Here is a 72,089-nt window from a genome sequence, read left to right as displayed (position 1 = left end):
GCACCAGTGGGGGATAGGGTGTCCCTCAGCCCGGCTTGCATCCTCTAACAATCCAGGCCCCCTTGGGTAGGGTCCCGAGGCCTGGCCAGCAATTATGGCCTATCGGGGCTTTCCTTCCCTCGGTTGTCAGCAGCTGGAACTGACCCCACCACTGCCTCCGCTTGCCATTTGTGCGGTGCTGTCTCCCCCCTACCCTGCCCCGCCACTGGTCACCTCCTTCTGCAGGAGACAAATGGGTGCAATCGCTTGGCTGGCCTGGGCCTCCCTATGTGAGCTATCGCAGGCCAGCCCCGCACACCTACCACAGCATTGCTGGCTGGTGGCCTGGGCCTCCCTCTTTGAGGCGATCGATTGCAGAGCTCCCCCATCAATTGCCCCAGAGAGGGTGGCCTGGCAATTGTGGGGCAATGGCGGGACCCCAGACCAATAGCATCACACCCGCCTCAGCTGGCCTGGCGCCAGTGTGTGTCATAGCGTGGTTGTCCAGAGGTCGTTTGGATGGTCATTCTGCTGTTCAGTCATTCGGTCGATTACATATTATACTTTTATTATTATAGATATACATATATATATATATATATATATATATATATATATATATATATATAGTGTGTGTGTGTGTGTGTGTGTGTGTGTGTGAGATAGGACTCAACTTCATTAATTTGCATGTGCATATTCAATTGTCCCAGCACCATTTATTAAAGAGACATTTCTTTCACCAATTGAATGGTTTTGGCACAGTTGTTGAACATCAATTGACCACAAATCTGTGTTTTAACTTCTGAATTACAAATTTATTGTATCAGTCTATATGTCTATTTTTATGCCATAACACAATGTTTAAGTACTGTATCTTTAGAATACTTTAATTTTAATTTTGACAAGTGTGAGTTTTCCAACTTTGTTCTTTATTTCAAGATTCTTTTGTCCATTTTGAGCCCCTTATAATTCCATACGAATTTGAGGATTAACTTTTCCATTTCTTAAAAAAAAAAATGCTGTTAGGATTTGATAAGAATTGCATTAAATCTGTGGACTGCTTTCCAATATAGGAAATGGGTTGTCTTCAATTCTATTAGCAGAGTATTGTAGTATATAGTGCACACATTTTTAATCATCTTGGTTAAATGTATTCTTAGTTTTTTATTATTTTTGCTATTATAAATTGGATTATTTCCTTAATATCCTTTTTGAATTGTTCGTTTCTTGTGTGTAGAAACCAAACTGATTATTTAGTTGATGTTGTACCTTATCACTTTGCCAAATTCATTTATTAGCTCTAGTAGTTGTTTCTGTGTATTGTGTTTTTAATATTATTTTACCTATTTGGAGCTCCTTGCAATTCCATATGAATGTGAAGATCAACTAGTGTTGTGTTCCCCAAATATGTACATCCAAGTAGCTGGGGGTTATGTATAAATACAGATTTTACTTTAGTGGGCATGTTGTGAGGTCAGAGATTATGCATTTCAAACAAGTTCCTAGATGGTGCTGTTCCTCATTCATATTTGGAGTAGGAACTCCTGCACAGCAGAGCCTGCAGCAATGATTAAACTGCCAACACATTACTTGGGAGCTCTAAGCCTTGGGGAGTCTGAGTGAGAAATAGTGAAAAATGAAGGAAGCCAGAAAAGAAAACCAGTGAGATCAGATTCTTTACTACAGTCACTGCAGGGAGCTAAAAGAGTCAACAAATCTCTCTGAACTGTATTCACAAGGCAACGGCTTTTTCATGAAAAGCTGCAAGGAAGAAATTAATTTTAAGAGAGAGAAAGGAGGAGGAATTATTTTCAAAAGCTGGTCAATTCTCATCCTATTGACAGCGGTCTCATTCACGCATTTGAGTGTTATCTGACCCCTTCGTGGCCTCAGAAATTCTGATCCTTTACCTTATGATGGGATATTTCAGCCAAGCCCAAAGTTGGAGGGGACCACCTATAGCAGGTAAAGTGTTAAGAAAAAAGAAAAAAGAATGATGTCTAAGAAGGCACACAAGTAGATGCCGGTAAACACTCAACAAATAAATAATTTTTTCTAAACATGTTTTCCTCTATAATGAGTCACCAGGTGATAGGATAGATCGATGATAGATCAAATAGATAGATAGAAGGATAGGTAGGTAGAGCTTGTTTGCTATTTATTATTCCCTTTTATCATTACAATGTGTGCTGCTTTGGGCCAAAGACTGTTTTTATCATCTAATCCCAGAGTAATGCAGAGCACACAGTAGTTGCTAAATAACTTTTTGGCAAATAAATAAACACGTTCATACATTTTTTAAAAAAGTATTATGTAAAGACATGTAGCCTAAATGAAACAGTTAAAATGACTATTTTTTAATCTTCATTATATAGTTTTCCCCAATGGAGCACATTTCTATGCCAATTTTTCAAATGAGGGAGTTCAAGGGAAATGGTCCCGATGAAAGCTTTGGGATTAGCATTTCATTAGCTACTGCAGTTTAACTAACCAAAGCCAGAAATTGTTGTGTTTTAGGCAATTTACAGCGAATGATTTAGCTTTTCAGAAAATAACGTCTCCCAGGCTAACAGGAAGTATACCATGTTGAAAGAAATGAACACATATATTTTACTGAATTTTGAATATATTTCCCTGTGACTTAAAAAGCATATCAATCATTTTCAGTACTGTCACTGTCAGCATAGGTAGCTGGTTAGTTAAGGAAGGGAGCAAATGGAGTTGGACATTAAGCCTGATTCACTAGGGAGCCAGGGCAGTCACAGGCTCCCCAGGGGACAGCGCCATCCTCGCCAAGGGGACATAAACCCTGAGACGGTCAGGAAGAATTGGCCACAGGCCATTAGCTGGCTTTACCGGAGAAACGAATAAACGCAGCTGGAGAAATCCGTTTGCTAGGCAAATGCACATAGTATCCAAAATGCCACTGGGGACGGTGAGCCCATGTGCAATAGAAACCAGATGAGCAGGCAAAACTTTGAGGCATTGCAGTATGAGCCAAGATGGCAACCATGAAGGAGAAACATCTAGCCCCGAAAACCTAGGAATAGAGGCCAGACCAATCTGGCCTTTTAGGAGAAGGGCCCAGCACAAAGCGGCCAAGGATTGGGAAAGAGACTGCGGGAAAGCCTGCTCTCTCCCAAGCCTGAGATAGTATGATCAAAGCTTAACAAAAGTCTGTCTGGGTAGCACGTCATCTTTCATTCCCTCATTTGTTTTCATGCTCTCTCTTTGTAGCAGCCATACCGGCCCTCAGCCATGCAGGACCAAGCGCAGTGCAGGTCACGGCCCAAGTGCAGCCTTGGTGGCAGACATGCAGATAGACAAATGAGACACAATGAGGTTCTGTCTTGGAACCCTGGTCCTCCTGGGCTTGGAGAAGGCACCTGGTGGCTTGTGGCCCAGAGAATGGACTGATTTCATAGCAGGACAGAGCTGAGCCATCTGGCTGTGGAGGAGACATGAGGAACCTGGTTATAGCTTGTTATTGCTTCAAGAACTCTCGCCACTATTCATGGATCCCCAAAATGCTTTTCTTGTGACTCTGTGGAAGAACCCTATTTCCAGCGTCAATATCACTGTAGAAGTTACTGTCATTAATGTCCTTGGGTATTAATTTTCACAAATGGAAATATTTTCATTAAGATTTAATTTAATATTATTCTATATCTAAGTCCAAAAACCTTGTCTTACACTGTAGATAGAAAATAATTTTAAGGTATTTATTTGGCACTATTTATAGCATCTTATTTTGACTTTATAAAATAGTATTTCGTAGTATACTCAATACTGTAGTTTTACGACAATACCTCTAAGAATCTCCTTTTCATTTTGTTTAGTAGCATATTTAAGTAATTATTTATTCACATATTTTCTTATTTCCCAGTAGAGTGACAGAAAAATCAATTCAACTTTGTTCTTTTTTGATCTTTATGCTTATAAATTATTTTTATCAAGTTCAATATGTTATTCATTGTTCCAATATTCTAGAATATAGAATTAAGTCACAGACCATATATCTACATTTTACACTCCTGTTAGTAACAGACATAATTATTCATTCACTCATTCTTTTATTTATCACTATTGACTGATTATCACATAAATATTACTGTATAAATCAATTCTGGGCATAATGAAAACATTTTTCCCTTATACCTAAACAAGAGATTATTTGACATTTAGTAAGTACCTATTATTGAAAGATGAGTGTTTATTACTGCCAAATTACAAAGCTGTTTCAAAAAGTGAAATATTTGTAATGAAAATTCTTTTAGCTTGTTAAGGAACTTCTATAACACATAATCCATTGTGCTTTTTCTTGTTAAAAAGTATTTTAAAATAAATTTACATTTAGTTCCATTTAATATGGTATAAGTAACCTAGATGGTATAAGTAACCTCTAATCAATATTTGCTTTCTCAGTTCTTCATGAATCTACAAGAAAATTTTAGTTATTAGATATTTTAGTTCTAGATTATTCCATTTGAATGTTTTAATGGTTTCTATCTCTCTTAGATTTCTTATGTCTATTTTTTCCCTTTACCTCCTTGAGTGTAGTTATCATAGGTGCTTTAAAATATTTTTCTGCCAATATCAATATCTAGGTCATCTTGAGTTTTCTCCCCAATGATTGGCTTTTCTTGAAAATAGGTTATGTACTCTTGATTCTTAATGTGTGGAGTACTTTTGCCTAACATTTAAGACATTTTGAATGTTACATGGTAGATTCTATTGTATTCATTCGAAATGTCAATCATTTTGTCTAAAGACAATGAATGTGATTAGACTCATACTGCTTCCTCTCCTTTTTGAGTGATATACTACCTCAGTTTAGGTTTTGAAATTTTAGCTGTTACCTGTCCTGCACAGGCATGGCTTAGAGACAGGCAGATTTGGTCAGAGTTCATACACAGATGGGGCTGCATGACTTTGGTGCTCAGATTTTCAGGATTTTAGCCACTTTCCCGTGTTTCTATAATGGTGACTTTCTATCAGAAATTTAGCCAGCTCATTTTGGCTAGCTGCCTAGTTTTTGTTCAACTGTAGTTTTATGCCAACACCTCTAAGAATGCCTTCAGGGAATTGTTTTTGTGTAATTTGTTCAAAAATTATAGCAGCCATCTTTGGGAGGTTTGATCTAGTAGGGATTTAACCCATTACCCTAGAAGCAGAATCTATAGCTAGAACATTTTAGGAAAAACTCAATACATTTTAGAAAGTCCCAAAGAAAACAGGGAAGCTTCAAGTTGAGTAGAGATAGAATGCAAATATTATTAGTAATTTAAAGAAAAATGAAGAGAACACTTAACAGTATGTCACACTAGAGAGGGACATATACTAAAGAAGTAACATAGCTGAGGATGTTGCTGATCGTATTTTAAGTAAACATTTGACATTTAAAAATGTCAAATACATTTTACAATCTAAGGTTTTGAATGCTAGATACTCTGTGTTCTTTTAAGTAGACTTGACTTTTGTTTGGGGACAGGTTAAACACTCAGAAGCAAGTTTAGTTACTCCTTTCAAAGCTAACTTTTGATCCTTGAATAGTAAAGGGAACATAGTTTGCCACCTTAAAGCTGCTTTTGGGGATATTAATTTTAAGTTGTTCATTAAGAAACAAAATAGACAGAAAGAGCCCAATCCATGGTTGCCCCCAACTGCCCTCCCCTGCTGGCCTGATCACCCCTAACTGCCTCTGCCTGCCTGATCACTCCTAACTGCCCTCCCCTGCCGGCCTTATCTCGCCCCAACTTCCCTTCCCTGCCGGCCTGGTGGCCCCCAATTTCCCTCCTCTGCTGGCCTGATCTCACCCCCAATGGACCTCCCTTGCTGGCCTGATCTCGCCCCCAGTGGCCTCTGCCTCAGTCCCCACCATCATGGCTTTGTCTGGAAGCAAGTCGAGCATCCAGAAGATGGCAGGTTGATCCAGTCTAATTAGCATATTACCCTTTTAGTAGTATAGATAGATTATATAGGATAGGATTGCTTAAATTGGGGGGGGGGGGGGGCTTTTTCATCAGGAGGAGATGCTCTTGGCAGACAAAAATACATAATCCCTATATCTGGACTGATAGCCAGCCATATGCACTATACTGTCAAACTGGTCATTAAAAAATTGAACTGCTTTCTTACACCTTATACCAAACAGCTGTTGCCCTTAAAACCTCTCCTCAGCCCCCACCTTAGGTTCTGCCTTCGCAGTTCACCAGATTAGGTTCTGATTGGTCGGTTTCTATGCCAGTCAGCATCTGCAGGCCTATAAATGGGCATGATCAGAGAGGTGGTGGCCAGAGAGAAAGAGGCAAGTGCTGATCAACAGCTGCCATGGAGGCTATGGATCAGCCCCTGCTTCTCTCTCCCAGCTTCTCTCTGGGCCTGATCCACAGCCCTCTCAGCAGTCAGTGCTGGGTTGTGGCACCCACAGAGGTGGCAGTCAGTGCTGGGTCACTACAGCAACCCAGCCCTGACTGCAGGACTGACTTTAGGTCGGTGGAGCCTTTGGTTGGTTTGGATGTTACAGACTCTGGCTCTTTAGATAGATAGATAGATAGATAGATAGATAGATAGATAGATAGATTAGTAGACTCTCATCCATGATCCTGCCTTGCATTGGGCCAAATATTTCATAAAATTCTACTACAAGTATCTTTTGTGCACTCTAGGATTCAAAGCAGTCACTTGCGTAATTTTTTCTTGGCGAGGGCGGGGAGAAGGCTACTTTTTACCATGCTAATCAAGATTTTGATGATTACTTAGAGACTTTAAGTCTGTGGATTAACAAAGTTTCTCTTCTGAGGGAGAGCATGAAGAAAAAGATAGTTTTATCATCTCTTTATATATAGAAACATTGAACTTTTAGGAATTTGCAGAGGGAAAAACAATAAAAATATGTCAAAATATTTTTGTAATATTTATGTAAAATTTAAAACAATTACTGAATGTCTCCGGGGTCTTCCTATTCTATTAAGTGAGGTTGATAATGTCACTCATAATGGGAATTTATGAAGATCCAAGAAATATTTCAAGTGTCTTTAATTGGTGCTCTAGTGCTATAACTAGTATTTTTGTTGATGCTAATTCATTATCTCAATTATATCCAATTTCCTATAAGGTTTGAAGACAAAGCATGAAGAAAAGTGTTTAGCACAACTTCACAGATGAAAATGATTAAGTGTATTTTCATAAATATATGATTTATACATGTTATAAGATAGTGTTTAATAATTTATTCAGCCCTCACATGCTAAAACTAACATGTATATTGTAATTTAAAGAATAATTAACATAGTATGTATAAATATCATTAAATTTCCTGTTTCTAAATCAGAAACACACTCAGCCCTCCAAATTTGAAAGTGAAGGAGTTTTAGTGTTAATGTGCAATAAAACTAAAGCTCTCAAATATTTCCTGTATATATTTGAAAATTAAAAGATGCTTTCAATTTTTTAATACTTTGGTACTCTTGTGAGTGTTCATGAGCATTAGGGAAAAAGTATTGTTGAATTTATGGCTAAAGTATCATTATTTTTCTTAAGATAAGTTATGAAGTTTATATTGTATGTGGAAATAACAAAGGCCATAACTGATTGAATGTTCCTTGATAAATTTAATATAATTTTCTCTACCAGGGAAAATTGAAAAAAAACAAAATTTAATATAAATGACCTTTTTTTTAAGATGTCAGAATGGTTCTCTCCTGGACCCAAAGGGAGGCATTAAAGTCAATGATTGAACCAATAATCAATATGGAAATCAAATAGGCTGAGTTTCACGCACTGGCTCCAGGTTCCCTAGTGGCCATGTAGAGTGCCCTGGCACACCTCATGGACATTTGAAATTAGAACTTGATGTTGATTACTGTAAGATTTGGAGGCAGCTACCCGAGTACCAATTCCAGCCTTCCCATTTATTGGTGGAGTAATTCTCAGAAAGTTGTATGGCTTTTCTGCGCTTCCATTTCCATTATGTAAGAGGAGGATACTAGTGCTTCATCAAGTTGCCATGAAAACAAAACTATTTAAACTTGAAAAAAACTAAAAGCAGCAATTAGCACATAGCAAATTTTCAATAAACATTGGTAATAGTTTCCCTGTATTATTATTATTATTTAGTAGTACTACCCTCTTCTGATCCCCTGCACCAAGAAAATAACTATCATTCCAAAGTTAAATTGTTATAATAGTATTGAGAATATCTTTACTGCTAAAAAGAATTTAAGTATAAATACTATAGGAAGGCAGTTATTTCTACTGATGACTTTATAGTTCTGAAATTGCTTTTCAGAGGCACAAGAGGGTAAGCCTTGACCTATGAGTCAAAGCATAAAGTCAGCCTATCTATTCAGTCTTTTGTCTGAGTGACATGAAAGGATCAACCAGGTAGAGGAATGATTAAAGCTGAGTTGCTTTCTGCACATTTACCTAGAGGCAAAATCAATGAGCATCCCCAGTTAATAATAAAAACTGGTAAGTGAATAAATAATTACGTACCTTTTTGAAGGAAGTTATGTCTCTGCCTAGAGGTAGTTGTTGGTCAATTATTAATAGGCTGATTCTTGCACATGAATATTTTGAAGCATATGTTTAATACTCAAAAAAATAATGCAGCCTGTTTCATTTGCATTTGAATGAACACTAAACTGCCTTTTTGCCTCAATGCTGTTAGTGTGAAAAGTGTCTTAAATAAGGACAAGGAGGCCAGAGCTTATTAATCTTATAATAACCCCAACTGTTACCATGTCAATTATGTAAAGAAATAACCTCGACTTTCAAAAACCTCTTTTCTTTTCCCTGGCATGTGACTGATTTTTAACATGAGCCCAAATGAATCACAAAAGCAAATGTGAGTCATATCGCAGGAAAATATCAGGTACATTATGGAACATTGGAAAGGTCAAAGTGTATGGCAATAGTTTTACACTGTTCTTTTTCTCTTATCCACATTTGTCCACTATAATTGACCCATTAATATATTATATGTGTTATCCTAATAAACAGTAACCCATGCTGAAGATAGAAAAAGATTTTCACATATTATATGTTAGAAACAGTATTTTTTTTAAATTTCTTTATTGATAAAGTTATTACATATGTGTCCTTATCCCCACATTACCCCCCATCCCCTCACTCATGCCCTCACCTCCCCTTGTGTCTGTGTCCATTGGTTAGGCCTATATGCCTGCATATAAGTCCTTTGGTTGATCTCTCCCCGTTACCCCCACCCTCCCCAATTCTCTCTGAGGTTTGATGGTCTGATCAATGCTTCTCTGTCTCTGGATCTGTTTTTATTCATCAGTTTATGTTGTTCATTATATTCAATAAATGGGTGATATCATTTGATATTTATCTTTTTCTGACTGGCTTATTTCACTTAGCATAATGCTCTCCAGTTCCATCCATGCTGTTGTAAATGGTAAGAACTCCTTTTTTACTGCAACATAGTATTCCATTGTGTACATGTACCATAGTTTTTTAATCTACTCATCTACTGATGGGCACTTAGGCTGTTTCCAAATCTTAGCTATGGTGAATTGTGCTGCTATGAACATAGGGGTACATACATCCTTTCTAATTGGTGTTTCTAGTTTCTTGGGATATATTCCTAGAAGTGGGATCACTGGGTCAAATGGAAACAGTAATTTAAAATCTGTTAGGTTTTTGCTCATCCTGCAGAATATAAGAGAATACTCTGTGATCTTGATTTTATTAACAATTCAGACCTGAAATATATTATCAGGGAAGCACTTTTGAAATTCTTAACCAATATCAGTTTGGATATCATTTCAGTGCCATATCTTTATTTTTCCTGATGCAAATCATTAAAAGATTCTCTAATATTATTTTAGGCCAAATTATTCTAACATGCTTCAATTGTGTAGACTTCATAGACTTCATTTGGTAAAATGTAATGGAGACCAAATACATAGCAGAAATAATTAGGCATGTTCCACTTCAGGAAACATAATCCTTGGTGGCTTATGGCAAGCCATGTAGTTGGAAATTAATTGGGGTTGAAATAAAGTCTTCAGTATTTGTAAATTTCTTACAGCCTTCTTAGTCATGGTTGTGATTCATATTTAAATCATATATGATTCACAATTAAATATTCTAATATAACTATTGAATGTAGTCTTTTTCCCTTGAGAAGCTATATATTGAATTCTTTCTTCAAAAAGATTCCAAAAGAAAAGTAATAGATATTATAAAAGTAGAACCACAAAAAAATTAAGCATGGTATTTCGAATGTTTAATCTGATCTTCATTCATCCAAGAGGGGCATCTTCTTGGATTTGGGTGTTCACATATGTAGTATCTCAGTAAGATGAGAAACAAAGATTTAAGTCTGAGAGGGTAGGCCTGTAGATGTTAGTTTTATCCATGAAAGAATATGTCACATGAACTAAGAAAAGAAAAGAAAAGAACAAGGAATAAATATATCAGATGGTCTCCACAATGTACAGGCAGAGCAAAGATGCACTATTAAGTGTGGTGATTTAGAGACAAAAAGAGGTAATAAGAAATGGGTATACAAGGAAGCTGAGAGAAGAAGGAAATTGAAACATTAATTGGGGTACAGAAGGTATGTGGCAAGAGAGAAATCAATAGTGTTAAATATCTCAAAGTTAGAGGTGGAATGGCCACAGAGAACAAATTAGGTCAGACAGTGAAACACTTTGGGTGATATAGATGTGTCAATGCCGGTTCATCAGTTTCAATGAACGTACCACTCTGGTAGGATATTGATAATGGGGAAGGCTATGCATGCATGGGAGCAGAGGATGCCTGGGAAATCTCCGAACCTTCTGCTCAATGTTGCTCTGAACCTAACTCACTCTAAAAATAGTTTATTAAAAAATCAACAAAAAGCATTGATTATGGGCTTAACATGAGGATGGCTACCAGCAATCTGTTTCAGTAAGACCATGTGGAGGAGAGTCCATTTAGAGTTGGCTTAGGATAAAAGCGGAAAAGTAAACTGCAACATGGTATGTAAATATATTTTTAGAAATATTGTTGTAACATATATAACATATATATATATACATATATATATATATATATATATATATATATATATAATTTGGCAGAGTTAGCAAGTGTATAACTGGTTATGTTTAAAGTTTTTTTGGAAATTATATCTATCTCTTTTTAATGTGACACTAAATAGAAGCCCTTTTTAAATGTAAAAGTGGGCATGTAAGTTGGTTTAAAAATATTAATAATAGCAACTATTTCAGAGCATTTAATGTTGGCAAATAATTCTCAAAATTGATACTGTGGTACATTTACACAATGGAATACTATGCAGCAGTAAAAAATGAGAGATCTCTTTAGAACAGCATGGATGGACCTGGAGACTATTATGCAAAGTGCAATAAGCCAATCAGAGAAAGACAATTATTATATGATCTGTTATTTGTGGAATCTAAAAAACAAAATGAATTGACCAACAAAATAAGACCCAAAGCATGGAGGCATGGAACAGACTGACATACCTCAATGTGGGACTAGGGGGACAAGGAGAGATAAACCAAAGAACTTATATACTTATATGCATAGAACATGGACATGGGCAATGGGGTGGTGAAGACCTGGGGAGTGGGTAGGGGCTGGAGGAGGGGGGTAAAGGGGGAATGGGAAACAACTGTAATACTGTCAACAGTAAATATATACATATAATTAAAATTAAAATATTCATGCCCTGGGAGGGGGCGGATTGATAGGTCCTCTCATCAGTGTTATTTTTATTATTCATTGTTTTCCTAAGGAGGAAACAGAAATATTAAATTGGAGTTACCAGTTTATATGACAGAGATGAGAGTAGAAATAGTGTAGAATCTGAGACAAGCACATAAATAAGAAAAGATGGCAGATGGAGTGTCCACTTATTAGATCCCAGGGGTTCAGAAAAGTCAGAATGAGAGTGGATATTCAAAAGTACATCTGACCCATTGCAGAGGGACCTGGGAATAAAAAGCAAATCTCAAAGTTTACACCATGAAGTAAATTAGAGAGACAGAGCCAAGCAAGGAGAAAGGATTCCAAAATGAGCCATACGAAGATGGAAATACTCATACTGCAGCCGGAACAGAAATATAGGGATAAGGAAGGATACAGTAAAAGGGGTGATGCAAGAATTGAGAGCAGTGTGTCAGTTGAAGTGTACAAATGGGCCAGGGAGGAGCCTGCAACCAGGAAAAGTGCTCTTGACCAGAATCGAACCCAGGAGCCTTTGATCTATATTCTGATGCTCTATCCACTTAGCCAAACCAGCTTGGGTGGGGGTGTTACATTTTTTGGAATATTCCTAATGAGCACTTATCTGACTGAGCCAGCATTTTTTTAAGGTGAGGAGTCAGGATAGATTAAACTGAATATATGATGCAGAAATATATGAGTGACATAACAACACTACAAAATGTTAACAAGCTTAAAAAGAGTGAAGCAGTACACAAAGGATGAAAACAGTTTTTACAGAAAAACTACAAGTTAAGATGGGCCTTAAAAGATTGGATGGAGATTTAAATATTAGTGATTAGAAGGAAGTGTGTTGTAGATAGATAAAGCATCCTTAATACATCATTCATTCATTCATGCAATATATAGGGTGTCTCCAAAAATGTATACATACATTTTGAATAATTATAAAGGTAGTGTTTATTAAAATACATTTCATTTTCCAAATTGAGCTGTCAGCTGTTAAGTGTGTATAGATTTTTTGAGGACACTTTGTATATTTATTCACCTATTACATGTCCAGCACATTTAAGGTATTATAAACTAGAGAATGAAAGAATAGTGAAATCCTAATAATTTATTGTCATTATAGGAAAGCCAATGCATTATAGCAGTAATTCAAATTATTTCAGATTTAAAAATCAAATCTTAGAAAAGATTTTGTGATAAAATATACAGCATAATTTACAATGAGTAATATGGAATATTATATATATGTATATATATATATGAAGAGAGAGCATGCATATTAGAAATATATATTCTATACTGTAGTCTATATATTCAATATGAGTATGTGTCTTAATATACTTTTAATGTATCTACTTCTACAAAATACTTTTATCTTACCTGGCCTATGTTTTTATATTTATAAATATAATTAAATATGTAGCATAATTTTAAAATTCATGATATAACAAAGCATCTATTTACATAATAAGTATTTTATATAAATGCATGGCTTTTTATGGAACTCTAGACATTGAGTCTACTACTACATCCTCCCCATGACATTTGAAATTCATTAATTTCAGCTGAGGTTTAGGTACAAATTTATTCAATTATTTTCATTGTATTCAGTGTTTAAATGACTAATTAAAATAGATTAATAATCCACAAATAAGATTCATATCACATTAAATATTGATTTACTTTTATTTTGTATTTATTTATTTTATTTTTAAAATTCATTTTTATTGTTGAGATTATTGCAGATGTCTGCATTTTTCCCTCCCTTTGCCCACCTCCAGCCTTCCTTTGTCCCCCTTCCCTCTGGCCGTCACCACACTGTTGTCTGCGTCTACAGGTTATGCATATATGTACTTTGGGTAATCTTTCTTTTATCCAGTACCTCCTCCACCCTCCCCTTTGAGAGTTGTCAGTCTGTTTCATGCATCCATGCCTCAGTTTCTATTTTGTTCATCATTTTGTTTTGTTTATTAGATTCCACATATAAGTGAGATCATATGGTATTTTTCTTTTCCAAATGGCTTATTTTACTTCACATAATAATCTCCAGGTTCACCCATGTTGTAGCAAAAGGTAAGATTTCCTTCTGTTTTTATGGCCACGTAGTATTCCATTATGTAAATGTACCACAGCTTTTTTATCTACTCATCTACTGATGGGCACTTTTTTTATCAACCCATCTACAGATCTTAGCTATTGTAAATAATGCTATTGTGAACATATTTTCTTAAATTGGTGTTTTGGGATTCTTAGGATACATTCCCAGAATTGGGATTACTGAACTAAAAGGCAGTACCATGTTCATTTTATTTAACAAGGTGTTTTAACCATTTATCCTATTTAATCAAGTATTTCATTACTAGTGTTTTATTATCTTATATCTAGACATATACATTACACATTCTAATTTTTCTTTATTGATAAAAAGATTAGAACTTACACTGAAAAACATATCAGTATTTAAATTTTAACTAACTAGAATCATTGAACTCCTTTGTGCTTCCAAGCAAAATATCGGGATCTGTATTTATCTAATTGAAATTGATTTTATATTTATCTAGATTTATCTTTTTTCATAAAAGTAGTTTATTTCAAGAAAAAAATATTCTAGCTAACTGCATTTAAACCCCTTCGATGTTCTCATTTAGGGCAACTTAACCTCCAAATGTTGAACTTTGGTCACTATTTGTGGATTTAAAGTTTTCAAAACCATCAGATTTCTATTTTTATCTAGTCTCTTAATTCTAACAACTGGACATCAGCCTTGATCAAACAATCAGGCTTCTACTTTGTACTCAGTTTCTAGCACCATGGTCTTTGTGTTATTCCCATTGCCTGAACACTGACATGGAATTCTAATTATGACCTAGTGCCTTCAGCAGGGGATTTTTTCTTTTATTATAGAACTGCCACATCCTCAAATTCTACACCTGCCCCATATTTGAAACACCATATACTGTTGATCTTTGTTATTTTACTGTCTGTGCCCTATTTTATCTTCTCTTGCACAATACATTAAAAAGTAATAAATAGTAGTGCATCCTATGTTGCTAAGAATATTAACAAATTACTTGAAATAGATTCCTATCTTGTAAGTGCTCATGCAATGTTAGCAGTTATTATCATAAATACTATGCATTTATATGTTATCCCACATAGAATATTCATGATACCATTAGCATCAATTTAGAGTTGTAGCCCCAGAGGTAGGCATGAGGTATTCAGGATCTAATTAAATGCACCTAAACTATTTTCATAAAGAAAAAATAGCTCTTTTAAATTTAGAATTAATGTTCATGGCTCTAGGAAAAAATTAAAAAATGATGGAGAACTCAATCAGGCTTCAGAAAGATTTGCCAAAGTGTAGGTATGTGTAGGAATATGGATATAGATGTCCTTCTATGAAAAATAACTTAATAAGTGTATCTCAAACTAGGAGTGGAGAACTACCATCATGAAACTTTATCCACACAAAGAGAATGGACTTGCTAAGCTTACAAAGAGCCTAAAGGTATATATATATTTGTGGTTTAACTATGAAAAAGTCACTGTGAACATAAGCAACTCAATTTATTGAGCCTTTGTTATTAGTCTCTAAGGTATACAAAACCAAAGCATGATTTTAACATTTCTTCTTTCATGAATAACAGACATGACATAGAAAGCTCAATTAATCTGGAATATGATTCTCAGTTTGTCTGAGTTCATAAATAACTTCCTTTAGAGGATAAATATATCTTAAATAGTTGAAGATTTACATATACATACAGAAATCAAGACATTATTCAAATCCATACTTTACTACACATTAAGAACAATGTGCACATATTTGTTAATGAAAATGATTTTAAAGTATAAAAAATGTCATATTGAATAAGATAGATTTTCATCCTATATAATAAAAGCCTAATATGCTAAGTGTTCTGTCATCTGTCAGCCTTTCAACCAATCAAAATGTAATATGCTAATGATATACTAAGGCTTCTCAACCACTCACTATGTTGTGCACTGGCCAGCAGGGGGCAGACGCTCAATTCAGAAGCTGCCCCCAGGTGATCAGTGTGCTCCCACAAGGGGAATGCTGCTCAGCCAGAAGCCCTGAGCTAGGCTCACAGCTGGCAAGTGCAGCAGCAGTGGCGGGAGCTTCTCCTGCCTCCATGGCAGTGCTAAGGATGTCCGACTGCTGACTTAAGCCCATTCCCCACAGGCCCATAGGGAGCAGGCCTAAGCTGTTAGTCAGACAGCCCCTGAAGGCTCCTGGGCTGCAAGAGAGCACATGCCAGGCTGAGGGACACCCCCCCCCCCCGGGGAAAAATTTTGTGCACTGGTCCTCTAGTTAGAATATAATTTCATTTGACAGACTGTAAACAGCTTAGTTTTAGAGAACTAAACATATATTTTGATAACTTCAACATCTATAACAATAAAAGCATAATATTCTAATTAGACTGGACAGCCAAATGACCTTCCAGACGTCCTTCCAGATGACCTTCTGGACGAAGCCCGGGCTGCTAGGGCCGAGGCAGCTGCTGTGGCTGTGTGAGCCAAGCCCCTTGCAAGAATTTCATGCATCAGGCCTCTAGTTAGATTTATAATAATCATGTATTGGGGAAGATTTTTACTTATTATTTTAAGCATATATCTTTAAGCACTTTAGCAGTTAAAAAAAGTGAGCATTTAAATAAAATAAAATATAATACAATTTAAAAATTAATAGATTTATAAATAACAATCTATAATTGCTAGACTAGAGGCCTGTTGCATGAGGAGATTCGTGCAATAGGCCTTCCCTTCTCCTAGCTGCTGGCACAGGTTTTCCTCCAGCACCCGAGACCCAGGCCTTCGCTCCGGCCGGAGCCGCCTTCAGTCTTCCATCTTCAAGGCTCCAGCCGGAGCCGCCTTCAGTCTTCTGTCTTCCTTCTTCGCTGCTCTGGCCGGAGCCGCCTTCAGTCTTCCCTCTGCTGCTTGGAGCCTATGTATGCAAATTAACTGCCATCCTTGTTGGCTGTTAATTTGCATATCATGCTGATTAGCCAATGGGAGGCATAGCGAAGGTACGGTCAGTTACCATGTTTGTCTATTATTAGATAGGATAATAGATTGACTTTTGAAATCAGAATCTGACTTGTACCAATAAAAAGAAAAGAAAAAGAAAAAAACACATCAACTTAATTTCACTGTTGGCCATATTCACTGTTTTGAAACTCCCTAGTGCAGAATTATTAGCCTATTGATATGCAGTTAATTCATTACTGATCTGCCTACCTCAGCTCTTTTTTTTTTTTTTTTTGCCAGAAAGTTGACTATCTCTGTCTGGACTAACCAAATTCCTATTGTTTCAAGTTTAAGTTGAGTGTTTATCATGTATGATATTGATGGAGAAGAGAATGGACTCATTTGGAGTAGAGAATTCAATGTATGAAATGATTCAGAATTAGAAAAATTTATGCAAATAGTTCCCACTGCCTCTTTCCCTTTAGAACAACTGAAGTTACTAGACAACTTGACATTCTGTGGGGAGGTTAATCTTGTTTGTATCTGAAGTATGTTTTCATAATTTTAGCATCATTTTCATTTTTATCATATTTGACAACACTTAACAATCAAAGACACCTTGTTTTGACCTTGAATTCTTAAGGCACTTCTATAAAGTGGCACTTGTCTTTGTTTTTGTGGAGAGGAAGTATTTGTCTTGATTGCTGATTTGCCTTTTATATCATTTGATGTTTTAGAATCTTGACATATCTGTAAGTTGAAGTAAAGAAATGTGCTGATGTGGAGAAATATACAATAACAGGGTTTTTCATCTTTTGTTTTCTGTCTGAGTCAAAGTAAAAAAGAGACTGAAGTTTTATATTGTAAGCGAATACCTCCCAGATGTGCTTATTACAGAATAAAGAAAAGTAGTTAATTTGTTATTGTTTAAATATTTCCTAACAAGTCATCAGGATAAATTGACAGATGAAACTTTTAGAAATACATGGAAAATAAAGATTAAAGAAAGGACAACCTTCATTTTCCCAATGAACAAAATAAAAGTTTTGTTTGCTTTTCAATAAACTTCAATTTGTAGAAGTTTTTGACTTACAGAAAAATTGAGAAGCTGATATAGAGAGTTCCCACATACACCTCACTCAGTTTCCCCAGCTAATAACATATAACAAAATATGGTACATTTGTCATAATTAAAAAACAAATATTGATACATTATTATTAACTAAAGTAGTTTCCTCAGACTAATTTACTTTTTTTAAAGATATATATTTTAACTGTTTTCAGAAAGGAAGGAGAGGGAGAGATAGAAACATCAATGATGAGAGAGAATCATTGATTGGCTGCCTCCTGCTCACTCACTCCTGGAGATTGAGTGGCGCTCCCAACTGGAGCTTGTGTCCTGACCTGGAATTGAATTGTGACCGCTTGGTTCATATGTTGATGCCCCACCAGTGAGCCACACCTGCCAGGTAGATTAATGTACTTTTTAACTAATATTTTTTTGTGTTTTTTTTCTCTTGCAGAATCTCATCCACTATAACATATAACTTTTAGTAGTGGTGTCTCCTTAGGCCTGTTTTATATCAGACTTTCTTTGTTTTTGACCAGAAATTCTCAAAATTGTCAGAAAGTGAGTCATGACTTTGAAGCCCTTTATCTATTGGAGTTGAAACCTGGAGTCAAAAGATATTTTCAACTTTTCACTGGCTAATGCCTTCCATGCCTCTCTTGTCTATATGTTTGATAAAATAAATCATAGTTTGCCACGTTGCCTTAGCAGTAAGTAATTTTTAAATTAAATATTTAATTAATAAGATTTAAAATTTCCCAAGGACCTTCAAAACATTTAAACAGCAGGTAAATATGATTTTAATCTTTTCTTAAAAAATCTGTTTTTAACAAAAGGTTCAGAAAACTGTGATACCATATGCTTGAAGAAAAATTCCCTGCATCTGTTATTTTACTGATTGATTAGAAATGTCTTGTGAGAATTGTACATTTGAAACCTCTTTGCTAGCATCTCCTACAACCTTAATCCTAAAGAAATGGTAATTAGCCACTAATGAGAAGTCATTTTGGGGGAAAAAAAATACTAACTTTCTGAAGTAGAACATAAACCACACTCAAATGAAATATATTTCTTTTTTAATTGAACAAGAGTCACTAAATGTGAGACTAAAAGTTATTATAAAATAAAAATATATTTTCTGGCCTAAATGACCTGTAATCCAATAAATACAAGCCAAAATGGTAGCGCGCACAAATATTTAGCTAGCAGGAATGCTCTTGTGTGGAGCATGATTAATAACATTTCTAGAACAATGGGATCTACTACATATCAAAATAATGTTAAATGCATTAATTTAATTTTCTCCAAATATTTATTAAGTACCTACTATATGCTAAATACAGTTAGTGAATAAATGAAAGAATGCTACAAATCTTTCCTGAGGGAAGTGATGTTCACAGTGTTATAGAATGGACACATCTGGAGGAAATGTTACAAAGCATTGAGTCCAACATCTGCTTTCAGAGACCGGGAAGCTGAAGACCAGAAAAGTCACTACAGAATGAACGTCAGGATCTCCAAACCCTGGTCCCTTGCCACAAAAGAAGAAAAAAAAAAGACATGCATCAAATATAAACAAGCAGAAATAGTAGTTACAGCAGAACAACAGGGAATAATCTATATATATATAAAAGGCTAAAATGCAAAGTGTCCCTCAGGTGTTCGAACAGGAGACTGGGAGTTTGATCACTCTCTATGATGTGCACTGACCACCAGGGGGCGACGTGGAATGAAGGAAGGCCCTGGCTGGCAGCCAGAAGGCCCTGATCGGCCCTGATCGCCTGCCAGGCCTAGGGACCCTACCTGTGCAGGCATTTCATGCACTGGGCCTCTAGTGTTATTTACATGTTATCAGAAAGTGCTGACAAAATGCGATGTTTGTACAAAAATTATTTCATGTAAAATAATTCAAAAGCCATTCCTATATTATTTATAAATTACTGCTTTAATAGTCAAAATAATATCCTCAGGGTTAATAGAAATCAAGATGCTCATCAAAATATATTCAAATTATTAGCAGTTGAAAAAAATAAATCAGCTTGATTTATCACACTAACACTCACTAGAAAATCCTGTGGGTTTTGTTGTTGTGGCTTTTGTTTGTTGGTTTGTTTGTCTCTGTAGCTTTTTCTCTATTCATAACTTGTCAAAATATTTCATATGTAATCACAAAATCTTGGCCAAATAGCTCATACCTGTCTTCAATGTTTCTGTTCCAGATAGGTACCGGTAACACTTATCAAATATTGAGCAAACAATATGTTAGGAAAATCACAACACCTTTCGTAATCATCTGTTACAAATACTATGGTCCCAAAACAGCAGTTAGTAGAATGCGTGTACTTTCACAACTAGTGCTTGGCAGTAACACTAAAATCAACATTTGGTGATAGAGTCATTTCTGGCAGAATGCGCTATTTTTCTCTAAGGCAATATATGTGCTCTGTTTTAAGAAATTCTCACAAAGCATATATCATGACAGAAAATATGGAAATCATTGGTAGGTAGTTATGAACCTTCCTACGGGTATTAATAGCCTTGTTAGTGCATCTACATCTAGTGATTTGCTTGTAATGAATAGAACATGCCCAATGTGGCATGCTGATACTTCCATGATTCTGATACAGAGGCCTGTGCCTGCTTGCTAGTACCCCCTCTCTCTGGTGGCACCTGTCTTTCCCTCTTATGTACTCTGATGGAGCAAACTGCATTGTAGTAAAATTGCTTCATGGAGAGGCCCATGTGGCAAGGAACTAAGGTCTCACTCAGTTCCAAGCATGGAAGGAGCTAAATCTTGTCAACAGTCAGATGAGTAAATTAGAAGTGAACTCAATCTTGTGATGAGTGCAACTAAACTGTACAGATTGATGACTCCCAGAAACTGTGAAGTCATAAATGCATGCTTGGGATTTGGGGGGCCATTTGTTTCACAACAATATATAACTAATGAATAACTTGTTCTACTGACACCGTGCATTGTGATGTGCCATGATAAAACTTTTCGCCCCAATTTTTCTGACCACAGAGTAAGTTGTTCTGCCCCATCTTACCGTTTCAAGGATCCAGAAAGAAACAAATGTATAAAAAACAGAACTGATAAGTACTTGCTTCCTAAGGTTTGTTTTTTTTGTGTTTTTTTTTCCATTTGAAAAGGATAAGCTAACTGGAAAGACATTTTAAGTTCAATAAATGTCACTGAAATTAAGTACCTTGGAAACCACCCATTCTTCCTTCCAAGAACTTGCCCTCCAATCCTGATTGTGAGACATAAATGTTCCTTGAATTTTCACTAGGGAGTGAAATGATTCTTGGAATGTCACAAAGGTTCTCTTCACTGTGACAATGGCCATCTGCAAGTCATTTCAAGGTTCTGAATTCTCATCCTAGCGGAAAATTAATTATAAGAATATCTCAGCTTTTAATGGATTTTAAATGTCCTCAAAACCCTCTCTGTATTTAGAATGTATAATTCTTTTATATTAACAGCAGAACATATATGAGGATTAACTTTATGAAGGATACAATACATCAATAACTCTTCTGTATTTGAAATCTGATGCTTACATTTTTTAAAAAATATATTTTATTGATTTTTTACAGAGAGGAAGGGAGAGGAATAGAGAGTTAGAAACATCGATGAGAGAGAAGCATCAATCACCTGCCTCCTGCACACCCCCTACTGGGGATGTGCCCGCAACCAAGGTACGTGCCCTTTACCGGAATCAAACCTGGGACCCTTGAGTCCACAGGCTGACGCTCTATCCACTGAGCCAAACCGGTTAAGGCTGATGCTTACATTTTTTAATGTATGCTCTGAATAAGGTTAATTTTCTCGTAAGAAGCATTTTCAGTTTAGCTGAAAACACCTAGTAGAAATAAATGTGTGTTATTTCTTTAGAATTAATGCTTTTTTTTCTTGCTTGCTTGTTTAGCATCACCCTATTTGTTCAAAATTTATTTGATGAGACTATACATGTGAGAATAGTTTGTGAACTGTTAAATGCTGTACAAATATAACATGTGTGTGCAAGGAAGAAGTAGGTTTACAGTTGTTCAGATGAAAAATAATGCAATAAATAATAATACAATAATGAACTGTGTTTTGTATAGTCACAACTGTAAACTTACTTTTACCCCACCATGTATGTGCTATGTGTGTGCATATATGCCATTTATCTTCTTGGTACCTCAGTTCCCTTCCATGTAAGTAATTTTCATAAGTAACTTAGTTAACACACATAAAAATCTTAGAAAAATTAGATCTGTCCTTGGCAGGTGATTGGTACTCTCTTACTAGCTGTTAATTTGCACAATCATTAGGTAGGTCTCTCTTGTGGTTTGCTTGGCTCTTGGCTCAGATTCAATTTTCTCAGATATGACTCCTAGGATTTTTCATTTTCTGTAATCTGGACAATATTTGTATACTTCTACTTCCTAGAAGGTTGAAAATGTCAGGCACTGCATCAAGGCAGAGAGCCCAGAGAAAACAAGTTGTTGTATTCTTGCCCCTGGAAAAAAAATCAGGATTCTTAGATAGGTGACAACTGCCCCTTTGGGTAACATCAATGGGCAACACATAATACGTTTGCTTGTTTATCACTGGGCCTTCTTTGGTGAAGGATGAGTTCCTTAAGGGCATCAGTCTTTTTATAGTTATTGGAGCAAACACAGGGTCTGTTCAGCTCCAGACAAAAAATAAAATCACAAGATTAAAAAAATAAACCAGGCAGGGGTGAGGGAGAGGAGAGACTTGGAGGAGGAGATAAGAATTGCAGAAATTTGCGTTAGTCTGCAAAGCATTGGAACTGGAGTGCAAAACAAAAAGTGGATTGCTGACCATGATAACGCTCCAAAGGGATTAAGGTGGAGTGTGTAAAAAGACCGTCGAAATTCAAAGATGTCATGGTTGTAACATTAATGTAACAGAGGAAACACTTGGTGTCATTTTAAAAGGATTAACTATTTCCTAATCTCTGGGGTCACTGGTGGTCTAGCTAACACTCAGATATGTTGGAAACAAATTTGAGCTTCCTCCCAGTTGTCTACAAACCAGCAGAGATATTTGATATCATAAAAGAAATGTGAAAATGTGTCACTTCTGTGATATCAGCGAAAGAAAAGAATTTGAAGGGCCACAGTTACACAAGCTATCTGGGATATCTATCTATCATCTGTCTATCTATCTAACTATCTATCTATCTATCTATCTATCTATCTATCTATCTATCATCATCATCATCTATCTATCTGCCTACTTATCTAAGTCCCAAAATGTTTAGTGGATAAATTGAAAATAACCCCACAATATCTGACTTGATAAACTGGAAGGAAATTTTGACATACACTGAGAAGTAAAAGACTCTAGGATGTCCAAATTTAAGGTGAGATACTAGGAATTCAGTTCAGGACATTGAATTAAAACATTATCTTAATGTTAAGCATGTAGCCAGAAGCAAACTCCTCCTGCCCTTCACCCCCTCCCTTTCTTCCTCTCTCTTTCTCTTCTTTCACCCTCTCTTCCTTATCCCACACCCTCCCTGCATTCTTCCTTCTGTCTATCCTATAATTATTCATGAGTGAATTATAACTGAAGGTTTAGGATTAATTTACAATTCCCAAAGTAACATATCAAAACACTTTTGAAAGACTATGTCTTATCCAAAGGTTTTAAGACTATTTTGTTAACATAGAGCACATATATTGCCTATGTATTATTTATTAAACCTTCATAAATGTTTAGTCAGTTTATAAACTTTACTGTACAGATTATTAAATCACATGTCATATATAGTTTCATTTTATATTTTGAAGTACATTTAAAACCATCTATTTTCGTGTTTCATAACAGTATGTCCAAATGTTTATTGAAATATTCTATAAATATAAGATTTATACAAAGTAATTTTAATGAAAAGGAAATGATCCCATTATTGCTCTTCAGAGCATGAACTAAAATGTAAAAATTTATTCACATACATATAGAGTCTTCAATTTCATATTAAAATGCTTTAAACATGATATGTTGCATAATCTTCTTACCATCTTTTCATCCCATATATTCTAATATGTATGAATATAATAAAGATGTATATATGTGATATTTACTAAAAGCAAATGTTATTTATATAAAATGCTGTTGATATTCTCTTATTTATATGTTATTAATTCTTTTATCAGGGAAAATATTTTCCATCAGCAGCAAATGATAATAGCCTATCCTAGCCTCACTCTATTGTATACTCTATTGTATTCTTGTTGGAAATTTAAAAATAACAGTAGTCATCAGAGACAGTTTATATGCTTAAATTATTCATTCTGTGGCATATACACCCATAGATTTAATTATAGCAAATATGTTGGTGATTTCACTTACACAAACTGTCATATATTAAATGACTTGCAGTACCTACTCATTTAAAAAGCTTGATTTAATTTTTAGAAAAGTAAGTGGCATTGTATATTGGACAATGTATATTTAGCAGCAAAGCACTCGAGTAGCACAAAATAGGAAAACAAATTACAATTTCGAATAACTACCATTTATTCCCCCCTCAAACTGCAAGGACATCAGTGATATGGGAACAAGTATCATGACCCATGTCTCCATCACAGGCTCACTGCCTCCCTTGTTGACGGAGCACCTACTACAGTGATGGCACCTTTTGAGCTTGGCGTGTCAGCATTTTGAAAAACCCTAACTTAACTCTGGTGCTGTGTCACATATAGAAATTTTTTGATATTTGCAACCATAGTAAAACAAAGATTTATATTTTTGATATTTATTTTCTATATTTAAATGCCATTTAACAAAGAAAAATCAACCAAAAAAATGAGTTTGTGTGTCACCTCTGACACATGTGTCATAGGTTCGCCATCACTGACCTACTATGTACCAGGGGTTAGGATTCTATGTACTTGAGATATGTCAAGGTGCAGAAAACACAAAAATGACCAACCTAGTGAAACTTTCCATTGAGAGAAAGAGTTACTAAATAACAAACAAAATAAACAAATAATGTACATTATTTGGTGATGATAATGTAAAAAAAAAAAAAAAAAGTAATAAACACGGCAGGGGAGCAGACTTAGGAGTACAGAAGTAAGCGAGGCTGCCGTGTTCAATGGGGTGATAGGGTTTCAGGGTAGGCCATAATGAGAAGGTGAGGCTTCAACTGCAAAAAGTTGAGGGCTTGAGGAAGTATCTAGTGAAACAGAATCTTAGGTGGAAGAACAGATCAATTATCTCATGCTTGTAGACAAACAGGCAGGGCAGAGTGGCTATAGGCAAGTCTCTTAGCATAGAGAGGTCTTGGGGAGTCTTCTCACAAAGACCAGTGTGTGCACTTTGGCTTATATTCTGAGCAAAATAGGGCGCAAATGGAGGGTTTTGATGAGAGAAACGACACCAGGTGGCCTATTTTCAGATATACATCTAAACAGTGATAATCCTTTTTTCCTGATGAAAGGTTGAAGAACGGGCTCAGACCTAGAGGCTTACCTGGAATGCCACTGAACAGCAGGCCTCTCCTCAGGCGGTTTGACTCTGGTACCTGTGCCACGAAACAGATAGAAATCATGTTCTTTCTGGAAAACTGGACTCCTGCATTATTTAAAAATGTAAAGTAAAAAGGAGTGTGTGGGAATGAAGAGGTGCTTTTCTTTTCAAAATGTTTAATAAATTAATGAAGTGAATAAGCAGTACAGAGCAATCTGTAGTGTTTCCTGGGGAGCTTCTCTAAGTAGACTAGAACATCAGGATTGAGGAAGAAATATTTCTTTCCAACAGTTCCATTCTTTGTGTTGTTGTTGTTTTGTTTTTTTCATTTTTAAAAACTGTTATATCCTCTGAATAGCTTTACAGCAACACTGATGATCAAATGGCCTTCTGATTCCTTTATTTCTTCCAGCATTGGTGCCCTACATTTAACCCATGCCTATTGTACTTATCTTTAATTTATCTTTATTGTTGGAAGTATTATAAATTTCCCTTTTTTTCCCATTGACTCCTTCCACCTTGCACCCACCACCCCCCTCACCAGGCATTCACTGCACTATTGTCTGTGCCCATGGGTTATGCATGTATGCATATAAATTCTTTGGTTAATCTCTTCCCACCCTCCCTACCCCCTGTGCGTTCTTCCCTACAACAAGGAGCCTGCTTCTGTTGGAGGGCCTGTGATTATGCAATTGAGATAGTCATTCTAATTCAGTTGAGTACTCTTAGGCTATGCCCCATATTGGATTCCAGTTTAATCAGCAATACTTGTTTAATCGACATTAATCTGCCTTCTCCTTTCTCAGTTGCTTGTAAAATTTGTTTCATTTTGTTTAACTCCAACAAAAGGAAAACACAATGATCAAGAGCAGTGGGGGAGTCCGAAGGTGTCACGTGGAAGAGACCAGAGAGAAGTGAGTAAACTCTTCTAGGAAAACCCCTCCAGACAAGGGCACTATTGCTGCCTCATTAATTAGAAGCATTTGGATTCTGCACAAACAGCATTTGCGAGTTCTCAAGACAGTAGCCTCCGGATTTTCCCATCAGCAGTGGCATATGGATTAATTGGCAGCTAGTACTCACACAGTTAAGACACATCTCTTAAGAACTGGGAAACATCGAGTACATGAGCGAAAAGGGGAGACAGGAGTCACTGCAAGAGCCCTTAGGATACCTTGAAAAGTGTAATGGAGCTGGATTGGAACAAACTATGGAATAATATCGTGTATGCCTAATAAAGTTCTTGGCTGTAACCACGCAAGAGATCACCAAAGAGTGATTAAAAGGTCTCATTTGAAGTGGGCACAGAAGTTCCTCATTTGAGGCATATGTTGGAATGAGTCTATTTTAGGTGGAAGAAAAACCAAGCTGATTTATAGAGGGTATAATTGTGTTGATCTGGGATAGAAAAAAAAATCTCCAAAAATATGTCTTGCGATTTGTGTTCAAAAAAGAACAAATGGAATATATGTAAAAAAAACCCCAACAAAACACTTTGGAACTACATAGACGTAAAACGTACATGCTACACTTTAATTGTATTTCTTGATTCCATAACCCTTTAGAAGTGTTTCAGAATGTACCTGTTTTAGTTTGAGTATTTTGCTACTGGAGTAGTTCTTTGGAATATTAATGCAGCCCGACACATGCTGAACAATGCTATAACAGTCTACATTAAAAGTAATGAAGAATGGAACTTGGGGTAGCAGTAGAAATGAAGAGAAGATAACAAACTAAGAAGACGTTTTGAGTCTTCAGCTATCATGATTGACAAAATCAGTGCAAATACTGAAGGAAAGTGGACTCACGAGGAGTTGTAACAGCTCAAGCCTCAGCAACGAAGAAATGTGAATTTTCTTAAATGCAATTACAAATGTAAAGAGAACTGCATTTGGGAGCTGAAAGATAAATTTTGCTGTAAGAGAACTAGAATTAAAATGTCACCAGGAAAGTGAAATAGAGATGCCCCCTAAGCACTTGATTTAGGGCCAGGGACAGTGATGGAAGTTCAAGACTTAGATGCAGCAATCAGCAATCATTTGCACATAATTAAAGAGCAAAACTGTAAAAGTGGACGAAAGAAATGCAAATCTTGAAAAATCCATGAGTGGCAGGAGGGTCTGGGGGGAGTCGGGGAGGACAGAGGTTTGGACTTGGTCTTGATAATCGTGTTTTCCCAGACAAGTGACCCTTTAAATAAAACAAGAAGGAAGAGAAGGGATTAATTTGGGGGGAGAAGAAAGAAAACATAATCTAAGCAGAGGCCACAGCTTCTGGGAAAGCCCCAAAACAGAGGGGTTGGGGAAGCCACTGCCTGTGAGTGTCCCTGGGGGAGATGTGATGGGAAGGCGAGTAAGAGATTACATTCTGAGGGGTTCTGTCTTTGTAGACCAGTAAAAGTTGTTTTTTTTGTTTGTTTTGTTTTCAACAAGAGCAGTGAGAAGCCACAGGAGGTTTCAGTATACAAGAACAGGTGTTAAGGACCTGCCGTAAGATGCTGTCCTCATTTGCAGCAGGTATGATCTGCACCATCAAGGCCAGTTGTATCTTTAAGATGTCACCTGATGGATACTGATCCTGACTCCACACACACTGTGTGACCTTGGAGAAATTATTTAGTTCAGTGTTTCTCCACTTTGGTTTCATCTTAAAATCATCTGGGACCTTTCAAAAACGCCAATGCTTGCTCCCACCTTCCCCGTTTTCTAAACTCAAGCCCTAGTAGTATTATTAAAACAACTTCTGGCCCTGACCGGTTTGGCTCAGTGGATGGAGCGTCTGCCTGCTGACTGATGGGTCTCAGGTTCAAGTCCCGTCAAGGGCATGTACCTTGGTTTGCGGGCACATCCCCAGTAGGGAGTGTGCAGGAGGCAGCTGATCGATGTTTCTCTCTCATGGATGTTTCTAGCTCTCTATCCCTCTCTCTTCCTCTCTCTGAAAAGCCGATATATATACAACTTCTGGATTTTCTAATGTGTCTCCAAGACTGAGATTCATTAACTGTCATGCAATGTTTCTTGTTCCTTATCTCTGAAAATGGGCTGATAATTATAGTACTAGGACCTTGGAGATTCTGTGAGAGGGAGATATGCGATGGTATCTGAAATGACTTAGCACAGACCCGAGCATGTAGTAAGAATGAACATGAAATGTACATCAGTATGCTAATCAGCTATGCACATATCTCTTCCAAGTAGCAGCTCCATGAGAACAGCTTTCTTCCTTCAGTTCCCAGACTGGTACTTCATCATGCAATGTCCCCTTTCCATTAACCAGTTACAAAAGGCCACTGGATTGATATGTGGTGAGATTTCCCTACTTTATGCTTATAGACACAGTAAAAAAATATTTGCGTCACTTTTTTCCCAAAGGTGTATCCTCAAAAATTATTTATATTGCTTTTTGCACTCTTTCTTGAATACAAAATCCTTCCCCCCCTCTCCCATCAACCTTCCTCATCACCATCAGCATTAAAAAAAACAAAACAAACAAAAGGAAAAACAAAGGAAAAACCTAACAACAAAGCCCTCACTTGGAAAAAGAATGAACCTTTAAATCAGCGGTTCTCAACCTGAGGGTCGCGACCCTTTTGGGCGGTTGAACGACCCTTTCACAGGGGTCGCCTAAAACCATCGGAAAACACATATATAATTACATATTGTTTTTGTTATTAATCATTATGCTTTAATTATGTTCAATTTGTAACAATGAAATTGGGGGTCACCACAACATGAGGAACTGTATTAAATGCAAATGTAGATGAAATTTTAAAATGTTGACCATAGTTACATTGATGTAATGCATCTCTTTAAAACACGAAATAGCCCTGTCCGGTTTGGCTCAATGGATAGCGTGTCGGCCCGGCAACTAAAGGGTACGGGGTTTGATTCCTGTCAAGGGCACTTACTCAGTTGCAGGCTCTATCCCTGGCCTTGGTCAGGGGTCTTCAGGGGGCAACCAATTGATGTATCTCTTACATCAATATTTCTAAACTGTTCTTCCCCGTCCCTTCCACTCTCCCTAAAAATCAATGGAAAAATATCCCCGGGTGAGGATTCACAAAACAAGCAAACAAACAAAAATAACACACACCATAAAATAAATTGTGCTATGCAGAATAATCGGAGAATCAAAATTTTAAGTAACACCACTGCATTCTCTACAGAAGTCCCTCACAGGACACAGTGTTCAGTGCCTGGGTGAAGCAACTTTTCAGCCCCATTTTTGAGTCCTTAGGTGATGTATAGCTTGAAATCTGGTGGTCTGAGTAAAGTGTGGATCATATCAGGCTATGGTTTTCTGCCTGACTTTGGTTCCTGTATTGATTCACTGTTAAGAGGTTTTAACTCAGTCTCTAGATTTCTCATTACAATATCACACATCATGGTTCATCATCCCCTTGACACTTGAGAATCATTTATTTTCTAGTATTTTGTATTTCTTCAAATGTCCTCTAATTAGGTCACATATGTCAACCCAATAACTTCCTTGAGGTCAGAGACTGTGTTTTCAGGTTGATGCTGTGTTAATAGAGACCATTACAACAGAATCACCATTTCAGGAAGCTACAAGGCCTATGTTTAATTTATTATTTTGTTCTTAGCCATTTTGTTTTTTAACAATGTTGACACATGTCTTCTCCAGTGAAGAGAAAATAACAGCATGACACAATTTAAAATGATCAGAATGCTGACCAGAGCTTCACTTTGGTTCATCACCATCTTTGGTCATTTCAATGAATATGCTGACTTGCATTTTTTTTACTACAATGCTTAGCCATAAACATAACTGGCTAATAATTTCATCAAATAAAAGCTAAACCAAAAGTAAATGCAAGATGCATAAAAAATGTATCCAAGTAAAAAATATATAATGCAAAAAATGTATTACTTAACTCACAAAGTTAGGAATGCTATATCCATAAATGTTTAGATTTTCCAGTGTATCTTTGATATGTCCTAGGTTTCAATGAATCAAGATATGAACATTAGAATGTCATAAAAATTATATAAAAACTAGAGGCCTGGTGCACGAATTCGTGCACCAGTGGGGTCCCTCGGCCTGGCCTGTGGGGATCAGGTCAAAACCGGCTCTCCAACATCCCCTGAGGGGTCCTGGATTGCGAGAGGGCACAGGCCAGACTGAGGAACCCCACCAATGCACAAATCCATGCACCAGGCCTCTAGTATTCATATAAGATCTTTGGTTAATCCCCCCCACCCCAACTTCCCTCTGAGATTCATCAGTCTGTTCCATGTTTCCATGCCTGGGGTTTCCGCTCCTGCATTGAGCATCTGCCCCCTGGTGGTCAGTGTGAGTCATAGCTACCAGTCAGACAATCTAACAGTGGGCCAGTTGCAGGTCACTTAGGCTTTTCTATATAGACTAGAAGCCCGTTGCACGAAGATTTGCACAATAGGCCTTCCTTCCCCTGACTGTGGGCACTAGTTTCCCTCCAGCACCCGGAACCCAGCCTTTGGTCCAGCCACAGCAGAGACGCCAAGCCTCTAGGCTTCAGTCTTCAGTCTTCACTCTGCAGGAGCCTTCAGTCTTCACTCCATGCCTGCGCATGCAAATTAACCTCCATCTTTGTTGGGTTAATTTGCATAGTCACTGTGATTGGCTGGTGGGTGTAACGGAGTGACACCAATTTCCATGTTTCTCTTTTATTAGTGTAGATATGCAATGTATTTATTTAACTGTAACCAGCATTTTCTACTGGGCCTGGGAAAAAGATAGTGCTGATGTTTTTTTCAGTAATGCCACCTGACAGGAGCAGCAAAATGAACTGACTCCAGCTTCCACAATCCTGCTTTATTGGCCCAAAGTAGAAAAGTTCTGTGTGATGAGCAGTCACTGTTTTTATTAACAGAGCTGAGCTGAGTTCCACCGTAAGCTCCAGGGCCTCACTTTAGGACAGGTATGGGCAAACTTTTTGACTTGAGGGCCACAATGGGTTCTTAAACTGGACCGGAGGGCCGGAACAAAAGCATGGATGGAGTGTTTGTGTGAACTAATATAAATTCAAAGAAAACATCATTACATAAAAGGGTAAGGTCTTTTTTTTTTTTTTAGTTTTATTCATTTCAAACGGGCCGGATCCGGCCCGCGGGCCGTAGTTTGCCCACGGCTGCTCTAGGAGCTCTCTAAAGGAGAGCTTGGGCAGGGGCATGCCATCTACAGTGCACTTGCCTTTGAGTTTCTACACATGGGTTTACCTGAGTCCAGTTTGACTGAAATGGCATTGTAAGTGTAAGTGGGGAAAAGACAGCTTCTACTAAAGGTTCCCACTCAACTGCTTCTAAACACCTGGGTCGCAAAATGCAAAGGGGTCGTGAAGGTAAAGCCTGCCCGTGAGGGGAAATAGATTAACATTTAATAAACACCTTCAAAGTGCCAGGCACTCAACAGTTGCTATTGCATCTAAGTCTGAGAATGACTAGGAAGTTAAATGAAAGTAACTCTATTTTAAAATAAGGAAAATAAACTCTCTAAAATGTAAGTAGCTTGCCCATCGTCACCCAGCTGGCCACCCAGCCAGGGACCACTTCAGAACTGAAAACTATTCTTCTGACCACAGAGACCTGAACTCGGCAGACATTTCTGTGCCAACTTGCAGATTGCGCTCTTAAAAAAGGTAAATGGTTTCCTGCTGGATTCTGCATTTTCAAGAGGTTTTCCAAGTGGCTTGAATTTGTAAAAATTCACCCAAGAAGTACCATGTGTTTTTTTCTTTTGTGACTCTGCTTAAGGTGTTAAGACGTAAGAAGTTTGCACCTCAGCATGTCAACTTCCTTCCTGGTCTCTTCTATCCCATATTTTGAGGCCATGACCAATTTGGCTGTTCTTTGCTCTCTTTAGAATAATTCTGTATCCAAATGTAGTCACAAAGTTCCAGAATGTTCAAGTTGAAAGAGACCTTAGAGATCACTGGATCTGAAACTCTAAATTTACATGTGCGGAAATTGGAAGCTGAGCTCACCGAGGAGGAATAACTCCCTCACAGTAGGTCTCAATCTAGTCAGAGAGCTAATTAGTACAAGAACCAGAATGAAAACCCAGGGCTCAGAGCACTTAACCTTGGTGGTTTTGGTTTTTTTTTTTCTACTGTACCATGAGTGATGCTATAACTAAAGAGTTATTTTACCCATTGCTTCATATTCCTGTACAATGTTGAAGATGTCTGCTCTATTTAATTAAGTTATAACACTCCTTAAAACAATGAGCCAAATTTAACTTGTTTCTAACTTGGGAATTTAAACTGGAGTACTGAATTGTGCCCTGTGAGCTTGTGTACTTCTCAGCTGAAGTAACCTAATTATTTAAGAAGTCTTATTGTTTTACCAGGCTGAAAATTGACTTGAGTTGATTTCAATGTTATCCACCTAAACGGTGTTTTCTTCAGTCAATTGATATTTAATTATTGCCACTTGACTTATCAATCCCGTTGTCCTAAGAAACCGAAATATAGAATAGAAAAGGTATTTTCTGTTACAAAAAAGGGAAACGAAACCTAAATTTACTCCATCTCTGCAGAACCTAATTCAGGACTATGAGAAATGACTTCATTTTTATGTCCAAACACATTCACCTACTAATACATTTGTTCTGTTAGTGAAGAATAAATTTTTATGTATTTTCTCTACAGATACCAAATTGCATTTGGAAAAAACAAACATTCTCACTGTGCACAATGGAATGTTACTAAGTTTTCACTTGCACAGATTTCTTAAGCATCTGATATATATTTTTTATTCCCTCTACGAGCAATAACATTGTAAATTGAGCTGTTAAACTGATTCATGCTTAGACCAGCAAAAAGGGGCAGTAAGAGGCTCTGAATCTTTCATAAACGCTGCAGAAAAGATTTCCGTCAGTGCTTGTTCCTAACCCCTGCTATCTGGTGTCATAATGCATCATTACATACTGATGTTTGCTCTTGTGCAAGTCAGCAAAAAAAAAGAGGATTACATAGTGCATGTTGGCCCTTTCCTTGAATTAACTGTGTCACTTTTGATTTCTTATGCTATTGGACCATGTTTCAGGACTTCTTAACATTCACAGCTGTGTCACAAATAGACATAGGCATCTCCAGAGATTTGCTATTTTGCCATTTGCATTTTTATTAAGAAAATCAAAAAAATTTAATTAAAACATTTTTTAATTTATTGGGATGACATTGGTTAGTAACCTATGTTTCAAGTGTATAGTTCTATACCACATCGTCTATTGTAACATTAGGTATACATTACCACCCAAAGTTCAGTTTCCTTCCATCACCATATATGTGGCCCCTTTATCCTCTTCCATTTCTCCCCATGGCCCTTCACCTGTGACAACCATCACACTGTTGTCTGTGTCTCTGAGTTGGTTTGTTGGTTTGTTCCTTTGTTGATTTCTGTTTTATATCCCACATAAGAGTGAAATTATATAGTTCATATCCGTTTATGTCTGACTTATTTTGCTTAGCATGATACTCTCATGTTGTTGCAAATGACAGTATTTCATCTTTTCCATTGGCTGTGTAGTATTCTATAGAATATATATACCACATTTTCTTTATCCAGTTATCCATCAAAGGACACTGAGGTTACTTCCATGTTTTGGCCACCATGAATAGTGCTAAAATGAACATAGGAATACATATATCTTTATGAATAAATGTTTTCAAGTTTTTTTGAAAAATGCAATATATTTTTCTACTCAAATAGATTCACTTATTAAATATTTAATGACTAACAACTCCACTCTAAGCTCTGGAACAATCCCTGGATATTTGAAAAATAAGATATAGTGTTTGTCCTCACAGAGTTTATGGTCTGTGGGAAGACAAAAATGAGTAAGATTAGAGTGTACTGTTTAAGAGAATAGGTAGAAGATGGAATAAAAAAGACCTGGATTCAAGTTCAAGTTCTGCTACATACATGCTGGATGACCTGGAACATGTATGTATATGTTATTTGTGTGCAGGCATGTGTATATGTGACAGAAGAGATAATGTGTTTAAAGTGCTTAGCAAAGTTGAACTTAGACAAGACAGATGATAAAGCGGAGCATTTAAGAGGTTGATGAGAAAATCATCTACATTACAAAATTCAGGAACTAAACTAGGAGAGTGGCCATTTTGTGACATTGGTCACGGAGACAAGCAGAATTTATGTGGTTTTAGATTCTGTGATATAAGTAGAATGAAATTAAGTTTTCAAATATATCAGCTGGAATTTTAAGAGAAAATCAAGAAGGAATGCTTGTGTTACATACACTATAAATAGGATCTGCTTTGTTGGGGGGGCATTAAATTTTGATTTCAGAAGGAAAAAAATGTGAGAAGATTCAAAGCACAGAAAATGAAAGTTTGGGAACATTAATCTTTATAAAACAGGAAATAAGAAAAATCTTTCATGAAAAAGAGAGTTAGTATTTAAATGGCTACTAAGGCAGGTCTTGGAATAAGCTGTCCTGAAAATCACCATTTAAAGCTGTGTTTATAGCAATTCAGAATTGTTAACATAAAGACTAAAAATTATTTAATTTTTCAATCATGTTATAGCTTTAAAATATTTTTAAGTTGCATTTTTGAGATTAAAAAGCAAATGGAAGTGTATTTTATTCATTGGTCTATTGTCTAGGTATTCACAACTCACATAAATTTAGAATGCCACATAGTCTCTACTGCAGTCCCAGAAAGTAACTAAAAATGATCACCTCTTGGGGTCAGATTTAAGATCCCTATAACTTAATGTCTGATAATGGCAGATAATCATGAAAAGAAGGTCTCATTCTCCCTGTGTGTGTCTTATTCTCACTCTGCTCTCTCATTCTTTAACTCAATTTAGTTTCTTTATGTGAAGTTGAAATAGATTGTTGTCTGATTGAGGATATTATGGATAATCAATCACACAGAGAAAAGAGAAGTGCTTAATGTGATTCCCGAGCAATCTCCGCATTTGCTGAAATTATTTGCACAAGACAATGACATGGCCTTTCTGTATTGCTCATGAAAGGCAGTTGCTATTGAAAAATTAAAGTTTTAAAAAAAAAAGCAGAAAGTGTCAAACTGTTTACATTCCTAAGAGCTAAAATCATTTCAACTTATACATCAGGATAAAGTGAGGCAAGGAAATCTTTACAAATGTGTTCTTTTCCTCAGTAGTATTCATAGCACTAATGCATTTACAAGATGTTAAATCACATACTTTAAAAATAAATCAGATTGAAATGGGAAACAATTTTCTAACATATTTGAATCTGCTTCCAGGACTAATGCAGACACTCCTCAGAACCTTTGTATATCAATTCAGCTATTAATGGGAGCTGACATGTCATCATTCAGGTCGGTTCACTGCTCCGGCGCTGATTGTGCCAGCTACACGGGGGAAATAAGAAGAGAACCAGTGATTTAGGAGTAGGTTTGCCTCAATAACCTTTCACAGTCCTTCCCCAAATTATGGCTTCCATGCAAATACATACATCCCTGATTAAACATGGCTTTCAACAAAATGAAATCTGCATAAAAGAAAGAAGGAAAAATATTTCACCTTTGAAAATAAAGCCATCAGAGGAGCATTTGGCATGCAGTAGCACTCAATAAGTGTGTGTAGAAGGAAAGCATGAAGAGCTAGTTAGATGACTAAATGAAAGCAATGCATGGCCACCATCTGTGTGGTGGACCACATACCCATTTAGATCTAATGCACCTACATAGTTATTGTGATACTTTATTACTAATACCTGATTGTCCATCCAAAAAAACCCCTCAAAAAAACAAAAATACCCTCATTTAATAATTTTCCTGACTATGTAAGATTATTTAAATAATTGAACTATAGACATGTTTGTAAACTCTGATCATAGTCACCGAATGTGTGTGCGATATGGTTCTATGGCCAACAATGACATTCTTCCCCATGCTATTCCAAGTTACAATGGGTAGATACCTCACAGGCAGAGTGAAGAAACACACATTGGGAGAAAAAGTGTGGTACAGGTGCTTTCTAATTTGTCCTGTTCTTGCCTGCCCTGCATCTGACTTCATGGCTTCAAGATCAACTGCCAGCCATGCTAACCAACAGCAACCCCAAGCCATCCCTAGGTGCTTTATCGCAAAACTCAGAAAGGAGGTAGCCAACAATGAGCAAAGGGCCAACACCCGTCCACAGACTTCTACACTAGCTCTCTATGTTGTTACTAGAAAATGGATATAACTAGCTTCAAAATTTCCCAGATAATGCTACACATTTTTTTTTCTATTTCTCCAACTCTTATTTTCAGATCATTAGTTACCTGGTTATTACCACAATTGTGTAACATCCAGTTTCAAGAATACATGTTTAATTCATAGTTCTTATTATGGTTCTCCTTCACTGATTTTATCTAGGTAAAAGTGGGCACTATGTTAGCTCTCATCCCTCACGCTCTTCTGCAGTGTGGTTTAATTATCCTTCATCAAATAGTGGGGACCATTTATCTATTCTCTTGAATCAGAGCCAGGGATGGGGGTCCATGACTGCTTTACCAATAGAATATGACACCAATGATATGCTATTTCCAGGCCCAACCTTTAATTGGCCTAGTAGCTTCTGTTTGGACCACATGCTCCAGAGAAGCCAGTCTCCATATAAAAATTTGGACCACCCTAATTTTTTTCAGGTAATTATACTAAGCAAAATAAGTCAGTTAGAGAAAGACAGATATCACATGATCTCATTGATAAGTGGAATCTGAAGAACAAAATAAACGAAATAGGTCCAGAGGTACGGAAGCATGGAACAGAATAACAGATCTCAGTGGGTGGGGAGGTTGGGGTGCAGAGGACAGGGAGAGATTAACCAAAGAACAAATATGCATGTATGCGTAGCCCATGGACACAGACAATAGCATGGGGAAGGCCTGAGGGATGGGTTTGAAGGGGCAAAAAAGGGAGAAAATGGGAGACATCTGTAATACTGTCAATAACAATTAAATTAAAGAATAAAAAAGAAACAGCCCTTTTCCACTATGTTTAATACTATTTCATAATCTGCTCTACAGCTACTCTCTACGCTTCTCTGAACCTATCTGTTCTTTGACACTTCTGGGAGAAAACAAGTTTGCCCTAATTGCTCTGGGCAGTCCATATCCAAAAATTCATTGAAAATAATTTGAAATACTCCTGAAATAACAAAAGGGAATATATTAGAATATTGTTGGTAAATATTCTATTTGTACCAGGTTAACTTTGCTTGGACCCTTAATTTTCTTCTCAGTCAAAATTTCTATTTGTTTATTTTTATTTTGGTCTCAAAGGGAACCAAAAAGGGACCCCACTCCTGGCACTAATTTCTAAAATCTCAATTGTTTAAAACACCAACCATATGTTCTTACTCATAAATCTCCAGGTAAACTTGGGATCAGTTAATAAAGTCTGGCTCAGCTAAGGAGCTTGGCTCATGTTTTCCTGGGCTACCTGTCATCTAATCATAGTGTCTGTTGATTGGTATTTATTATAATTTCATATACATACTTAATATTTATAATTCATACACAATTTTAATTATGCTATACATTAACATACACATAGTATTTTATCATAGTTTGAAACACTCAGAATTATCAATATGCTAACTTATTTAGTTATTCAAAGAGTTGAGAAATTCATTTCAAGAGATATTTATATTTATTTTCAAAACTACAACATACTATGTCAACCTTTAGAGCTTGAAAATAAAACACTAAATTTGAGTTGTGTCTTAAATAATAAGTGTTGCGCAAATAAATAACATTTACCTTACTGCTTGAAAAATATTGGACATGCAAAATGGTCTAATACTTTGCTAAGAATAAATAGAAATACTTAATATTAAATTATTGCCACTTATGGAATGTACACTAATGTTATCAATTTTAGGCTATAAATAATTATTTTTTTCTAGGAATTAGGTAATTTCAAATGTTCTTTATGGTACAAAAACAGGACCCCACTCCTGGCACTAATTTCTAAAATCTGAATTGCTAAAAACACAAATCATATGTTCTCACTTATGAATATTCATGAAGATGAGGTGATGGGAAGATTGGGGATAAGAAAATGAATCTGACTAGTTTTTACTACTATTTCAGGTTTTTATCGAGTTTTATACCCCATTACTCTTAATAAACTTGAAGAGAGTTGGGACATAAGACATTTGGTTCTCAAAGTTGAAAATATCTTATGTGAAATCGTTTTATTGTTGTTATGAAAAATGCCCTACTGCATGTTCTGTATTTTAAAAAACACACAAAACAACAGTGTAACAAAATACACAGGTTTTTTATGGGCTAATAGACTACTGAGCCATAAGAAAAGACGAAATACTGCCATCTGCGACATTATGGATAGATCTTGAGAATATCATGCTGAGCAAAATAAGTCAGATGGAAAAAAGTAAAAAAAAACCATATGATTTCTTTTATACGTGGAATATAAAACTGAAAACAACAAATGACCAAACAAGATAAACAAACCAAAACTGATACACAGAGACAACACTATGGTGGTTACCAGAGGGGACGGGGGATGAGTGAGGTAGTAAAGGGTAGAGGATCAAATATTTAGTGATGGAAGGAAATCTGACTTTGGGTGGAAAACATAGAATGTAATATCTAGATGATGTATATAAAATTGTACACTTGAAACCTATAACATTTTATTAACCAATGTCACCCCAATCAATTTAATAATTACAAGGTTAAAAAACAGAAGACAAACTAAAAGTAATGTGTTAAAGAGTTTTAAATGCAATAAATGTAATTAAGGTTAAAAAGATATTCAACTGCCTGGCCGGGGTGGCTCAGTGGTTGAGCATTGACCCATGAACCAAGAGGTCTCTGGTTCGATTCCCCATCAAGAACATGCTTGGGTTGAGGGCTCAATCCCCAGTAGTGGGTCTGAAGGAGGCAGCAGATTGATGATGTTTTTCTCTCATCAATGTTTTTTCTCTCTATCCCTCTCTCTTACCCTCACTTAAAAAAAAAAAAAAGAATAACAAATTTAAAAATAAAAATAAAAGACATTTTACTATATCAAAATCTTCATGATGTTAGTAAAAATAAACACCAAATTACTTTCACCATCTTGGGTTTACTCTTAAAACTATGTGAAAAAAATTATGAATTCATTTAAATTTAAATGAAATACACTGTATACCCTTTCATAGTCCAAGAAGGTAAAATTTTAAAACAAATTATTTTCAAATTGATTCAGTTACAAGAAGTAGTTATTTTTTCCTTTACATAAAATTTTGATGGAATAATGTCATTTAATGAATTCTTTTGTAAATGCCTGCCTCTAGCTAGGAACAATTTAGCAACAAAGGATAAAATAAAATTTTAATATGTGTCACTAATCAAGGTTGTACACATGTAGTCTGTTTCTGAGAAGAGCTGGTACAAACAGTTTGTTGCCTCAGGAAGACAGCAATCTAACCTAAATAAAGCTGAATTACTACGATGTTAAAACAAAACAAACAAACAAACAAACAAAAAACACTGCCTTTATCACAACATTTTACCTGGACTCCAAGGGTCAGTTCACCCACATATTATGGTATGCATATCCAGATTTATTTTGTTAAATATATTTAAACAGCAGTTATTGTTTGTTTGTTTTTAATTATCTAAAATGTCTTGTGCATGTGCCTTTTACGTTTGGCCTGTGGTGATTCAAACATTTTTGGGGAAAGGAAAGAGAAAAAAGCAAGAAATATGTATAATGGCTTTATCTGGAATTCTGTTTAAAATAAGAATTAAATTAGAGAAAAGGATAAAAGTAAACAATGCATTTTAAAGTATTATAATTAGCAGAATGCTCTCCTAAAATTGTTTTCATTCTATCAAATGCTTACTATATCTATAACCATAAACTCACACCACCCTACACATCATCCACATAGAACACATCTACTGAAAGGTTAAATCCCTTTATACTTTCTTTTTTTTTTCTGGAGATAATTAATGAAAATTTTTTCAGACTTCTGGAATTATAGAAAATCCAGAATTAAGCTAATACTTTTTTTTAATTTTATAGATATATGTTTAGTAATTGCAGAAAAATAGCCCAGTTTTTACTTAAAAATAAAATAGTTTAAAATATTAAATAAAAATTGCTGGTATATACTATTGCTTAGCCAATATATAATAATGGTTTAAATAGATTTTAATACGTTTAAAGAAGATTTTACATATTCGCTGAGACAACTGTCAGCAGTTTGTAGAAATAGAAATGCTTCTTTATTATTAGCAAGAATTATGGTAAGGAAATAATCCTTCCTTATTTCCTGAGCTGAGGTGATTTCTGTAGGTAACAGTTCCTGACATCATGCCTATCCCAGGTTCAAGATGTGTTATGTTGTGCATTCCCTCTACTTTTTCCCATCCAATGTCCTCCCCTATTCTGTCTGACAAATTAATCACACTGTTAGTCATTGGGTGATATTTGTGGTGAGCTAAGTTTCAATATTATAAAAGTACTAGAAGCCCGTTGCACGAAGAGATTTGTGCAATAGGCCTTCCCTTCCCCTGGCTGCTGGCACCGGTTTTCCTCCAGCACCTGGGACCCAGGCCTTTGCTCCAGCCAGAGCCTTCATTCTTCTCTGCTCCACTTCATGCCTACGTATGCAAATTAACTGCCATCTTTGTTGGTTTAATTTGCGTACTCTCCTGATTGGCTGGTGAGCGTAACGGAGGGACAGTCAATTTACATGTTTGTCTATTATTAGGTAAGATTTTAAAATAAATGTTGTCCATGCCTATATATTTTCTTTGTTGTATTGAATCTTACTCTATTTTTAAACGGCATCAAATGTATGTGTATTCTCTTCAGTAACATAAAATGCATTCTACCTGGGAATCATAATTTACATCTGTTTGAATTAATCTTTTTCCCTCTAAAAATGATGCATACCATGCCCTTTATTTAAAAACTAGAGACCCAGTGCACAGATCCATGCACCGGTGGGGTTCCTCATCCTAGCCTGCTGGGATCAGAACAAAACCAGCTCTCCAACATCCCCTGAGGGGTCCCGTGTTGTAGGAAGGGACCCCACCAGTGCATGATTGGGGCCAGGAAGGAACTGTGGGAGGGCTCCAGGGCATGTCTGGCCTATCTCACCCAGTCCCGATCAGCCAGACCCCAGGATCAAGCTAACCTACTGGTCACAGCATCTGCCCCCTCGTGGTCAGTGCACTTAATAGTGACTGGTCAAAAGGTCGAATGGCCAGACACTTAGCATATTAGGCTTTTATTATCTACACGAATAAAAGAGAAACTTGCAAATTGGTGTCACTCCGCTATCCCACCAGCCAACCAGGATGAGTATGCAAATTAACCCAACAAAGATGGCGGTTAATTCGCATGCACAGGCATAAAGCAAAGACTGAAGGCTCTGGCCAACTGAAGACTGAAGAGGCTTGGCTTCTCCGCTGCGGCAGGACCAAAGGCCTGGGTCCCGGGTGGCAGAGGAAAACCAGTGACAGTAACCAGCAGAAGGAAGGCCTATTGCACGAATATCTTCATGCAATGGGCCTCTATTATAGGATATTAAAAAAAGGATATATATATATAGAAATAAATATATGTTAATAAATTAATGAATATAAGAAGAGATAAGAGTATTCATTCAGTTTAAATTTTTATTTAGACCTAGAAGTATCACTTATATGGAAATATATATGATATATTATACATTTGTGTTTATACATTAAAATATGAACTCTAAAATAAGATTGTGGTTCAAATTTATGCAATGTTATCTCAAAATATTTCAATTATTTTCCTTATTGCTAATATTGGATTGATGAGTCCTTTGAAAGTTGTTAAATTTATTGTGTTATAAAAAATATGTTGTTTGTATGACTATCATCATCAAAAATTATATTTTCAGTATCTAATATGTCCTCAACCTGTTGAGGAAATTAAATAAATAAAGGAATTACTTTGATGATCTATTTCTCTATCTGTCTGTCTCTGTATCTTATGAATCTATCTCTTAATTTATCTACCTATTAATATACAGATTATATTTTTTTCTGTAGGGAAAAAAAGAACTCATTCAAAAAGAAAATGTTTTGGGAGAACTTTCTCAACAAACTGGCATGTATACTTTTTCTTCCTCTTTAAAAAACAACAACAAAACAACCCTCTAGACCAGTGGTTCTCAACCTTCCTAATGCTGTGACCCTTTAATACAGTTCCTCATGTTGTGATGACCTCCAATTTCATTGTTACAAATTGAACATAATTAAAGCATAGTGATTAATCATAAAAACAATATGTAATATATGTGTTTTCCAATGGTCTTAGGTGACCCCTGTGAAAAGGTCATTTGACCCCCAAAGGGGTTGAGACCCATAGGTTGAGAACCGCTGCTCTAAACTCTAGGGACTTTAGGGAAGATGGATATTGACTTGACAAGACATGCACTTTAGGGATGAAGACATAACTAAGACATGTCTCCAGAGAATGTGCTAATTATACAATTTGATTACCTTTCAACTTCAGTCTTCTGATCCACATGTTATCTAAATTAATCTTTCCTGATGGGCAGCTCGTTTGGCCTTAATCCCACTGTTTCCATTGCCAAAGTTATATACTTAAAACATTTCATTGTTTCAAATTTTACATTATCAATCATATTTTGAAAAATCTTATAACTGTATTTTTCTCTAACCAAGAGCCATTGTTAAAAATGGCCTCATTTTAAGGCTTATTAATTAAAAGATTTTCATTAATTAATACATTGAACAATGAATAGCCCTGTTATATTTCAAATATGCTCAGACCATGTTTAATCTTGAGAATGATAAATTATTCTTTCAACTCTTATTATTGAACACTAACTACAGTTCATGCAATGTGGTTTTCTTTTTTTTTCTTTTCACTTTTTAATTAGATCATAGTAGAATTGCTGAAATTAAAATTAAATAAATTCAAGGATCTCTTAATCATTTCTTTGTCTAAAAGTGATCTGAAATAAAATGTCTTGGCATATGAAAATCCACCCAACATACTCTTATCCCCATCCTGGGTTTTACAAACGTACATTACTTAGGTAATCTGAGTTTTCAGCTGCAGGAATTTTAAGTCCTCTGAGAACTAAAAAACTGATAAGCTTTTTGTCTCTATGATTTCCTCAAATCCACAGAGAGAAGGTAGGAAATCCAAAGGAAAATGTATTCTTCTATTTCCATTTTATTACAGGAGGTAGTTTAATAGATATAGACACTACATAAGAACTTGGGATTTAAATATGCAGACTATTTCCTATGCCACAGCATTTTACTCTAAATATGTCCCATCTACTTTATGCTTATTTATTGAGGTTTGAATTTTCTCTAGGAGTAAATTTGTTTCTAGGAGAATTGCTGTTTTATATATATTAACAGCAGTTTTATTTAAGATCATTAACTTTTCAGTTATTTTTGAAATAACATGACTTTTATAATGTCTTAAAATTATAGAAAATTTATCAGAAAATAAGATACTAGATAAATTTAAAAATATTTGAATAAAATCTTTACTTAGAGCTTGCTGAAAATAAAAGCATGGCAGATTATATACTAAGGCCTTAAAAATATTTCACATGAAATATATAATTTACATGGAAAAATGTAACAGCCCATTACAATTGCTTTATCTCAGGTTTCTATCAAAAGAAGTATTGAGAGGCAATATTTCATTTAAAACACAACCCATTTGGGTCTCTTAATACTGAAATTTTACCTCCTCAATGTTTCTTGGATTTTACTAAGTCCACCCTATGTAATTCCACATACTTTTATTTACTCAACAAATGACAAGGCTGTTATAAATGTCTGTTTCAAAAATTTCACTGATAAATACACATATAATTTTATAGTAATACTAGAGGCCTGTGTACAAAAATTTGTGCACTGGGGGAGAGGGGGTTACGGAGGGGGGTCCCCCAGCCCGGCCTGTGCCCTCTCACAGTCTGGGACCCCTCGGGAGATAACGACCTGCTGGCTTAGGCCTGCTCCCGGGTGGCAGAGAGCAGGCCCAATTCCTAGGTGCAGCCCCTGATCGGGCTCAGAGCAGGGCCACTTGGGGAGTTGGGGCACCACCCCTTGTCATGCACAGAGCAGGACGGATCGGGAGGTTGTGATGCCACCCTCAGTCATGCTCAGGGTAGGGCCGATTGGGGGGTTGGGGCACCACCCCCTGTCACACTCAAGGCAGGGTCGATGGGGAGGTTGCGGCGCCACCCCCTGTCATGCACAGAGCAGGGCCGATCACAGGGTAAAGGAGCTCCCCCCTGTCACTCACAGAGCAGGGCCGATCAGGGGGTTGGGGTGCTTCCCCCTGTCACTCACAGAGCAGGGCCGATCAGGGGGTTGGGGCTCCGTACCCTGTCACACACAGAGCAGGGTCAATCAGGGGGTTGGGGAGCTCCCCCCTGTCATGCACAGAGCAGGGTCAATCAAGGGGTTGGGGAGCTCCTCCCTGTCATGCACAGAGCAGGGCCGATCAGGGGGTTGAGGAGCTCCCCCCTGTCACTCACAGAGTAGGGCCGATAAGGGAGTTGGGGCACCGCCCCCTGTCACACACAGAGCAGGGCAGATCAGGAGGTTGGGACGCGGCACCCTGTCACACTCAGGGCAGGGCCAATGAGGAGGTTATGGCTCTATCCTGTCACACACAGAGCAGGGCCAATCAGGGGATTGGTGTGCTGCACCCTGTCAAACACAGAGCCGCAGGGCTATGAGGGGATTGGGGAGCTCCCCCTTATCAGGCAAAGAGCAGGGCTGATCAGGGGGTTGGGGCGCTGCCCCCTGTCACGATGATCCCGGTGCTGGGAGGCATATTACCCTTTTACTATATAGAATAGAGGCCTGGTGCATGGGTGGGAGCCGGCTGGTTTGCCCTGAAGGGTGTCCTGGATCAGGGTGGGGGACCCCACTGGGGTGCCTGGCCAGGCTGGCTGAGGGGCTGAGGGCCATTTTCCAGCTGGCGGGTCCTGAAGCTCCCAACCACTCCTTTTTTTCTTTTTTCTTTTTCTATTCTGGGCCAGCTTTAGTTCTGAGGCCTCGCTGCTGAAAACATTGATACAATGTTGTGGTCCCCCTGGCTTCCGGTTTCTGGGGTTTTGTTTAGCTTCTATATTTGCTACATAGTTGCTTAGAGTTGCAGCTGAGAGGCCGGCAAGTGAGGCGGGTAACGTTGGAGTGTCCGCCAGTCACTGGAGCAAGCAAGCCTCCCTGTTCGCTTCAGTGCATGGCTGCCGCCCGCCATCTTGGCTGACAGTTAATTTGCATAAGGATATGCTGATTAGCCAATGGGAAGGGTAGCGGTCGTACGCTAATTACCATGTTTCTCTTTTATTAGTGTAGATATTATGCTGACTTTAAAAGGGACCTTTTATAAGATCCCTCTCAATGCTTCCCTATCATAATGCAGAAAAAACGTATTTTAAAGGAATAGTTTGCTTAGGTAACATTTTGATCTTCAAGGTTCTGAGTACTGTAAGTGCATTCATACCAACGTCATAAATAAATTTAGGTGCAAACTTGAATATATGGGGGTTTACAATAGTAAAAAAAAAACAACAAACAAAAAAAACCAACCCAAATTCACTCTTGAATATTTTTTTTTTCTGCAAAAAGCTTTAATGTTTCCATTTGGTCCAATGCATGGGAGATGGTTAAAGGAATGGCTAGTAGTTTCCAGGAGTGGCTCAGGCAAAAGCCAGGCACCAGGGGGAGGCAGAGGGGCCCGTCAAAGGCCTCTTGTCTCCAAAGACTCATAGTCGTGCTTAAGGGTGAACCTTTTGAAGAGACACTCACCCAGCCCAGCCTGGGGGCCGTCAGCCCGCAGAGGTGAGTCAGGTGTTGCCCATCTTCTTGAGGAGTTTCACTTCCTCATCCCAGAAGTGGCTCTCCCAGAAGTCACGGAGCTGAGGATCTGCAAGGTTAGAACCCAGGCCTGCTCCCAAAGGGCCTGGGTCAGGTTCCTCTCCAAGGCCTTGGCGGCTTCCCTGGTGTCCTGAGTTTTGCCCACTCATCTGGGGAGGCTTCAGCACGTCCTGGAAGAGGGTGAGGCCACTGCACTGGTTTTGCATCTTTAAGAGAAGCTCAGAGCCCTCATGCTTCTTCTCTGCCAACTCACGGAAGAAGTGGCCAAGCCCTCGAGAGCCACATCATCAAAATAAAAGCTCAGAGATAGGCAGGTGTGGGACAGAAGCCCAGGGAGAGGCAGGTGTGGGACAGAAGCCCAGGGAGGGGCAGGTGTGGGACAGAAGCCCAGGGAGAGGCAGGTGTGGGACAGAAGCCCAGGGAAGGGCAGGTGTGGGACAAAAGCCCATGGAGGGGCAGGTGTGGGACAGAAGCCCAGCAAGAGGCAGGTGTGGGACAGAAGCCCAGGGAGAGGCAGGTGTGGGACAGAAGCCCAGGGAGTGGCAGGTGTGGGACAGAAGCCCAGGGAGAGGCAGGTGTGGGACAGAAGCCCAGGGAGAGGCAGGTGTGGGACAGAAGCCCAGGGAGGGGCAGGTGTGGGACAGAAGCCCAGGGAGAGGCAGGTGTGGGATAGAAGCCCAGGGAGAGGCAAGTGTGGGACAGAAGCCCGTGGAGAGGCAGGTGTGGAACAGAAGCCCAGGGAGAGGCAGGTGTGGGACAGAAGCCCAGGGAGAGGCAGGTGTGGGACAGAAGCCCAGAGAGAGGCAGGTGTGCGACAGAAGCCCAGGGAGAGGCAGGTGTGGGACAGAAGCCCAGGGAGAGGCAAGTGTGGGACAGAAGCCCAGGGAGAGGCAGGTGTGGGACAGAAGCCCGGGAGAGGCAGGTGTGGGACAGAAGCCCAGGGAGAGGCAGGTGTGGGACAGAAGCCCAGGGAGAGGCAGGTGTGGGAGGCCTGCAGGTGCAGGTTGGCCAATTGGTTGACCAACCTCCATCTGGGTGGAATAATTCCGACGAATTTGGGAGCTCATGGTTGCTTGGCAATAAGGAGTTAAGGTAGAAAAAAAGAAAACGGTGTGTTGGCTGGTCTTGGTTCTGAAGGTGGTGACTGGATAAGACGCTGGAGGGTGGTCAGAGGCTGGAAGAAGGGGCATCCCTGGGTCTGTTCCCTCCGAACACGTTGAAGCAAGAAACAGATCCAGGACCTCTGAGGGCACTATCCACTCTTAAAATATTTGATCCCATAATCTTAAAATAGAAAACAATGAATGTATCATTTGATTCAAAGTAGTAGACAAATGGGATTTTAGAGGTACTAGTCTGATAATCAGGTGCCAAAATGATGAGAAGAATCATATGCTTGACCCTTAAGCTATGAACTGAGTGACCAGTGCAGAATCCCAGTCCAAGCAATTACTGCAACAGTGGCATTAGGCATATTACTTAGCTTCTTGCATCTCAGTTTAACCAGCTAAAATATGGATGGCATAACATCTCATGAATTTGTTGTAAGGAATAAACACATAAAAGCACAGAAGAGTACAAAATCAATAAAAGGTAGGTATGACAAATATTTATAGACTTGAGACATTATCTGTATACATCAAGAAGCCCTTATAAACCTGTAGTTAAATAAAATTTAGATACAATTTTTTTTGTCTAGTAGGCATCATTAAAATAAATTCTGTGATTGCTCTGCAATGGAGTTTGGGGAAAACAGAGATGTGGTGGCTAACTACTGCCAGGTTTGAAGAGTAGATGCTGAAACTATGCTCTTTGGAAAGAGCCAAAAGATGTATTTTAAGGTAACCCAAATGTTAAGGTAGTACCCAAAGTCAAAGCTAAGGAAGCTAAATTTGGTCAGTAAGTTCAAGAAAATAGTGCAGGGTTATGAGTAATTTAAAAAATCCAAGAGTCATAATCCCGGTGGATAACACTAGTAGGATGTATTGAGAAGTAAAAACAAATAGAAAAAAGAAAATGGTTTTAAATATTTCAGATTAAATAATGTTATATTATTGAGAAGTAAAAACAGATAGAAAACAGTTGACTTATCAAAAGGGTAGAAATTTGAGAGCATTAAACCTTTTATTTGGATTGTCATTAATAGGCAAAATATTACTTAACCAACAAAATAATCTGCATTAACTAGAAAATATACAAAAATATGTTAAGTGCCATCTAAATTTTCTGGAATGTTATAGAATCTGATATTTTATGTTAGGTTGGAAGGCACCAGGAAATAAGAATTTCCTCCATACCTGGAAATCTAATAATGTCTCTAGTTGTAAAAGGACTCTATCTTAAATAGAATAGAATATCAAAATATTGCCTTATAATTCAGTTATTCTCCAGAAATGAGTATCAGTGTACTAATCTCTGTATCTCTTGTTGCCATGCTATCATTTTGGGAACATTTTTCTCTCTTGCAGCCTGCGTTATATAGGCCAGGCACTATTACCGCGTGGTTATCATACTTCTGAGGAAAGCATTCACTCAAGATAGATGACTCTGCTAATTTCAAGTTGGTTGATAGAGATATATTGCATTATCTGTCTATTTCTATGGGAATCACCACCTACACAATGCACTCTGTCTTTAGTGTAGATAGGCAGAATTTTGGGAACCACATTTTCCAATCTCAAATGTCTGCATATTTATCTCATGTGAGTTATGTAACAAAGTATAAATGCATAAACCCAATCCATGGACTATAAACACAAGCACTCTAATCATTACCAAAGGCTGCAAACAAGTGAATCTCTAATGGAAGAATAAAAATACTATATATTGAGGAAATTAATGGATGGAAAATTAAGAGGATGGAAAACTCTTTTTTTTCCAAAAATGCATGAGTTAGTAAGCTGATTTAACTCATACCCTGTTCTATAAAACCACCACATTTATTATTATTAATTCAATAGAGTTTACCTTTGAGAAAGAAAGTTCTATTTATTTAATAGTTTATATGAACTTGATTTTTCTCTTTTCTGATGGCAAAATGGATGTCTATTGATTTTATTTCCAGTATTGGCCTCTGGATTAAACTTACATGTGAAATGGCCTAGATATGCCTGATAGGTAATAGGTGTAACAGGAAGCTCTCTAAAGTGGAATTTTATTTTAAACTTGTTTTCTAAGGGAACAAATTTTAAGAAAGATTTTTTATGTTGACTAATAACCTGAACCCATAATTTATAAGTTACATTTTCTAAGATGCAGGGATTAAGGATTTCTCAATCTTAAGAGCATGACAATACAGTCTAAAGGTCTCACAGGGTAACAAAATTTTCAATATGGCAAATACCTGCCAATACATAATAACATTGATAACCTAAAAACAAGCTCCTCTACTAAAAATCTAGCTCTTCAAACACCCACTCCCTATCCAAGCATTTATTGAAAGTATTTTTAGGTATAACACTGTAATTAAGTTTTTCATGAGAATATGTACCAGGTGTACTGGGTAATAATGGGGATTTTGTAATCAAAGAAAACATGATAATTTCAAGAGAAATATCAAAAGTTATTTATTCAAAGTAATGTCCATCGCTAGCTACACATTTCCCCCATCTTTGAGGTAATTTGTGGATACCGTCCCAATAGAACTTTTCTTGTTTTGAGGCAAACCATTCAGAGAACCAATTTTCCACTTCTTCATATATTTTGAAGTGCTGCTCAGAAAGTGCGTGTGCCATCGATTGGAACAAGTGGTCATCTGAAGGAGCAAGGTCTGGTGAATATGGTGGGTGGGTTAATATTTCTCAGGCAAGGTCTTTTAATGTGTCTTTAACTGGTTTTGAAGTGTGTGATGGTGTATTATCATGAAACAAAATTACTTTGCCATGTATTCTGGTCATTTAATGATCAAAGTGTGGTCCAAATTGATTATTTGTTGTCGGTAGCGATCATTATTAATGGTTTCACCTGGTTTTAGAAGCTCATAATCCACCACACCTTCTTGATCCCACCAATCGCAGAGCATTGTCGTCTTTCTGAAGCAATTTGGCCCTGCAGTCGATGTTGATGGTTGACCTGGATCAACCCATGATTTTGTGCATTTGGGATTCTCAAAATAAATCCACTTTTTATTGCCAGTCACAATTCGATGCAAAAAAGACTTTCTTTCGTGCCGTTGAAGCAACATTTTACTGATGACTTTTCGGTTTCCCATTTGTCTTTTGTTCAGTTGATGTGGCACCCATTTTCCTTCCTTTAAAATCTTTCCTTTGCTTGTAAACGATAAGAAATTGTTTGCTGAACAACGTTTAATCTGTCTGCAAGTTATTTTTGAGTTTGACACGCATCTTCATCCAATAATGCTTGTGAATGTTGGTCTTCAAACTTTTTCAGTTGACCTGGACGTTCTTTGTCTTTCACATCGAAATCATCACTTTTAAAGCATTTAAACCAGTGTTCACAAGTATCTTGAGATGGAGCAGTTTCATCACAAGCTTCCCGAAGTATTCAGCAGCACTTTTCTTCAAAATAAAGTAATGAATTAAAACTTCCCACAAATGCTCTTTTTTGAGGCACGGAAATCGACATTTTTAAGTGTAAAAATATCTATGATGTTAACACCTTCAGCAAATTTGCCACATGAAGTTTTGAAGCTTGCTGTCAATACAACAAAATAGCATACTAGTACATATCAAATCATATATATCAACATATGTGTAACTCCATCTGTTGAAAAAAAATCCGCATTATTAACTGGTACACCTGGTAGATGAAAGAAATAGAATACATAGACCTTATTTTCAGAAAACATGAAATTTATTTGTATAGACCATTAAGATTATAAAAAAAAGTATACCTCCTGATAAATATTAGATTGGCTCAGAATGTTTTACAAGTAATAATATAACATTATTTAATCCTAAAACAAACAAAAAATTTCACCGATTTAAACAGAAAATATTCAGATAGCTGGGAATCCAGAAAACAAACTTAGTTTTGTTTTGTTTGTATTCTGAAAATGTAATATGGCTCATAGATCTTTCAATGTAATAAGTGAAAGACTTAAAAAAGCAATTGTAATTACCTCAAAGCATGCTAAAATATATTTAATACAATTTCAAATCCATTATTGATATATATATATATATATATATATATATATATATCTTTATAAACTGCAAACTATACTTAGCATAACAAAGCATAGCTTTTTATACCAATAATTAATACTACATATAATCATGGTACATTAGAGGGATTTTAAATAAAATTAGGAATGGGAAAAGAATTGCTAGGATTACCACTATTATTTAACTGTATCCCTTGTACAACATAACATGAAAACAAAATAAGAATAAGTATTGGTGAAAGAAATGTTATTTTTTAAAACAAAATATTTGCCTAGCTAAAATATACAAAGCAATAGCCTGTGTACTAGTAAGATATTAGAAAAAATAAACTAATTCATTAAGCACAGTTGCAAAATGAATGTACAGAGATAAACAGGTAGCTTACTGTATCTATTGCTGCATAGCCATTTGTTCCTGATTTCAGCTGGTAAAAATAACAAACATTTATCTCACAGTTTCCGGGAGTCAGAAATAAGGAAGCTGCTTAGCTTGGTGATTTTGGCTAAGGTCTCCCAAGAGGTTGCAGTCAAGCTGTCAGCCTGGTTTGCAGCCAACTCAAGATTACACTAGGCTTGAAGTATATGTTTTCTAAGCCCCTCAACATAGTTGCTGGTAGGTCTCAGTTCCACACAACCTGTTTGAGAGAGGGCTAGAGAGTCAAAGAAACCAAGATCCAAATCCATGTCAAAATTGACATACCATAACTTCTGTCATATGCCATTACTCAGACAGATCAACCCTGGCACAATATGGTACGGTATACGGAAGTGTTAATATCAGGAGTTAGGGGTGATTGCTGGACATTTTTAAGGATGCAGAGAAAGCAGTCAAAAAACAAGTTTACCCATCCATACACACAATATAGGACATTAAAAATAAATATATTTATTATAGTCCATTCCTGTGTTCTCTAAAACAATGGCCTCTAGCTACAAGTGACTATTTTTTCTCAGTTGCAGTAGCTACTTCTGAAGTGCCAAAAAGCCACAGGTGATTAGTGACTCCCAAATTGAATTGCACAGAAATATACACTATTTAATTTTTCACAGAAAGATAATTTACATTACTGTTATGAGGAGTGGAGAGAAAGCACTTCCAAAATATCCAATGACTCAGGTCTTTTTAAACATTTTTTGTATGGTTAAATGTAATATAAAATGAAAAGAAAACAAAAAAAAAGTGAGTCAGGCTCACATTTTGCTTAAGAGAACAGAAGTTAGATATTCAAAGAGCTCCTGGTTACAAAAATGAAAAGAAAGTTGATTTGGACAGGCAGGTTTTTAATTTAACTAGAAAATAAACACTTCTTTGATGATATTACTCAATATCCAACTGCAAAGTTGAACTTCAGTTGCTGAATGAATGGGTAATGTATAAAGTAAGCCATATAATAAAGATGAATTTTTTATTCCTCCTATTAGAGTTGGATTATTTATATGCATAAAATATGAACTTTGTATTTAACATATTAGACACACATACTATTTTAGAATAACTTATCTGGTCTATGCCTAATTTTTCTATAACATCATTTAATTTAATGAATCATCTAATGGTGACCAAGAGAAATTACAGCCCTACGTTATAGAATAATATGTTATCAATGTGTCCTTATGTCAAAATTACCTTTATATCTTGGCAAGGTCAGTGTCTTCCTAAATAGTTATTTCTAATATGATTAAAATTCAAGGGTACAAAAGAACCTTACTTGTTACCATGTGAGTTTAGCTGATTGCTTTCCATTTCAATTTACCTGGAATTGTTTCAAAAGCAAAGCAAAACAAAAGAGTGCTTCTACTGCTATGTATTCCTAACAAGGAACACATCTGATGGGTTCAGACTCATATGCAGAGAAATTCATCATTACTGTTCTTTCCTGAATCAGGTTGCATTTTCCAGACACATAAATGAATTACAACTGGATATATTTTCATGTGAAGAAAAAAAATCTCACATACCTCAGTTATGCCCGTGTGTGAAGTTTTTGAGGACCATTAGTGACAGAGAATAAACATGGGCAAGTGGAAAGTGGTAGCAAAGATTTTAGATTGATCACCTACACCTTTGAAGGTGGCTGGGAACAAGGACCTTTGTGTTGTAAATGAAAATCTCACAAACTAGCCTAGAAATCAGCAGATAGTGAAATTTCAACAAGATTTTAAAAAATAATGTTAAATCAAGCTATGGAATCTTGGGCCACCTAATGCGAATGGGTCTGATTTTTCATTTTCTATTAAAAAGGGGACACAAATATTCATCTGCTTTGAAAATGAAATTACAACTGGCATGCATGTGAGGGCTGTCAAATAGCTGGAACTAAATAAATTTAATTATCTCCTTTGTATTCAAATATTATTCCCAATATGGCAATAACCACGTTTACTGAAAACATATTAGGTATCAGCAAGCTTTGGGTAATCCCATTTGTTGGAGGAAAAAAGATATGTTAATAAGCAGAGATGAAGCTAGGGTTGCTGATCATGTCAATATCTGCCTTCTCCTCTCTCAGAGAAACCAAGAACTCCTGGGTAAACCTGATGAGAATTTGAAAAATACTATCTTCCTATATAATAAAAGCCTAATATGCTATGTGTCCAGTTATTCTGTTGTCCGTTCAACCAATCAAAGCATAATATGCTAATGATATGCTAAGGCCACTCAACTGCTCACTATGACGTGCACTGACCAGCAGGGGGAAGATAGTTGACCCGTTGACCAGTCGCTATGATGTGCACTGACCACCAGGGGGCAGATGCTCTGACTTGTAGATTAGCTTGCTGCTGGGGTCCAGCTTATTGGGTCTGAGAGAGATGGGCTGGACATGCTCTGGAGCCCTCCTGCACCCCTCCCAGGCCCCGATCATGCATTGGTGGGGTCTCTCAGCCTAGCCTGTGCCCTCTCGCTATCCAGGACCTATTGGGGGATGTCGGAGAGCCAGTTTTGGCCCAATCCCGCTCAACGCAGGAGCTGCCCCTTGGTGGTCAGTGCACTCCCACAGGGGGAGTGCTGCTCAGCCAGAAGGTGGACTCATGGCAGTTGAGTGCAGCGGCAGTGTCCGGTCCCTCTCCCGCTTTCGTGGCAGCACTAAGGATGTCTGTCAGTTGCACATCCCCAAGGGCTCCTGGACTGCTAGAGGGCACAGGCTGGGCTGAGGGAAACCTTCCCTAGTGCATGAATTTCATGCGCCAGGCCTCTACTTTTTAATAAAATAAGAAATTTAAGAGGGTTAAGATAATCTAGGATCCATTGTACTTCAGACTTGGATACTGACTTCTGCTCCAAAATGTATAATCTCTGTGATTATGCCAAATTTCATTCTTTCCAAGGTTTATTTTTTTTAATCTCTACAATGAAAAAATATCCTTCCTTAATTTATAAGATTATTGTGAGAAGTAAGTGAAATAATTAGTCGGGTCTTTTTATCATATTAAATAATAAATTACTTATTATAATTAATATTATATTATTACTAGAGGTCTGGTGCACAAAATTCATGCACGGAGGGGGGGATTCTCAGCCCAACCTGCACCCTCTCACAATCCAGGACCCCTTGGGGGATGTCTGACTGCCGGTTAAGGCCCAATCCCTTAACCGGCAGTCAGACATCCCTCTCTCAATCTGGGACCGCTGGCTGCTAACCACTTGCCTACCTGCCTGCCTAATCACCTCTAACCACTCTGCATGCCTGCCTAATGCCCCTAACTTCTCGCCTGCCTGCTTAATGGCCCCTAACCGCCTCTGCCTTGGCCCTTGCCACCACGGCTTTGTCCGGACGGTCGTTAGGCTGTCTGGTCTAAATAGCATATTATGCTTTTATTATTATAGATTATTTTACCAGAATAACTTCATACAGAATCTTAGCCTTGGAAAAGACCTTTGGTCTAAGATCAGCAAACTTACCTTCAGAACCTATTCAAAGATCTATGTCTTAACTTTGGCTTTTAATGAGAGATTTGCCCACAGGAAACTGCTGTATTATTGTTGTTACCTGCGCCCCGAGATTGCCATGGTGATAGGAGGGTGGGAGGGCCTGCGCCCCACGATTGGAGTGCGGGAGGGCCGGGGCGCAGGCCAGGCCCCTACACCGGACTCCTGGGGCTGGCGGCTGGCCTGTGCCCTGAGATTGCCATGGCGATCTGAGGGCGGGAGGACCTGCGCCCTGCTATCGGAGGGCGGGAGGGGCCGGGGCACAGGTCAGGCCGCAACCCCAGGACAGGCAGCTGGCCTGCAGCCCCGAGATCGCCATGGTGATCGGAGGGTGGGAGGGCCCGGGAGCAGGCCAGGCGGCAACCCTGACCCCCCAGAAGCTGTCTGCCCATGCCAGTGTGCAGCCACAGAAACTACCTGCCCACCAGCGCCCATGTGCAGCAGCAGAAGCAACAGCCCGAGCCCCTGTGGGGCAGCAGAAGCCTACAGCCCGAGCCCGTGTGCAGCCTCTGAAGCCGCCTGCCCACAGCATGTGCAGCCACAGAAGCCGCCTGCTCACCCCTGTGTACAGCCACAAAAGCCGCCTGCCTCCGCCTGTGACCTGATCTGGTCCCAGGTTGCAGGCCCTCGCCCGCCCGTGTGTGGCTGCAGAAGCTGCCTGCCTATCTGCCGCATCCCACTGTGATCCACTGAGTTATGAGGCCAGAGAGCAAGGAGAACTTCCACCCCTGAGTCAAAGTGGGGAGCGGAGGACACGGCCTCCCCTCCTAAAGTCGCCAAAGGACAGGACCTAACCTAAGCCACATCCTCTGAGACAGCCGGGCAGGCACCACTGACCCTCTCTGCAGGCCGGGCCCCCCTCCTGCTTCCCCTGTCCCTGCACAGCTCCCATAGCTCCCCACTGGCTGAGTCAGGCACAACAGGTTGCAGCCACAGGGGTGATTTAGCAGCTAATGAAAAATGCGAGAACGAACAAATGAAGCAGCTACTGCAGTGGGGAAAAGACGTTCATCAAATTCGTTGTCTCTGAGAAACTGAGGCAGCCAGCACAGGCCCCTGCACAGGATGAGGCTTCTGCTTCTAAAGAAACATCCTGGGGTTAGAGGTGAGGGAGTGCTGCCTTTCCCCTCTCAGAGCTCTAGGAGGAGTCTGTGCTCCCCCTCCTGGTATTCTTAACACCCAGAGACCCCTCCCCAGTCCAGGCAGGAATGTTCCATGCTGACCGCCTCCAGAAAGCAGAGAACAAAAAGGCACTTCTTTTTTTTTTTTTTTTTTTGGTTTTCATGTTCTTTATTATTCTGTAAAAGGTAACAAAATATACAGAACAAGGTTTTCCCTTTTTAACTAATGTTACAAACCCATATTATTGCTTATATATAAATATTATATTCTATAGCTGATCATCATTAATCAGGTGTGTGAGCCCAACCAAGTAGCCTCTAACTGTTAAACCAGGAGTTTATCTAAGCGTGTGTCCTCCTGTGCTGTTTATCCGGAATGAGCGAGGACGCTGCTGCCTGAGGAAGTCACTGTGTGCATGTGTGTGAGTGCTTTCGACCAGTTTTCAAGCCTCAAAAACATAAATACAGAGATGCATCCTTCACAGAAATCAAGTACAATCAATCAATCTGGGCTAATTTCAAATACAGACGGAATATGGCACGGACTGGAGCCGCCGAGGGTGCTGCAACAATACGACTCTCACACACGCCAGCACGGAGCTGCCCCTCAGGCGTGCAGCGGCCCTTTCCTTGATTCGATCGGCCCTGCCCCCAGCACAGACAGGAAGTGATTCAATAATAACAACAGTAAAAATCAGGCCGTTTGGCACTATGATACAAATGGGAAGTAACCAGGGAAGCCTCCCGTCCCAGCCCCGGAATCTTCTCGCTGAAACAGCTACTCTCTTTAAAGGAACTGGGTACGAGGAAGGTCTAGATTAGAGAACTACGAATAGAGTTTCAGAGTCTGCGTGCGACCACGGGGCCCAGGCTCGGGCCGCCCTGCAGTCCCGCGGCCTCACATGGCCTCGAACTCGTCGATGCGCTGCTTGGTGTTGCCCTGCCGGATCTGCCGCAGAGTCTTGTACTTGTCGCGGCCTTGCCTCATGTTCTCGTTGTGGATGATGTCGTTGTGGGTCCTCTTGGCCTCATCTCTGGCCTGGGACAGCTCGCTGGACAGAGTCATCAGCTGCTGCTGCACGCGCAGGTTCTTCTCGGCCTCGGTGACCCGCTTCTCCTCGTGGCGGTCGTCCAGGATTCCCTCACTGGACAGCTCGGCGCTGTAGCCGGAATCCTCCGCGCCCTCCTCCTGCAGGTTCTCGCGGACGTGATAGGCCACAGGCTCATACACAGGGGGCGGCGGGGGCGGCGGGGCCGTCATCACCAGCTGCAGCTCCTCCTTGGTCTTCACCAGGTCATCCTGGGCTTCCTTGGCCCGGTGCTGCCACTCCTCCACCTCGTCCTCCTTGCGCCTGCGCGCCTCCTCCAGCAGCGCGATCTTGGCGGTGTACTCTGCGAGCTCCGAGGCCAGCTGCTCCTGGCTCTTTATCTGATCCACCGTCTGCCTCTCCAGCTCCTCCTTGGCGCGCAGCTCAGCCATGCGGTCGGCCTCCAGGCGCTCCGCCTCCTCCTGCGCCCGCTTCCGCTCCTCCTCCAGCTGCAGGGCCCTCTGGATCTGGTCCGAGAGCTCTTTCTCGGCCTTCTTGGTCTTCTGCTCGTAGTCCTGGAGCCTGAGCATCAGCTCCTCCTTCTCCCGCATCATCTGCTCCTTCTCTCTCTCCACGGTCTCTCGCCTCTTCTTCTCCGTCTGCAGCTGCTGCCGCTGCAGCTGCTTCTGTCTCCTCGCGGGCCTGGGCCTTCATCTGCTGCACCTCAATGGTGTCGGGCTTCCTGCGGCGCATGTACAGCTCGTGGTTCCCCATGCAGAGCTGTAGGATCCGCTTGTTGATGCGCAGGAGGGGGGCGTAGAAGACGAAGTCAGGCGCCTTCTTGTCTATGGGCTTGATGACAAACTTCTTGTCATTGAAAGAGATGTTCCTGATCTCACTCGACGGGAAGCCAATCTTTGGGGTCAACTTATCTTCTTTCTCGTAAATATTGAGTCCCAGGGCATCCACTCCAAGCCACAGGTCTGTTCCTTTCTTATTTTTTATCTCAAAATAGTTGATCCCGTACATTTCCAGGTCCTGGGCGATCTTCAGGTACTCCAGCATGGCGCTGTCTTTGAGCATCCCGCGGTGCTCCGCGTGCCACACCTGGATCCGGTCCTCCCACTGGTCCCTGGTGAGCTTGTGCTGGTCCATGACTCTCTGGGGGATCAGCCGCTCGGAGCTGAGGTACCCGGACTTGTGCATTTCTTTGTTGTAGTCTCCAAACTTGGCCTGCACGGCGTAGGAGCCGAGGATCACCGCGGTCTCGGGAGGGCAGTAGATCTCATCGCTCAGAATGCCCTCCTTCACTTGGAGGAAGAAGAGCTTCTGCGTGATGTCCTGGATGAGCTCCTCAGGCACGTCCTCGGGGTAGAACTTGGCCCTGAACTTGAACTGCAGGGGATTCTCCTTCCTGACCTCCTGGGCCGACACCTTTTTATCAAGTTTCAACCAGGTAGGAAATCCTTTATTATCTACGTACTGGAGGCCGAAGTACCACACCTCCCGCAGGCCGATGGTCTTCACCACCTGATCAAAAAGCTGCTTTCCTGTGGTGTTCGGCTGGATGGCGAACTCCAGCTCCGCATCCATGGTGGTGACTCGCACATTGATCGGCTTCGGCATTTTCGGTTCCGGGGGCGTCTCCGCGATCCTCGGGAAGCGGCGCGGCAGCGGCGGACACGGCGGGGGGGGGGGGGGGGGGGGGTGGGGGGGGGGGGCTGTGGACGGTGCGCTCCGCGTCGGTGCGTCCCAAAGAGGCACTTCTTGACTTCAAGCCTCTAAACCAGTGGTTCTCAACCTTGGCTGCACATTAGAATCACCTGGGAATCTTTTCAAAATCCTGATTCCCGGGCTTCATCCTCCGGAAATTCTGTTTCTTTGTTACTAATGTTGTGGCTCTACCCCATAACAAAGAAACAGAATTTCCAGAGGATGAGGCCCAGAAATCAGGATTTTAAAAAGATTCCCAGGTGATTCTAATGTTCAGCCAAGGTTGAGAACCACTGCTCTAAACAGACTTAACCACTGCAGGCAAAGACCTGCAGCTGAGAGGGGGCAGGTTTTGGGTGTCGAGGTCCAGAGCGTGGAAGACCTACTGGGGGAGCAGTGGATCTGGAAGCCTGTGTGCTGGGTCAGAGACACGCCTGCCTCCCACCCTCCCCTGCCCTGCACATAGATGTGCCTGGACTGGGGTGAGGAGGAGAAGGAGAACTAGAGGGAAGGAACACTGAGTGTTTGTTGGCAGCCATGTAAAAAGGACTGTGACCCTCCCCTCCCACTGAGTCACTCCCTAAGGCAGCAGGAGACGGAGGGTCTGAGAGCAGCCACACAGCTTTGTGGCCGTGACCAAGGCACCAAGATGGTGTCCATGCAATGGGGCTGAGGAGGTGTCAGAGGACCTCACCCCAGAAAACCCAATAGCTCTTTGTGTGAGAGAGAGAAGGTGGCAGGGAGGGAGGGAGAGAGCAAATTGGACTCAAGAGGCCTCTAGGCCCAGATGAGAATATACCAGGGATCAGCATGGACTTGAGCTCTGAGGTGAGGGTCAAGGGCAGCTGGATGGGGGCCAGCCCAGACAGAAGACTGAGGTCCAGATGTTCATGACCCTGCTCGGTTCTTTGGCACCTCTGCCTGAGATATAAACTGTCTGACATGGAAGTACAACTCCAGAGAAGGGGGTGGGGAACCTAAGTTAAATAATATTTTGTTTTTGTTTTTTCACTTGGCAGAATGGGGGCTGAAGTTGAAGTTAGGTTTGGTTACTAAACAATAAAGAAAGCAACATTTCTTGCACACCCGACTGTGTGGTCTGAGTTTGCTGCTGCCTATAAACTGAGAAAAAGTTGTAAAATGAAGTACTAATTTCTAGGGTTTAGGTCAGACCAAGGAGTAGTGCCACTCAGCCAGAAGCTGGCTCATGGCTGGCCAGTGCAGTGATGGTGGCAGGAGCTTCTCCCACCTCCATGGCAGCACTAAGAATGTCCAGCTAACAGTTTAGGCCCAACCCTTGGGGGCCTAAGCCTTTAGTCGGACATCCCCCCGAGGGCTCCCTGGCTACCAGAAGGATGTCTGACTGCAAGCTTAAGCCTGATCCCCCGGGGAGTGGTCCTAAGTCGACAGGTGGACATCCCCCAAGGGGTCCTGGACTGCAAATGGGTGCAGGCCGGGCTGAGGGACGCACCCCCCCCCCCACGAGTGCACAAATTTTGTGCACCGGGCCCCTAGTCCTATCTAATAAAAGAGAAACATGGTAATTAGCTGTACCTCTGCTACCCTTCCCATTGGCTAATCAGGGCGATATGCAAATTAACTGGCAACCAAGATGGCACCGGCAGCCAGGCAGCAGACTCGAACAGGGAGGCTTGCTTGCTTCAGTGACGGAGGAAGCCAAGCTTCCCCGCCTGCTGCTGCTGCTGCTGGCCTCTGAGCTGCAACTCTAAGAAACATTGTAACAAATATAGAAGCTAAGCCAAACCCCAGAAACCTGCTTTAGTCAGCCAGGCTTCAGCCAGCAGGACCGCAACATTGTTTCAAATACAGAAGGTAAACAAAGGCCAGAAACCTGCTTTCAGCAGCCGAGGCCTCAGAGCTGGAGCCAAGCCTCAGAGCTAAAGCTGGCCCAGAATAAAAAAAAAAAAGAAAAAAAGGAGCGGTTGGGAGCTTCAGTCACCCGCCAGCCTGAAAACGGCCCTCAGCCCCTCACCCAGGCTGGCCAGGCACCCCAGTGGGGACCCCCACCCTGAAGGGGGTGTGACCAGCTGCAAACAGCCATCATCCCCTCATCCAGGCTGGCCAGGCATCCCAGTGGGGACCCCCACCCTGATCCAGGACACCCTTCAGGGCAAACCAGCCGGCCCGCACCCGTACACCAGGCCTCTATTCTATATAGTAAAAGGGTAATATGCCTCCCAGCACCGGGATCAGTGGAGCCGCAAGGCCTCCCGGCACCAGGATCAGCGTGACAGGGGGCAGCGCCCAAACCCCCTGATGGCCCTGCGACTCTGTGTGTGACAGGGGGCGGGGCCACAACCTCCCTATCCACCCTGCTCTGTTAGTGACAGGGGAAGGCGCCCCAACCCCCTGATCAGCCCTGCTCTGTGCCTGATAAGGGGGAGCTCCCTAACCCCCTGATGGCCCTGTGGCTCTGTGTGTGACAGGGTGCGGTGCCCCAACCCCCCCCACGGGCCCTGCTCTGTGTGTGACGGGGTAGAGCCATAACCTCCCCATCGGCCTTGCCCTGAGTGTGACAGTGGTGGCACCCCAACCCCCTGATCGGCCCTGCTCTGTGGGTGATAGAGGACGGCGCCCCAACCCCCTGATCCGCCCTGCTCTGTGTGTGACAGGGGGCGGTGCCCCAACTCCCCTATCGGCCCTACTCTGTGTGTGACAGGGGGGAGCTCCTCAACCCCCTGATCAGCCCTGCTCTGTGTGTGACAGGGTATGGAGCCCCAACCCCCTTGATGGGCCCTGCTCTGTGCATGAGAGGGGGTGGCACCGCAACTTCCCTATCGACCCTGCCTTGAGTGTGACAGGGGGCGGTGCCCCAACCCCCCAATCGGCCCTACCCTGAGCGTGACTAGGGGTGGCATTGCAACTTCCCGATCCGCCCTGCTCTGTGCATGACAGGGGGCAGCGCCCCAACTTTCCAATCGGCCCTGCTCTTAGCCCGACCAGGGGCTGCACCTAGGGATTGGACCTGCCCTCTGCCACCCTGGAGCAGGCCTAAGCCAGCGGGTCATTATCTCCCGAGGGGTCCCAGACTGCGAGAGGGCACAAGACGGGCTAAGGGACCCCCTCTCCCCCCCGAGTGCACAAATTTGTGTGCACTGGGCCTCTAGTCCTATATAATAAAAGGGTAATATGCAAATAGACTGAACGGTAGAACAACCAAACAACCAATCAAAGTGTAATATGCTAATGATATGTTAACGCTGCTCCACTGCTCGCTATAACATGCACTGACCACCAGGGGGCAGATGATCCAACCAGTAGGTTAGCTTGCTGCTGTCGTCTGGCCAATCCGGATGGAGTGAGATGGGCCGGGGACGCCCTGGAGCCCTCCAGCAGTCCCTTCTAGGCCCAATTGTGCATCAATCGTGCACCAGTGGGGTCCCGCAGTCTGGCCTGTGCCTTCTCACAATCCAGGACCCCCTCAGGGGATGTTGGAGAGCTGGTTTCAGCCTGATCCCGCAGGCCACTCTCCTTGGGATGTCGCCAGACACAGGGCTCATGGCTCGTGGCACTGCTGTGGCAGCACGAGTCTCTCCCAATCAGGACTGATTGGGCATGAGCCTGCAGCAGGCACAGTGGGGCCGGGATGAGCGGGGGTTGCAGGTAGGAGCTGCAGGCAGCGTTGGACTGCATGTTTCGGCCAGATCCCTGCAGGCCATCCAGAGGGACCCCACCTGTGCACGAATTCATGCACTCGGCTTCTAGTCAATGATAAGGGAGAATCATTGATTGGCTGCCTCTTGCATGCCCCACATGGGGGATGGACCCCGGAACCTGGGCATGTGCCCTTACTGGTAATTGCATCATGACCTCCTCGCTTAACCACTGAGCATGCCAGCCAGACACTAGGAAATATATTTTAGTTACTAACAAAAGAAGACAAATATAGTGTTGTTGTTGTTTGTTTGTTTGTTTCCTGTGAACAGTAGTGCACACACTTGTGAAGCTTGGAGCTGCTGTAGCAATCTAGGGCCCCAGAGGTAAACTAACAGACAGGATGAGGCTGAGAGGATAAAAATTGTGAAAGGAATCTGGGCTCCCAGAGCCTGTGGGGATATAAATTTGCTAGCAGGACTTATTATGTGAGATAATATACCTTTATTATTTAGTTATTTTGACTTCACTTTTTTTGTTGTTGTTGTTACTTGCAGGAACCATCTTATTTAACACATCATATTTATGGAAGACAACTAAAAATACTTTAGCTAATAGATACTGGTCTATAGAATTTAAAAACTACAAATCATTACTGAAGATATCTTCAAAATTGAAATATCATTTCCCCAGTGAACTACTTTGTTTTTCTATTTTCTAAATATTAATCTTTTATAAAGCAAGCAATTTATACCAGCAGAAAAATACTGTACTTTATTTACTATTTGATACAACTTTTTTCATAACATATAGACAGTTTTTAAGAAATAATTAGCTTTAAGAAATCATATTTGATTCTTTTAAAATTTGAGTTAAAGAAATATTGTATTTGTAATTGCCCCATGAATGTGTCGACTCACTAAAGATAATTTTAAAGCTACTTTCCAAAAATTTATTAAACCATAAATGAACCATCTTTTTAATATTATTGTACTCTCCAAGGATCAAGCATTATCAGATAGTTGTTGTAAAGAACTGTCAAGAAATGTGATTATGTTTTAATTTATGCTTAGACTACTAAAACAGTACATATACATGAAAATATATTTAAACACCTGGCCCACAGATATAACATATTTTTCAAGGCTAGGAAAGAAAATTAGTAAAGGGAATATGCTTAGGCAAACCCTCATCAGATCCAAATGAGATAAATGTTGAAATCTTCCTCTGAGAAGATGTACAAGATCAATTTCCCTAGTGATCTAAATGAATTCATTCCTAATATGCCAGTAATTGACATTCAGTGGTTAGAATTTAATTGCAATACTTATTTAACTAGCCAATTTTAATGAAGGCAAAGGGTCATTTTTCGTAATCTTGATTAGAGGAATAAATAAGGGAGTAAATTAATGTTTTGAGTTTTCATACTTTTTGAAATTCATTTCATTGGTTCTTAATAGAAAAGTAATGCTAGATTGGCATAAAATTTAAATGGTGCTTATATGCATGAAAAAATATATGTCTGTGAGCATATACCCCAATTAAAAATTGAATATTTAAACATTATACTTGGAAATAATATTTTAGAAGTAAAATATAAATACCAATTTTAACATATTCAAAAAATAAACCAACTTTATTTGGTGAAATGTATTTTCTGAGATTTGAATGCTGTCCTATTCACTATTGCAAATTTATTTTTCAAAGACCTTTTGTTTCAAAGTTGAAGCATGCACTTAGTTTTTTGAGGTAAAAAAATTACAGTTATGAGTTAAATTACAGATGCATTCACCTCAACTTTCTGACAAATTAATTTCACATTTTTAATATCATATGACAGTTTGGGTTTTTAGAGTCACATTTATTAAATATGCCAAAGTTATGTCTATACTTATGAGGTTGTTGACTGAAGATGACAAAATAATTGCTGTATTATTATCTTTTTATTTTATTTTTTATGAGTTAAATTACAGATGCATTCACCTCAACTTCCTGACAAATTAATTTCACATTTTTAATATCATATGACAGTTTGGGTTATTAGAGTCACATTTATTAAATATGCCAAAGTTATGTCTATACTTATAAGGTTGTTGACTGAAGATGACAAAATAATTGCTGTATTATTATCTTTTTTATTTTATTTTATTTTTTTCGTTGTGCATCAAAATTGAGCAGAAGGTACAGAGACTTCACATACTGCCCCTACCCTATATGTACATAGCCTTCCCTGTTATCAACAACAATCAATAAACCCACAATGACACATCATTATCATCCAAAGTTCACTATGGTGCTATTCCTTCTACAGGTTTTAACAAATTTAAGATGACATATATCCACCATTATAGTATCGTACAGAGTAGTTTCACTGCCCTAAAAATCTTCTGTACTCTGCCTATTATATTCTTTTAATGGCTAATAAAGAATTGACCTTAGCTATGTGCATAAAATTAAAGTATGTGAAGGTTTAATGCAGCCTTTAACCATTTAATATTTTTTTAAAGAAAGTAGAAAAATCTCAAGGTATGTAAAACTACATGTTTTCTAGAAGCAAAGTGAGCTCTCTTCCCCTTACATTAATGTTCATTGTTTCTCCATATTTTCATTTTTGAGCTTAAATCACCTGTCTGGGATCAAATTTCTTTATGGCTTTAGGAGATAAATTGCCTATTTCTTTCTCTCTTTACTCTTTTCCTTTAAAAATTATAGTGCTTAGACATAAACAGCTGCCAGATGGGGTGAATCTGAGAGTTGCTCATCTCTGCCATGCATTGCTGTGGAAACAAACTCAAGCTAAACACTGCTGCTTTTCACAGCCATCTGTGAGAGCACCTTGATATAACAGGGTTCTCACTTACACCTGTTTTGGTGATACATTTAGAAATATCATATTCTGAGAGGATAGGTTCACCAATGTTAGCTGAAGAGAATCAGCCCTGCAAAGCTTTCCTTGTTATATTTCAGGACAGAGTTAGAAACATCTGCAGACTTTGGTGTCACTTTTCCTGGTGGCTTTGTTGGAAATTTTATGGAATTGTGGATTTGGTCACAGGACTCTGTAACAGTGAAATGGTTGTAATCTTCCAGGGGATGGAATATATAGCACAGAAGCAGGGGAGAAACCTGTCTGAATTTTGTGTTTTAAGAGCTGATGAAATGGCTGACAACATTGCCACCTAGAAGCTACCATGAGTGCTGTGAAACCCCCTATGTGAAAATATTAACGGTAGCGTTTTTCCATGAAGTTTCTGCTTGTGAATGGCGGAGAGTAGGTCACATTGTGGCAAAATGAATTTCTCTCATTATCAAGCTTTGGATAGGCTCCTTGATACTCATTTATTGTATAACTAAAGGCCCAGCGCGTGAAATTGTGTGGGTAAGGTCCCTAGGGCCTAGCCTACTGCGATCAGGGCCATCTTCTGCACGTTTGCCAGTCCCCAGTCTGAACGCCGCCTCTGCCACCGGCCTGTCAGGCCGTTGGGATCACCAGCTCATACCTGGCTGCTCAGGGGCTTAGGCCTGTGGGAGGCAGGCGCCAGCGACCTCACCTCCATGCATGTGCGCTGGGTTGGCCGCTGATGGAACGCGCTGCCCGCTCGGGGCCGCTCACGCTGACACTGCTGCTGGGGCTTGAAGCACTGATGGAAGCTGCAGGGCACACCCGCAACTTACCCGCCCTGCATGAGCAGCCCCAAGCAGGCAGCTCATTCCATCAGCAGCCGGCCTGGTGCACATGAATGGCAGGTGAGGTCACCTGCACCTGCCTTCCAAAGCCTGAGCCCCAGGGCAGCCAAGGATGAGCTGGTGATCCCAATGGCCTGACAGCCAGCCTGGTTCTCCCTCCACCTGCCCCGATTCCCTCATTCACCATTGCTGATCCATCAGAGCCTGCGGGCCAGGGGCAGGGACCAAAAGGTCAGGCGTTCAGCCTGCTCACCAGTCCCCAGTCCCGCCCGCCCCGCTTGTGGGCCGGGGGAGGGACCGAGAGGTGCTCAATGTACCTCATGGTGACTGGTCATTTGGTCGTCCTGGTCATCACAGAAACGGGATTTATTATGGATAATAATAGTATCTTTTAAAAGTATCTTAAACTATTTTAATCTCCCATCAACTCAAAAGCATTTGAAGCAGGGAAATAGCCACAGTCCCATAGATAACAGTTTAACGTAGTTTAAAATTAGCTATATCTCTGAAATTAGTTCCAAAGCTATTTTCTCCACACCACAGTGCTTTATATAGAAGAATAATACTCACATGCAAAATTACAGAATCAGAGGGAATTCTTGAAAAGGGGACTAAAGAGGGAGACTTGAACTTTAGTGTCAGTGTAAAGAACTTGGTTTACTTGGGCAGCAAATCTTTCATGAAATGACAGGGCCTTGAAAGATCATTTAGAATACAAGAATAAAAAATATTTGATTTTTTATAGTTTGAATAAATGTAGAGTGGAAAGGTAAAATACAGGAAATTGTTAAATTTGAATTTTAGATGAACAACGAATATTTACTACAAGTACATCCTACATAATAAAGGGGTAATATGCAAATTGACCATCATGCCCTCACACAAGATTGCCACCCCCATGTGGTTACAAGATGGCCACCACAAGATGGCCAGCAGGGGAGGGCAGTTGGTGGCAACCAGGGCTGCAGGGGAGGGAGTGAAGTTGGGGGTGACCAGGCCTCCAGGGGAGGGCAGTTAGGGGCAACCAGGCCAGCAGGAGAGGGCAATTGGGGGTGACCGGGCCTGCAGGGAAGGACAGTTGGGAGGGACCAAGCCTGCAGGGGAGATCAGTTAGGGGTGACCAGGCCTGCAGGGGAGGGCAGTTGGGGATGATTGGGCTGGCAGGGGAGCAGTTAGGCATTGATCAGGCTGGCAGGGGAGTGGTTAGGGGGTGATCAGGCTGGCAGGTAGAAATGGTTAGGGGCAATCAGGCAGGCAGGCAGGCAGTCGGTTGGGAGCCAGCAGTCCCGGATTATGAGAGGGATGTCCACCAGGATCAGGCCTTAACCAGGAGTCGGACATCCCCCGAGTGTTCCCAGATGGGAGAGGGTGCAGGGCAGGCTAAGGGAAACCCGGCCCCCCTGTGCACAAATTTCATGCATCAGGCCACTAGTCCTATATAATAAAAGGCTAATATGCAAATTGACTGAATGGTGGAACTACAGGTCACTATGACACAAACTGACCACCAGGGGGCAGACGCTCAACAAAGGAGCTGCTCCCTGGTGGTCAGTGAGCTCTCACAGGGGTAGCGCCGCTCAGCCAGAAGCCTGACTAACAACTGGCGAGTGCAGCAGCAGTGGTGGGAGCCTCTCCTGCCTCCGCGGCTGCCAGACATCCCCCAAGGACTCCCAGACTGTGAGAGGGCGCAGGCCAGGCTGAAGACTCCCCACCCCACCCCCGCACCTCTGTGCATGAATTTCATGTACCAAGCCTCTAGTTGTTACATAAGAATGTGATACTGAAACTGTGATGGTCATTTTGCAACAATGATAGAACAAACACACTGAAAACACAGAAGTGTTGAAAATAGCCTGGATTTCTTATATCAAAACTGGATTGTCACCCAAGCCTTAGACTGTGTACCTCTTGGCCCCTTGTTATAAAAAAGTTTTAAATATTTACTCATTTGTTTCTTGCAACTAAATGCATATCAAGATTGAAGAGTCTCAATTTATCTTACATCTAATAAAAAATATCTAAAGAGAACTTTGGAATTTCTCTCTTGCATTTAAAAATATTTACTTTATTACTGTCATGTACCATTTACTGTCTTGGATACAAGTTCCTTTGTGGTATTGGAAATGAAGAGGAAGGATCCCAGAATTTAGCTAGGGCACCTAGGTGAAATGGTAAAAAATGGTGGTGGATTAAATTTGGTAGATGACAGAGAATTAATGACATTTAATTTTGTAATGACTCAGATATCCAACTATAACATTTATGAAGTAAGTTTTATACAAGTAATTGAGTCACTAGGAAGCATTATATATATATATTTGAGTCACAAGTACATAGGTGAAATTTAAATATATATGAAATGACCTAGGGAATAAATGTGCATGGAGAAGAAAAACAAACAAACAAACAAACAAACAAACAAAAAAACACAAAAAGGGACCCATGGATGTTTCCTGGCATAGTCAGTTTATTCAGAAACAGGAACTATTAAAGAATAAAGAGAAGTTGTATCCCAGGAGAAATATCAAGAATTCTTTTAAGATCAATTACATTAAACACTGCTGAGCAGTTGCTTAAAATGAAGACAAAGCAACTTTATTGATTTTAACAATAAAATGCTCTTTGTGACCTTGGTGAGAACTTCAGGAGGTATAATTAGAACTGGATTAGGTAAGTTAAATAGCATTTCAGCACTTTCATGTCAATTGCTTTTTTGTTTTGTTTTGTTTGCAGTAGATGGAAAAAAATGAGACAGAAGATCAAGACAGGTGTGTGATCAAACACATGTATTTGTATGCTTCCAGTAACTCCTGGAGTATAGTGATGGGCATTAAAGAGGGTATGACTTCTAGAGCAAATGTGAGAACAGCAGTCTTTGATAACTGATAACAAAAATTTTACACTGTGAAATTAAAGAATATGAGGCCACATGTAAATAAGATTGTTCAGTTGCTGACAAAATAATTATAAGGTCTTATCTGATGGGATCCATTTTCGAAATAAGTTTTCAGGCAACATTCCAGCTATACTTGAAGAATAGAGGTGGCGTTGGTGGTCTGAGAAGAAACTTGAAAATATAAAATAGTTGTCTGAGACCAAAATAAAACAAGTGTAATAGAGACATACTTGGATTTCTTAAAGTTGACCATTTGGCTTTTAATTATTTTATTTTTAAATGTTCTTTATTGATTTTATTTACAGAGAGGAAGGGAGAAGGATAGAGAGTTAGAAACATCGATGTGAGAGAAACATTGATCAGCTGCCTCTCACACCCCCCAATGGGGATGTGCCCGCAACCAAGGTACATGCCCCTGACCGTAGCTGAACCTGGGACCCCTCAGTCCGCAGGTCGATGCTCTATCCACTGAGTCAAACTAGTCAGGGCTGGTTTTTATTTATTTATTTATTTTTAAAGGTTTATTTTATTTTTTTGCATTAATTTTTATTTTTTAAAATGTTGCATTATAATACTATTTACCTTGATTGTTGATATTTATTGGTCCCACTTTATTTTTTATTTTTTTTTAAAAATTAAACCTTTATTGTTCAGATTATTACAGTTGTTCCTCTTTTTTTCCCCCATAGCTCTCCTCCACCCGGTTCCCACCCCACCCTCTGCCCTTACCCCGCCCCCTACTGTCCTCATCCATAGGTGTACGATTTTGGTCCAGACTCTTCCCACACCCCCCACACCCCTTTCCCCCCAGAGAATTGTCAGTCCACTCCCTTTCTATGCCCCTGATTCTATTATATTCACCAGTTTATTCTGTTCATCAGATTATTTATTCACTTGATTTTTAGATTCACTTGTTGATAGATGTGTATTTGTTGTTCATAATTTGTATCTTTACCTTTTTCTTCTTCTTCCTCTTCTTACAGGATACCTTTCAGCATTTCATATAATACTGGTTTGGTGGTGATGAACTCCTTTAGCTTTTTCTTATCTGTGAAGCTCTTTATCTGACCTTCAATTCTGAATGATAGTTTTGCTGGGTAAAGTAATCTTGGTTGTAGGTTCTTAGTATTCATCACTTTGAATATTTCTTGCCACTCCCTTCTGGCCTGCATAGTTTCTGTTGAGAAATCAGCTGACAGTCGTATGGGTATTTCCTTGTAGGTAACTGAGTTTCTTTCTCTTGCTGCTTTTAAGATTCTCTCTTTGTCTTTTGCTCTTGGCATTTTAATTATGATGTGTCTTGGTGTGGTCCTCTTTGGATTCCTTTTGTTTGGGGTTCTCTGTGCTTCCTGGACTTGTAAGTCTATTTCTTTCACCAGGTAGGGAAAGTTTTCTGTCATTATTTCTTCAAATAGGTTTTCAATATCTTGCTCTCTCTCTTCTTCTGGCACCGCCATAATTCGGATGTTGGTACGCTTGAAGTTATCCCAGAGGCTCCTTACACTATCTTCATATTTTTGGATTCTTTTTTCTTTTTGTTTTTCCAGTTGGGTGTTTTTTGCTTCTTCGTATTTCAAATTTTTGACTTTATTCTTGCAATCCTCTAGTCTGCTGTTGGAATTCTGTATAATATTCGTTATTTCAGTCAGTGTATGCTTAATTTCTAGTTGGTCCTTTTTCATAACCTCGAGGGTCTCACTAGATTTCTTGAGGGTCTCACTAAATTTATCAGTGGTTTCTAGAAAATTCTTGAAAAACCTTATAAGTGTGGTTTTTGAACTCTATACCCAGTAGTTTACTTTCCTCCTTTTCTGTCATTTGTGACCTGTTTCTTTGTCTCTGCATTTTTTATGCTTCTCTGTGTTGATAGAGTGGTTTTCTGTGCTAGGTGTCCTATAGGGCCCTGTGGCTCAGCCTCCCCAATTACCTGAGGTGGACACTCTTGGTGCACCCCTTTGTGGGCTTTGTGCACAGTCTTGTTGTAGTTAAGCCTTGATAGTTGTAGGTATCACTGGGAGGAATTGAACTCCAGGCCAATTGGCTGTGAGAATCAGCTGTGTCTGCAGTGGGAGAACTTCTGTGCTGGAGACACCCTTCTGGGGAAAGACTTGCTTCAGTAGGGCTTTGGTGTTCACTGAGTCTGCCCCCTGAGTATGTCCCTTATGGATCTGAGGAGTTGTAATCTGGATGTTCCCACTCTGACCACTGGGTACACTGGTTCTTGGATCTCTAAGGAGGTGCTAATTTAGCCTCTTCCTGAGGCTACCCAGCAGGAGCTATAGAGAGATCAGCATATTCCTCTTCTTTTTTTGGGGTTTGGAGGTGCCCAGATGAGGCCCAGCTGTGAAGCAATGCAAGCTGCTGTGGGGCCTTGGGCCTTCTTTTGGATGTTCTGAGTCTCTCTGACCCAGCTGCAGTTTGTTAGGTAATTTTCAGATTGCAAAGGGCCAGGCCTTTCATATGCAAAAGCCTCTGCGCACAGCTTGGGTGGGGCAGGGTCTCAGGGTATCAACAGGGCAGAGCAAGCAGCTATAGCTGCTCCTCAGTCCTACCCTAAGAGGCCCCATGTCTCAGTGTCCCAGTAATCGCTGCAAGTTCCTCTGAGAGAAAGACACCCTCAAGTTCCGACCAATGCCAGACTGTCCAGTTTCTCCCCATATGAGTCTGGGTCCCCAGAGGCTCGCCCGGAACTGGAGTTTAAAGCAGTCAGGAGCTTGAGACGCCCTCCTGATTGAAAAAGACAACCGTGTCCTCAGTTGCCAGCCCTTTCCGCATGCGCCTCCGTACCTCTGCACTTTACTTCCGCACCTCCTCTGAGTCTCAGTGTGCTTTTCTCTTTCCTT

General features: G+C 39.7%; 2 pseudogenes; both read right to left on the bottom strand.

Moving 5' to 3' along the window:
- Positions 1-45,996: 45,996 nt before the first annotated feature.
- On the bottom strand, positions 45,997-47,200 carry LOC138995999 (ferritin light chain-like; annotated as a pseudogene).
- Positions 47,201-56,440: 9,240 nt separating this feature from the next.
- LOC138996932 (ezrin pseudogene) lies at positions 56,441-59,022 on the bottom strand (annotated as a pseudogene).
- Between the last annotated feature and the right edge of the window lie 13,067 nt (positions 59,023-72,089).

This window comes from Myotis yumanensis, unplaced genomic scaffold (assembly GCF_028538775.1).
Source record: "Myotis yumanensis isolate MYYU_CA2020_CCGP unplaced genomic scaffold, mMyoYum1.0.hap1 SCAF_1, whole genome shotgun sequence".
Classification (NCBI taxonomy): Eukaryota; Metazoa; Chordata; class Mammalia; order Chiroptera; family Vespertilionidae; genus Myotis; species Myotis yumanensis.
The sequence above is the reverse complement of the archived record's forward strand: the minus strand, read 5'-3'. Positions and strand labels throughout refer to the sequence as shown.